This window comes from Streptopelia decaocto (assembly GCF_964273445.1).
Source record: "Streptopelia decaocto genome assembly, chromosome: 23".
NCBI lineage: Eukaryota > Metazoa > Chordata > Aves > Columbiformes > Columbidae > Streptopelia > Streptopelia decaocto.
Genome location: NC_138678.1, coordinates 5,468,208 through 5,529,155, shown reverse-complemented (window position 1 = coordinate 5,529,155; position 60,948 = coordinate 5,468,208). Strand labels below are relative to the sequence as shown.

Sequence of the window (60,948 nt, the reverse complement as noted above, 5' to 3'; positions counted from 1 at the left end):
CGAACGCCGCCAGGAGCCTTTCGAGGCGCATCACGTTCTGCGGAGGAAAACCCCGCCGTGTTATTGTAACAACCCGTGCAATAAATACCAGCGGACGCATCCCGTGCACCCTGCCTGTGCGGATTCCCCACGCCTGAGCTCTGCCGTCCGCCGGCTCTGCCGAGAGCGAGCGGAGAGTCAGCGTTTCCACACACGTCCGACCCCAAAGCAGCGTGTGGGAGAAGGGGGATCCCCTCGTTGCCACAGGTGCTGGTTTATTCTCCCTCGACCAGCACGGGGGCTGAGCTTCCTCAGACGTTCAGCGACGCCAGTTGAAACCAACCGCACTCCTGACATCGGCCCGGTGTCCTGGAGCGGCTCACGGGTCCCGGGGCGCGGGCCGGGCAGACGGCGCTCGCGTGCGCCGGAGCCGCAGCTCTTGTCCTCGCGTGCCCCCAGCCCGGCGCGGGCGCCCCGGCCGCAGCTCTTGTCCTCGCGTGCCCCCAGCCCGGCGCGGGCGCCCCGGCCGCAGCTCTTGTCCTCGCGTGCCCCCAGCCCGGCGCGGGCGCCCCGGCCGCAGCTGCCGGCAGACGGGGCTCCATCTGCGTGATGGTTTCCTATGAAACCGGGCAAGAGCAGCACCAGGTCCCTCAAGGTCCAAAGCTGTTCGGCTTCTGTGATGGGATAACGGAAGGTAAAACTACCATTATTTCCAAAGTATCTCTGCCATAGAGGTCTTGCCCCACGGGATCAAAATAAGACTTTGTTTTCTTTATCCCTTCCAGTAATTTATCAATTTTACTGCTAAACAAAGCCGCCACTTTGAAGGGGAGGTCTCCTATTGTAAATCTTGTTCCCGAGGAAGCTGTAAATGATCCTAACCAGACATGTTTTCTTAAAGGGATGCACTTGCTACTGCTCTGGCTGACTCTGCAAGATCAAAGGCGCCCTGAGAATTCAATTCACTACATCGTATTCCTCTGCAAAGACACCGTCACCCAATTTCCACCACCCAGAAGGACTTAAACACATATTCCCAGCTCTGTGGTAAGGCTGTGATACCCTGATGGTTTGGCTGTTCAGTAAGCACAACACCTGGAACGAGAGCCAAGGTTTGTTCTTCTGCCGTGCCAAGAGTCTCCAGCTGGGCGATATTGGTTTTGGGGGGACATTAGCATATTATACTCCTCTTGGCTATTGCCACAAGCTCTGCAGAAGCTCCAGACCCAAGTTTATAATGTTCCAATGCCCCACAGCCCTTTGGGGGAGCAACTGTTCCTAAATCCAACCTCAACCTCCCCTGGCGCAACTTGAGGCCGTTTCCTCTGCTCCTGGCGCTTGTTCCTGGGGAGCAGAGCCCGACCCCCCTGGCTCCAAGCTCCTTTCAGGCAGTTCGGAGATCAGAAGGTCTCCCCTCAGCTCCTGTTCTCCAGGATGGGGGTAGAGAGCAGGAGAAGCCCGTGGGGTCACCCACGTGTGCAGCGTTCACGGATGAGAAGAGCATTGATTGTGGGACAGTGGCAGGATCAACCGACTGCATGAAGAATTGATTGACGGGGAAGGGGCCGCACGGGGCGGCGGAGCCGAGCAGGCAGGACGGGGAAAAACAACCCAGGGAGGAAAACCGAGCAGGTGCCACTGAGCTCTACAGACTAATCAGGTTCATTGTTTCAGCCCATGGTTCTCTGGTGCAGTGCAAGGAGGAGGAAAAGAATTCATTTCATGGGAAGAAGAAATAAAAGAATTAAAAAAAAAATAAAAAAATTAAAAAATCAATGTTTCAACTGTTTTGTTTGTTCTGAAGACACTTGAAAAGTTCTTCACTGAAACCAAAGAGCGAGACCTTCCCAGCCAGTGACCAGCAGCAGAGATGCGCTCCGGAAAAGGGACATTTATATTCATCCATTCTCTGTCCCTTTTCAATTCCATCCCTAAGAGAGACGAGTTCAAGGTGGTGCAAACACCACCTAGAGACTCGTTGAACAGCTGTGTGGTCCCGCTCTGCAGCGCACAGACATACGGCAGCTTCCCCGCGCCTGCCAGGGGCCGCGAACCCGGTGCGAGCCCTGGCACCAAAGCTTCATCCGCGTTTCAGGACGGAGCACGACGCGGAGGCGTTTTGGCAGCCCTGGTGAAACCACAACCTTGTGTTTGAGGACAAGCCCTGGTGGAAGCACAACAGCCACGTGACCGACGGCGCCGGTACCGCGGGCCAGGGTGGGAGCTGGGGGGGAAGGGGTTTGCGGCGGGGACACCGGACCCCCCACGCCAGCCCCTCGGGGCTGCGGCACCGATACCCTTCCCGTGCATTTCTCAGAGAAACGGCTGGAAACGTTCCAGCAGCAAATGTGTCCGTCTCCAAAAGGGAAAAAAATATCCTGCTTACATTAACAGTGTCTGCATGGTGAATAATGTAGAGGACAAAGCATTGCGGGGCAATTAATAAGCTGAGGCTGGGCTTGGTGGCAAGGATGTAAGGAAATATTAGGGGAAGCGACACGCAAAGACAGTAAATAGCGGAACAAGCGCACTATTTGAGGACAGGACCAGCATGTCTGCAAATACCAGCTCTTAAACTCCAAAAGCAAAGGTCAGCAGCCTCCCCGGCTGTAAAGGCAGAGGATGCTGGTGCGGGGACACCGACACCGCGCGAACCCCGACACCGCTGTCCCGCGCCCCCAGGGACGCCGGGCGCTCCCCGTGCCGCGCGGGGGCTGGTAAGACGCCTTTTCCCCGGTGCCGGCTTTACCCACCAGCCACGTCCGCCCCTTCGGCAAATTTCACAGCAGCGTTAACAGGAGCGAGGGGGATGCTCAAAGCTCTGTGCAAGTGACAAAAATCACACAATCTCCTGTGAGCAAAGCAGGTCACACCTTCCCCGACGGGAAAACGCAGCAGAGAAAGGCAACACGGGAAGCCTTGTGCACGTACCTCGCGGCGCAGCCGGGAACCGCTGTCCCCACAGGGGTGAGGAAGAGGAGGAGGAGGATGATGATGTCTCTTCTGGAGGGGCAGGCTCGGGTCTGCTCACCTGCTCCACTGGAGCACGTGCAATGCAGCCCTTGAGCCACAGCTGCCACCGCTCAGTGTAATTACAGGGGCCTGACGAGCACCTGGGATGGGCAGAGCTTGAAGCGTTTTGCTGGGGTGGCTCAGCTGTGTGAAGGGCTGGAACCAGGGACGTGAGGGGAGAGACCATCCAACTGTAGAACGGTTTGTGCTGAAGGACCTCCCCAGCCCCCCAGTGCCCCCCCCGCCATGATAGGGACATCGTCACCAGCTCAGGGTGCTCAGAGCCCCGTCCAGCCTGGCCTGGGGTGTCTCAGGGATGGTTCATCCACCCCCTCTCTGGGTACCTGGGCCGGGCTCTCACCACCCTCAGGGCAGCAATTCCTTCCCCGTGTCCAGCCTGAATCTCCAAACGACAGTGCAAGAAAGCGATGCAGGTGGCACCTCCCCACCACCATCCTTCATCTTCACCTTAAACCAGAGCCCCTCGGGTGGGTGTGCAGACCCCACCAGGAACTGTGCCAGGGCCTCGGCACGAGCGGAAAACCAGGCCTGAGGAACACAGGACCGACCACAGAACGACCGGAGCATTCAAGCAGGCAAAAAATAAACAACAGCTTTTTCCTGCCCAAGGAGAAATGGGACTTGGGACAAAAAATTCCATGTCTGCCTGAGCAGAATATTCTGCAAATATAATCAGACATGCGGGTGACTAATGCACCCTGTTCTGTTAAGAGCTCTCCATCAAAATCTTGGTTAAAAACAGCCCTTCTGCAGAGCAGTTCAGATCTCACAAGTGCAGCGACACAGGCAGGCGTCCCAGGAAAAGCCAGACTTGATGTTACCGAGCACGCAACAAGCATCCAAGTTAACCCGACCAGGAATCCAATCACGGTAACAAAAGCAAACAAGCCGAGGTTTAAATAGAAGTAAAAAAATCTTGGAAGGGAAAAACCTATGAGAACAAATGTTTACCCTGATGATGGGATAGTTTAGAAACAATGGCTGCGTGCCAGCTCTCCAGTATTTTTAGTTCTGCAGGGTTTGCTGACCTCAGCCACCCTGGTCCCTCCTGCCCTGGGCTTCAGCCTCTGGGTTTGTCAGAAACACCTTTGTGAAAATCAGGACAAAAGCTTCTGCCACCTGGTCCTGGGGAAAACCAGCCGCTGAGTGTTGCAGCGCGGTTTGCAGTTTCTCAGCTGATTACAATTAGAGCAGAAACAAATGCCCAGGTGAGTTAATTAAAGTTGTTACAGCTGACACAGTGAAGAAGCCCAACAGGGCACTGAGGAAGGTAAAACAGACGCAGAGACTCCAAATGCAGAGCTTTAACATAGATTCGTACTGAAAACAAGTCCCTGCTAGTTTTCGTTAAACACTCAGATTTAGGGGGACACCGGAGCCCTGGGATGATCTGCAATAGGAAACGTGCTGGGTTAAAACCCTGGTCAGCAGCAGGAGCGCGGGGAGCGGGGGCTCGGCCGCGGCGGGCGCCGAGAGCGCCGCCGACAACAGAGGAAAGAGATGGAGACGCTGCCCTGTGTCTCCATTGCCAGGCCTGGGGGAGGAAAACAAGGGGACGCAGCCGGGAAGCCCGAGCTCCCCTGCGCGCCGGCCGGGCTCGGGCTCCCGCGCGCAAAGAACGAGTCGGTTCCAACTTATATTAATTTTATTCACATTTCCAGAAGAAAGCGTCGGTGGAGTGCAATGACATGGCTAGTGTCAAAAAGCTCAAGTATTTGGTTTAAAAGAGGCAAACGTTTCAGAGGCTGAACCCAGACAACTCGCTCCCTTCCCCTGCACGCGTTTCCAGTTCAAGTAACAGAATTTCCAAAATAAGCTCGCTCGTCACGTGACGGAGCGGATGTCAAAATCTCTAAAGCTTTCTGTCGTATGAACCCCTGAGCAGCGCATGGAAGCAGCGGGCAGGAAACCTTGTACAGCTGAGCTGGCTTATCCCCGGGCTCAACGTCGGGTTTTTCTTTGGTTGTAGTTTGCTGCCGGTGCTGCCGACGCCTCCCTGTCCCACTTCATGCGACTCGTGCCCAGAGCAGGAGCTGTTGCTGCTGTTTCACAAGGATGATCGCTGGTCATGGCACAGAAAAAACCTAACAGGACTCCCTACCAAGGAGAGGAAAAGAGAAAAATGTGATCATTTTGGATTTCAAAACCAGGGGTATGGGAACAAAACCGTACCCAGAAATAAGATCCATTTTAATTGAGAACTGAGACTTCCCCAGTGCACGGGAGGCTGCCACAGCTCTGGGTTGCTTCCAAGTAATGCATTCATATTTCTACGTGACTTCTGGGCTCAGCTGGACCCACAGCTGGTTTCTGCTGATGCTTCACGGACAACAAAACCTCCTAAGCCAGGTGGCATTAACCAGTTTTCACCACAGAGCTACAACTTCTGGCTTCCTGGTTCAAAGTGCACGTTTCGATCAGACAAGAAGGCACCAGGCAGCCAAAGGCACGTGCAGAGCCCTGGCCCGGCCAGGCCCGGCTCAGCCTGCGAGCAGCCAGAGCCGGGCCTGGCCAGGCGCAGTCTGCCAGCAAACGAGTCACTGAGAAGCAAAACGCATCAGCAACCCGTGGATTCCTAAGGTACGGGGCTACAAAATGAGCTGGTTTAGGTTGTATTTTTGCCTCGTAAGTATTAGGGAATTTTAAACACGTCCAGTGAAGACACTGGAAATCTTTCTGCCCTTGCATTATTGTGAAGCTGCTTGATTTTACTAGGATATAGCTATATTTGGAAAAGGAGTCATAGATGTGTGCACATTCTTGCTTGCTCTGCAAAGACAATTATTGGATTACCAAAAAAAAAAGGCACAAGAAGCACATTCCTCCTGCTTCTATCCCTAAAAGGTTCCTCCTTCCTCCTGCTGAAGTGCTACTCTTGCTGTCATTGAACAAGCTCCAAGTACACATTTTCATCCTTGATCCAGCTGGCTTGGAAGCCTCTAGGATTAAAGATTTCTGTTTGAATAATTTCAGCGACTAGAATCTCATTGCTTGTTTCACTGATTCTCGTCATCCCCTATCTATATATAGTAAAAGAGATGAAATATTACATTTTGTTTTATTGCTGCAGGCAATCCGCTGTCCTCCAGCTCGGCTTCCAGAGGAAGGAGGTAAAACAGAAAACCTGGCAGGACCTGCTCGCTGGAAACCAGAACAGAGCGAAACTGCACTCGCCCCACCTGGCCGGGGTCACGCCGGGGCGAAGGAGGCTCGGGGTCATTTTGGAAGTGGGTGGCGAGCCGGGAACAGCACAGTCCAGCCACGGCTGCTCCGCTCCAGCTGTCAGGGAACCGCTCGCTCTGCCCCGAAGGCGCGTTGCGTCAGAGCCCGGGACGGGCGCACAGTTCGGGTCTCTGCGCTGACGCTGCACGCGCAGAGCGGGATAAGGGAACGTGACTCTTTGGTGAATATCCTGGTTATCATACTAAAAATCTATTTTAATAAATTAAATTCATAACTAGTCCTTAACACTGAATCACATTTCTCTCCTGAAGTTGCCTGGCTGATATGTAATGTTTTGTCTGTTAAATATCCCGCTAGCCCTATGTCTTCTCTGTCGAAGGCTTTAACTCCTTAACACCTTATACAAAAACACAGAGTATGGAGACAAATTGCTCTATATATTAATCCAGGACTGAAAGGCTTCAGAGGTGTGGATTGGGCTCTATTTACAGTTTTCAGGAAGTCAGGACTTTAGGGCAGTCCCACAGACCTTCTCAGCAGCCGGAGGGCTGGACAAGGGACACGGAGTGACTGGGGAAGGAAGACCAAGCGCGTTCCCTCTGTCAGCGCCCACACGTCACGGACGGCGCGTTCCTCCTGTTCCCAACGGCGCTCCACGAGGCTGCGGGGCTGGGACTGCGGCACAACGCTGGTGACAGAGATGCCAGCTACAGGATGGAGGCGGAGGCGCCTACGGATGGATGCAGAGCCCTGAGAGACCCACGCAGAGGCTGAGGGCATGGCTGCCTTCTGCCCTCCGCTCAGAAGGGTCCACACACATAGGATTCAGCCTGGCAGCTCTGAACAAGGGGTAAAAGGCTCTCCTAGCTAAGGTAGGTCTAGCTAAACTCCAGAACAGGCAAATATCTATCAGGGAGAGCAGCCAGAGGAAGAGTGAGGAGCCAGCACGCTGCCGGGCACGGATGGAACACGGAGAGGAGCCCCAGCAGGGCCCAGCGCTTCCTCCAGGGCTTCCACGGGAAGAGAACAGCTCGGGAAGGGCCGGCGCGGAAATCCCCACCCAGGACATCACGGTCCCGTGGGCACATTCATATAATGATGCTCTGAGTTTGAGTGGAGCAAGAAACACTCGTTCCCCGCTCCACCAGGAGAGCACAGACAGAACGCAGCCACAGGCTCGGCTTCCTCCCTGACACAGATCAATTCTCTCTTTTGAGAAGGAATTTTTCCCTCGTTTTGCTGTTTAAACCCCACTTCCCCTCCAAAATTCCCAGTGTGCTCTGCCTGCCTCGTCACTACAGCGGCAGAGGAGCCGCGTCCTGCTGCTCCGGCACACCGACTGCAGAACACACCGGAGTCCATCTGGGGGCTGAAAAGGCTAAAACACTACGTGGTCAGGAGCTTCAATAGCTCAAAAATAAAAGCAAATTGCTTCTAGGAAATCTGTTTGCATCCACACTCACACACTGGCTGCTGCTGGGGTTCCAACTCCTATTCCTGGCATTCACCTGACAGTGGAGGTGACCAAAACAAACCCATCAAATTCCCAGGTGCTCCTGATTGTGCCAATTTGCCATAAGATGTTCCTGGTCCAAACAGCCAACAAGAGAATTACAGCTGAAATACTGATCTTTGTCTCCTGTGGGAGACATTTCTGGAGAGGTCCTTGCCCACCCAAAGCCCACCTACACAGGGCTTGTTTCCTGCTCGCTGGTGACATGAATGAGAACGTTTTACTTGTGACCAGAAACGATGCAAACCGTGGCTGGTGAAAACCCTTTGCCCACAGCACCTTCCAGCTGGGGTGCGAGCAGCCCGGCAGCCAAGGGCATGAGAAGACCCAGGAGACACTGGAATTCAAAAATGAGTCCCAAAAAGGTCAGCTCTGTGGTCTCAGCATCGACGGATACAGGTGAGTTGCTCTGAAGTGCACCCTTTTCCTATTTTCTCAGAGTTTTTATACATACAGACTATTAAACATGCTGGTGATAACACAGTCTGTCTCTCAGGCACTATCACTGGACACAGCAGCCACTTTACTCAGAGCTTTCTTCTCGCTGTTGCAGCTCCACCAGTATTACCCTGGATTCCCCTTATAACCGGAGGTTTCTTCTACATCTCAAAAAGAGATTGATATATCAAAACCAAATGCAATTACAAAATATAATAATATCCTCTTCTTGGAAGTGAAGCTGCCCCGTATTCCAGACTGTGGCAGGATTATTATGTCCTCAAAATATGTTTAAGAAGTTCCACTAAAGTACTTCAGAGCTGCAATCTGCCTGCTGGGCACACTGCAAAGCCGACGCTGGATCCGCTGAAGACCCCGGTGGGCTCTGCCGAAGGGCTTGTCTCAGTTGTCCTCTGCAGACTTGAACATGAGAATGGCGTTGTAGATCTTCAGGGCAGGCCCCAGCTTGATGCTGAGGATTTTAACGATGTCGCTCTGGTTGAGGAGCAGGAAAGCCTCACCATCGATCTGCTGGAGGTTGGAAACACAGAACAAAATAAAGATTAACATCAAGAGATAGGCAGGATTCTCACTTCAAGTGAGAAAGTGAAAAACACTACCTTGTGAAAACACAGGATGCTCTAGTTAGCAGCGAGTGAAATCATAACGTATTAACAAGAGGTTAAAAATTTACTTGGCTTTGCAAGAACATCCACAGAGAAAACACAGATATAATTAATATAAACCCCAAACACTGCAGGGAAGAAGCTGAAGATTAATGGACACAAACAATGCATGTCTCCCTAAGTTATTCCATTAAAGTCCATTTACAGAGACTGACAGCGTCTCCTCCTCTCACTTGATGTTCACCAGTGCAGGCGACACCACCGGACACTCAACTCGTCCAGAATAATAATTCTTCTATTTCTGTAGACTTCACAACTACAGCTTTTTTGGACATCAATGACTGGTGGAAGAGGGTACGCTGAATAAACCTGGACAAACATACAATTAGAGCAAAGAGCTGGGAGCCAGGAGACGCGGTTTCCCGTCTCCAACGGCACAAGAGACCGTTAGCGAGTTCCTTATCGCCCAGCCCGTGCACAGAGGCGGCGGCGCCCCCCGTCCGCACCCCGCGGCCCCGAATTCTACCTGCACGCTGCCCGGAGTCTGCACCACCGCAACAAACGTGCTAAAAACAGCCTGAAACAAATGGACTGCTGCTTAAATTAAATAATAGAGTCAAGAGTAAAGTGCGGGAGAACAGTCCTACACTTCAAAATGCTTTTGAGTCCAATATTATTACTATGCTTCATTTTCACTGCATTGCCTCAGAGCTGCTTATTTTAAACAGATCTTCCCTGAACTGGACCCAGAAACAAGCACAACATCAGTGCCTGTGCCTTATTGTTCATTTCTTTGTTCCATCTCCTTGGGATGTTTTTTAAAATTCTGTGCACAATTTGTTCTCTTCGCTCCCAACGTAACTCACCCCTCTCCCGGCCAAGAAGAGCCTGCAAGGGACTCATTTCTGCTGGAGCAGAGGCCTGATTACGGCCAACGGGCAACGCGGGCGCAGTTCCGCGGCCCTGTCGCTCACACCTGAATTCTGGCCAAAGCCAAACTGCTCAAAGGGTTTTAATTTCAGACTGACAATTTGGTTTGAGCATAAATCTGAAAAGTAGCCCAAGCCCCTCTCATTTGGCAGAGGGAATCGTACTTTGAGGCTGCAGAAGGTATTAAAATAGAACGCGGTTATCTGCTCTCTGAACCAGAAAGCTGTCACCGTGTTCAGGACCTGTTTAAATTATGGCTAGAAGAAATAAAACACATTGTGAAGGGCTGGATTCGTTAGAAGATTTGCTACTTACATTTTACTGACCATCTTCACTAGAAATCAGAACACACCTTTTACTATCAGCTACACTGATTGTTTCATTTGAATAAATGTCATTATTCCCACTATATTAATGAAACAGCAGCCCCCTACACTGTCACACTGATAACAGTGCTTTTTGGGAGCCTCCATTTCTTTTGCTTTTTATTGTGTGTGCATGTTTTTTAAAGTAAGGGAAAATAAAATACAGATACAGAACTCCCACAGAACGCACTACAGCCTGATTCACCTGGAGGCAGCCGGCTCCGGGAGCGTCATGTGCCACAAACCTGCCCTTCGCCGTCACCGCCGCGCGCAGCGCAGGCACGGCCCCGGCCCTCCAGCCGCAGAGTGGGCTGACAGAAGGGGAGGCACGTCTGTGCAGATTCATCAGGGGCTCATACAGCGTCTCCCAGCCACACCTGCGATGCGCCTGGAAGCCAAAGCACCCAACAAAGCCAACGTGCCGATGGTGCGAGAAGCAGCGTGCTAACCCCAGGTTCCCAGCAGCCGTGGCGATGACAGGACACACCGCGCGCAGCAGACACTCCGATTTTCCAACCGCCGCTTGCTGCAGGAACGTTCCCCTCCTGCTCTCACCCTGAGCAGCGGTTCCTGGGAAACCTGCGCCTGCCAGCCTCTCCAAGAGAGGCACGCGCTCGTTAGAGCGAGCAGATGAGATCTCATCGCCCCACGCCATCAGGACATCCTTATAGCGATGCCAAACCCTCTACACAATAGTCCAAGACAGGATGTTAAGCATAAGCTCAGTGATCGGAGCTGCAGGGGAAATTTAAAGCAGCAGAATGTAATTAGCTGTGCTCGATGCTGAAGCTGCCTCCCAAATGTCACTGGCACTTTAATGACAAGCCTGAGCCTGTGTGTGTTCTCTGGAGCTCCAGAGGAACGGGGTCCGAACCCCTCGCCTTACCTCTTCCCTGAAAACAGACGCTTGTTCCTTGCAGCCCGGTAAGCGCTGGATAAAGCTCACCACCTGCAGCCACGTTTGGGACAAGAGAAACACGCACAATTAAAATGGGGTGTCATCGAGCAAAAACGTTGTAGTTCTGTATATGAGTTCTATAAGCAAGAATTTTTAAAACTTCGATACTTAGAGCTCTCTTGTTAATGAAGGGTATATATAAAAAACATTATTGGGCCGTTGCTGCAACCCCTGCAAAGCATATTCTGGCTACCTGTGATACTTTCTGTCTTGCCTTTGGAGCACTTATCTTTCTGTAACAGTCCAGTTCCTCCATTGCTCAAAAGGATCTTTATAAAATATCAACAATATTTTTACAGATTAAAAGCCATATATGGCAATGCTATTTTAAACCCATGCACAACTTCACTTTCTCCACAGTATTTCTGGAAAATAAAATAAGGATTTAGACAGTTTCCCATGATGACATGCCTTCGAGAGACAAGATAAATCAACGGAATGAGCACTGCTGGTTTACCAACGTACAGAAAGCAGGAGAGCCGCGAAGAAAAGGAGTTTTGGGTTTATTTAATCCCTGGTGGGTGGCACAGGATCGATGAAACCAACAGGATTAAAGGAGTAAAAGTTAATTTTACATTTCACATTAGGGAAAACCTTTCTAAGCAGGAAATCTGTTACCATTTAGAATAATCTCCCCAGAGACATGCAAGCAGCCCTTGGGTTACGTTATATAACACGAAGCAGTGCAATGCACGGCCCTGAACGCAGCGCAGGATGACTTAATACTTATTGTCTTCTCCAGCTGCAGCTTCACTGCTTCATAGGAGATTTGTATATCGAGGCATAATCAGATCAAACATCTCACGCTAATTGGATCCTCCCTCGCAGGAACAGCTCTGTTTCACGGGGCATATTCATTTGAGTTATTACAGATGTGACATTTCTCCATGAACACAGACAAACAGTTAGGAGGGGTCACTGTCCAACACGAGCTTCCCTTTAACTCAGGATTGTCAGACTCGCTCCTAACCCTGTCACTGCGTCTCCAGCTGATCCCGCCACTGGGCCGACGTTGGCTCCTCCCGCGGTGCCGGAGCGGCCAGCGCGCGCCCCGGCTGCCTCTGCCCCGGCAGAGGCGATTTGTGGTGAACAGCTCCGACTCCGTTGTTTCTGTTATGCAATCTGAAAGCAGAGCGTGTTTTGCCCTTATCTTCTGCTGGTGGAGACAGCTCCGTTTTAAAGGGAACCCCTAAAATCCATGTCTCCATCAGGCAGTGACTCCAAATTTTCTTCTGTACAAGAGCGAACTCATAAACAAATAACAAAATATTACTTTCCTCTTGAATCCTGTGCCCCCATAATTAGAACACAAAAGCAAATCCTTCTGCAGGGTCTGGTACCTTCCAGAATTTAAGAGACACGTGGAGCCCTGGGGGCAAGCAGATAGGTGCCCTTTAGAGTCTGTGGTGCTGGGGGCGGGTGGAACGATCCGGGCTGCCTGGCTCCTGCGTCCTGCCCTGCGCGACTGCTGCTGGCTATTGTCACCCGCAGCGAGTGACAGGCCTGTGATCTGTCCCAGACCTCGCCTGGAGGACATGGGGAGCACTCTGCACCACAGGAGCGGCCTTTAGAACAAACAGGAGTCCCGGGTTTTCCAGAAATGGAGACAAGAGAGGGAAGAGGAGAAGGCAGGAGAGCGGGGCGCGAGCCCGGCCCTGCGCTTCGCCGCGCGGTGACGGGGCCACGGCAGCCGAGGGGACGGGCCGTGCCGCTGCGCGCCGACAAAGCGCCGCGGCTACAGAAAACCAACGTTCTGCGATTCCATATCCCTCACTAGCTGTGCCCTGAAAACAGGACGGGAAGCTTTTGATAAACAACAAAGCTAAAATAAAGTATTAATAACTACTCTTGTTGACGGCTCAGTGTTAGCAGAGTTTCTTCGCTTGAGGCCCTCTAAATACCACTGCTGCTCCGCCACTTCAGCTCTTCTCAGCCAATGGAGAATTGAAGCAACATTTTTTTTTCCTTAATGTGGGTTTTATAAAATAAAAACAGTTCCTCAGTCTGAAAGCAAAGGAGAATTTTACACCCCGCTGCTCTGTCTCACAGCAGCAGAGTGGCTTCCTTTGTGCAGCAGAGTTCAAAGCACAACCCAAAGGCAAATGTTTGCCCTGTAGGAAGACGTTAGGAGCCCAAATGCCGACAGATCAAATCCACTTTGGACTCACTAAAGCACAGACAGTCCTGCTGCTTTCATCTTCCAGACCTGCGGCTACGTTCACTGCACACGCTGAACCTGCGAGTGCTCAAACGGAGACCAAATTGATTCCTTTGGGAATCTGTGATGAGCATAATTTGCAAAACCAGATCCACTTTACTGAAATTCAAGCCAAAACCCTGTAATGACTTTAGCCAGTGCACTGCGGTGCTGCGACTCGTCCCTTTAATGCACCGCTCACACTGGTGCTGGCACCGGGGCCTCACGGGCTGCCGAGCGCGCTCCGGGCTCCGAGCCGCCCTGCCCGCGTGCCCTGCACCGCGGCCCTGCCCACGCTCAGCCGCTAGCAAACTCATATCCCAGCTAAATTTACCCGGCGGTTGCCTTAAAGGTCAACTGCAAAGGACAAATTTTATTTGGCTTGTATCCCAACTCTCTTCTTCCATGAACCATGTTTTATCCAAAAGAAAGAGATGGTGATTTTTCACGTCAGAGGATTAACTGGTTCTGCCTTAACTGATTTTCTAAGAGACCTTTTGGAAAAATGACTGGAAGCTTTCTCCAGAGGACACTAACAGCAAAGCTTTTAGAGATTTTTTTCCTCCTTGCTATGAATTTAATCCAAACTCATCTTCATCACAAAAAACCCACAAAACCACAACAAAAAAGGACCAAGTTTTAAACCAGCCACACTAATTGCTCTGTCCCTTTCGCAAGTGCTGTGGTTCCCATCTCCTGTGACACTGCAATCCCGCCAGTCTCCGAGCGGCCCGCAGCACCAACAGCAAAAGCAAGACTGGATTTATCTGATGTAAGAGGCGCTTAGGGAAAATGCACTTTCTAAAAGTCTCTGAAGCTCCTCTATAGGCCATGAAGAACAGCACCTTTTTCCTGCCTCCCTGCAAGCACAACATTACAGCACATTTCTCCTGAATTAAATGGCTTGCAATTAAGTGCCAGGATCCAAATCGTCACCGCTTCCCAAGTAGAGATACAAATATTATTTATGCCCAAGGCATCGAGGCAAAAACCAACTACTCAGCACACAAAAGGCAGTGGCTTTTTCACACACCACCTAATTACAGGAGACATTTCCAGAGCTGGGGCTGCAGACGCATCCCCAGCCGCTTCTGTCAGGAACCAGGCCAGGCGGGGCAGCTGTGCTGGGGGAATCGGGGCAGACACGGCAGAGTGAGGGTCTGCACAGCGCGGCTCGAATTGTCTGCAACGTAAACGTGAATCAGCAGCAAGGTCACAGGAGAGGGAGGGAGATGGGAGGAAAATGCAGTCTGCTGGCAGAGTGTTCCAGGCCTGAGGACTAAAAGATCAAGGGCTAAATAAACAAAAGAAGGGAGGGAATCTTGTTCAGGGAAATGAGCCATGGACACCAGAGGGTTAACAGGGATCCTTCCCCTCCCTCACAAAGGGACTTGGGTATAACTTCTAGCTAAGTCAGCTATTGCATGTGCAAAGCAAACGGAAAAGCATTGCCTAGGAAAGGAAAAATATCCTCCAATTAGCACTCCAGAGGAGGAGGGCTCGTCGTTCCCACAGCCCGGGAAAGCGGAGCAGGGAACAGGTAACTCACCTCTTCCACGCTCCATTTGGCCACGTGTTTGGCCGTGAGCCCCGAGACCTCCGGCAGCAGCTTGCAGTGCTGCTCCCAGCAGAGATGGAGCCGGTGGGTCGGGTTAGAGGCCAGGGAAGGCATGAAGATGGACTGGTGGAGGGCCTGCTGCAGATCCAAATCCGCGTCTGGAAACGAAACGAGACAAGTCAGAACCAGGCTTCAAGTGGGAGCAATTGCAGCAAAGCAGGAGGAAGGGTCACACTCTGGAGGGAAATGCAAGGCAGGGCGAGCACGGCTACTGCGTGGCATGCCGAGCGCTCGGGGCGTTCTTCCCACCCTCCTGAGAGGGGGAATAAAAAGATAAGATTGCCAGGCTGGAGGCTTTATCGTTAGCTTCTTCCCTGGAAAATGATGTCATGCTGCTAACAGAGAAGATGTTTGCAGCATTTTATTGACAAGGTGGAGGAGTTCTGGTAACAGCATCTTCGGCTGGGAACTAATGGCAGCGCTCCAGCTCACAGCTGGAGCCAGCCTGCGAAGAGCCGTCCGTGCGCCCCACAGACCCCCGGGCCGGGAGCGCTGCACGTTACCTCCAGACATAACTCCCTCCTCGTGTGCCAAGTGACGGAAGCTTTAGAAATCAAGGCAAAAAAAAGAGGAAGAAATCACCCCTCCCTAATGAGATCACTGGAGTAGTGCAGAGTCATGGTCCTACAGGGACGTGCCTGGTTATACAACAGGAAGCAAAGCAGAGGATGGAAGCAAGATGGGAAACGTTCTCTGGTATACAGCGGGTAACAGGTGCTGTTCCCTCGTCCCTCGCCCTGCCAGGCTGTGCGCAGGGTGCGCAGGCTGCTGGGCACCATCCCCTGACAACCATATTAAAAAACTCCCATTTTGTTCCTGCCTTCCGAAAGGTTCGGCCTGCCCAGCGCCGTACGGCCACTGGGTTTGCCCGGCATCGGCACAAAGGTTGTTAGGATGGTGTGTAAAGATCTGCAGGGTACGCCCGCCACTATGAGTAAAGCTCAAAGGAAAACGGTTTTCTAAAGAAAAGACAAGTTTCCACGGCTTGCCTGCTGCTCACCAGTCCCAGTGAAAGCAGCGCTGGAGGTAACGCCGTATCTAGCCAAGGTCACTCCCCTGTCCCCAGCTGTGACACCTCACCTCAGCTCCAGATGTGGGACGGCATCACATACAGGTCTCTAATTCTGAGACCAAAAGAGGGAGGATTTTAAAAAATAAAGCCTAAGAACTGCTCAGTTTAGGAGCTGATGCTCCTGGTAACACGTCACCTGCCCCTCATCTGCCACCCCCAGCTCTGTCCCAGGAGGTCCCAGGTCTCACACGCTGCCACGTCCCTGCAGCGGGCACCGCGTCTATCACAATCTCTCTCCTATTCTTCATTAAATTCTCAGGGGTAAGCATCCAAACCACAGCCTAAACGAATTACTTTCCCTTTGAGAAGGAAGCAGGGTTCTAATAGTTTAAACAGCGATGGGATGAAAGCGCTGGGTAATTGCGAAATTACAGGCCAGTGGATTATTGTGTAGTTTCTCTGCACCGATTCCACCGTTCCGTGTGAGGTGCACGCGAAGGGAGGGCGGGCAGCCTTCCCGGCCAGCCGCACGGCGCTGGCGGAGCCCCCGCTCCCGCTGCACGAGTCAGCACTGCCTGAAAACGGGTATTAAAAAAGAGCCAGGCACCTGTCCCAGTTTGTGCCTGCTTAGCTATTTTGGATTGGAGACTTATTACTATGTTAAATCCTCCTAAAAGCCTGGTCAGCTCAGTTCTCTGAAATGGCTTTTTATAGTAAATCTGAAAGTTAAGCATATGGTCTGCCAAAGTGATATCAGAAAGCTTCTCTTCAAACTTAACCTGTCATGTACCAGAAAAAACAAAAGGGCATTGCTCTTCCTTTTCATCCTTAGGAGAACCGTATAAAAGTCACCACCCCAAAGTGATTGCGATTATGTTGCTGAAGACTCAGTGGGGTCTGAAGAAAGGAGCTGGTGGAACTCGGACCTTGCGCCATGTTTGGAGCAAGTGTCCCTGGACAGCTCTGCCAGGCTGCCAGCAGAACCGCCACCGGCTGCTCGGGAATGACAATGCCTTGCCCCTTCAGAAGAGTATCCAGCGGTACCAGACATGGCGCAAGCTTGTCTTCTCAGTTCATAAATACAAGGAGCCGCTCTACGAAGTATTAAGCATTTCACTCCTAAGTAATTTCACCCATCTTCCTCATTTTAAAAAAAGAGTGAGTACCATTAACGTCACCTCCAGCACGTGCTTTCTCTTGACTGCGAGTTCAATGACAAGAAGGCTGTGAAGTTTTAAACGTGACTGTGGTATATTGCACATACACGCACACACAGAAAAATAAACAAAATTTAACTAACCTTTCCCATTGCTTTCCTGTTTCACCAGCTGGAACTTTATGTAGGCATGTGAGCAGGCAAGCCTGAAAGCATGAATGGCAAAACATTTCAGAAGATACACAAATTGAGGTAACTTTCCTCTATACAGAGGTTAACAGGACTTGCAGGAACCAAAGAATTTTCCCTGACCTCTCACTCTAAACTAAGGTCTGTGCTATTAAATTCATGGCTAGAACTCAGATTTGAGTTTACTATAGGAAAGAGAGTGCCTAAAATAATGGGAGGAAGGGAGGAGATTCACCATGTCATTCTAAAACCCTATGCTGCAAATCTCTGATCAAACTGGGCTGTTCTATGCTATAATTCACATCTGTATTTCAGATATAGCAGCGGCATCGAGAAACGCAGCTGTTAATGCATGAAAATCCATCACAAAAATCTTATTTACGTTTTGGGTTTGGCTTTGATGTCTGCAGAGGAATCCTCTTCTCCCCAGTCTCTCTCCTGATTGTTTTCCGACTGCTCCGACAGACTGTGAACGCTGCTTGGACACGACTTCTCACTGTCTTGTGAGGATTTTCTGGAAAGACACATAAATGACAGTCGCTAAGCTGACACCCTCTGTGCCCGTCTCCTGCAGGAGAGCAAAGCTCCTTGCAACGGAGAGTAACAACCACCATCTAGTGGCAGCAGCTTTCCTCTCCACCACCGCTGGCACCGTGTAAAGCGCTTTTTCTCTCTTCAGTGCGGATTGAGAGAGATTATGTGAAATAAACTGGCCCCTGTGAACAGAGGCTCTGATCCCACCAGCTACAAGAAGCCCACTGAAGCATGCGTTATGGGGAAATGCAAGATTTCTGAATCTTTGATACATCGGGATAACATTTAAAAGTCTCCATGGCTGAGCTGGATGCATGAACTGAGCTACACAGCTGCCCAAGGGAGGACAAGCAGCCGGCTGTTACCAGACTTGCACACTGAATTCAGACCTCTCGCCATCAGGAAATGAAATACTTAGAAGAACAGAAATATATTATAATTTTAGAGTATTTATTCTCAAGGAACTCCAAAGCTCCTGAGAGAGCTTTATGGTAACAGTGCACTTGAAATGCAATCAGTTCTGGTGCTGAGATAACAAATTGAGACCCCAGCGCAATTCTGGGACGGGACGAGGCAAACTTTGGCCATGGATGCTGGGGAGGGGAGAGAAATATTCCTTTTTGCTGGCCAAATATATCTTGGAAATGTTATAAATCTAAGCAAAACAAATGAACTTTAAAATGTATAAGCCTTCATATACAACACAGACCAAAAGTGTTGCTGGAGCTCATCCTAGTGACACTGGATTTGTACAGACTAGAGGTGACAATAATAAAAGCTGTCATGTCCAGGTCTGTCCCGACACAATTTAACTGCCTCTTGCAGTCCGACAACTAATGCACAAAAGAACAGAAAATACCTGAAGGGCTCAACTTATTGGCCAAGTGATCCACATGGAGCCGTTACACCTGCCAGGGTAGCGCAGCCGACTCCGGGCTGGGCTGCAGCTACAGTTTAATAGTGCAAAATAACCTTGCCTGACAGTTTTAGGACAGGAAACAAAGGAAAATAATATATCTTAAATTGAAACAGCAAGAAAAAAATTTATGAAGACAGAATGCAATTTCCTTTGTTGGACTGTGACCAGAGCGGGAGGATTAAGGAATCAAGAAACCCATTAAGGCACATGAGGGTACAAAAGTGCAGTGCTCTGTGTTAACGGTGTCTGGGGCGCGGGTCAATATTTCAGACAGGTGAACTCAACGCTCTGCTGCTTCTCCGCCAGTTCCTGTGGTTTCCAGCCCTAGAAACGCTGTTTGCTCCCCAAGAACAGGGCTCAGCTCACCCGGACTGGGGAGAGTCCTCCTGGGAAGACGCGCCCGCTCCCGGCAGGAGCGGGGCAGGAGGCTCCGGCCTCCTGGCTCTCTGCAGGCTGCCGGGGGAAGGCCTCTCCCCGCTCAGACGGTCCTGCAGCGAGCTCTCTCTGCTGAGATTCACGTCAGAGTACGGGCAGCCAACTAACCTGGGTCAAAGCAAAACCAAAGAGATGACAATGCACGTTTTTAAGTCATACAGGTGTACCAGCCCCAAGCAGACGTATCCATCAACAAATCCAGAAACAGTGAGGACAAAACCACTCTGGGCGATGCTGTTCCTCAGTTTGAGTTGTGGAAAACCAGGGGACTACCTGGCAGAGTCACCTCAGAGAACAAGCGCTTTTCCTCTGTAACCCGCTTGTCTGAACAATATTTCATGAAATGAGAGTCCTGCAGCTTTCACTCTGAAAAATTCAAAGCTCTTTACCACATTATATGCTACAAGATCTCCAGACCTCCCATCCAAAATGGTTTTCTTGCTCTTTAAAGTAGTTTAATCAAGGAAAACCTTCATTTTCCAAGAGCACATTTCACATCAAAAGGCAGAGCACAAAACATCAGCTAAATCTCCTCACTCTTATACTTTAATAACCTACCCCTGCTCTCTCCCTTTTTAACTGGCTCCCTGAATGCTGCTTGTGTATATTAGTTTACCAAAAAAATATCTTCCATTTAGCTGAAATGTGGAAATTGGAGTGAATTAATCTATGTTGGATTGCTCTGCAGTTGCAATGATTATACTGGTATAAACAGAATTTACGATGAAACAACACATTTAGACACAAGAGGGAGCTGCAATTGCAGTTATAACTATCCAGAATAAACACCCTGAGATCATTTCAGTGCAGGTGCTTGTTGCTGTGTTATTATTACAGACAGCAGTCAGACAGAACCCGTCTAAGATCTCATATACATACGTATAATGTGTTCCGTATCGTGGTCCCCTGACGTGACCGATACCGTGGCAGCCTGGAGTAGGACACGCTTGTCCCACTGTCCCCACTCGATCGACAGCACCTGGCAATAAGGAAATGGAACAGATTCGTCAAATCCCTGCATCTGAAGAGCAGACTGCACTTCAGAAAATTATTCAACGTGACAATATGATGTCAGCTACTTTACCTAGAGGGACTTGCAAAGCGTGTCCAGTTTTTGCACACCAGCCTACTGGATGAACATCGGGGCTGTCTGCATCGACCCAGAAATCGTAATTATGATCCCAACCATCAAAATGAATCTAAAAGAAGCACAGAGTCTGGGTGAGATACAGCTAAGGAGATGACTCAGCTTTTATTTTAACTTCCCCCTTTGTTTCACCTTCTCAGCTTGGGGCTCATTCAGCCAAGCTTTCAGTCAAGCACAATTGTCCTTTGTGCTCAGTGTAACTGTTTGTTTTCCTGACCCCTGTATCTGTTTTACAGAACACCCAGATTCTGGTGACACCGTCAAATCCCAGGGCTGCAAGCAAGCACAGACTAAACCTATGCAAACAGAATTGCTTATTTAATGGTTTTGTTTTCTGAGGATCCCAAAACACCATAAAAGCCAAAGAGTTCCGTAAGTTTTGTACTGAACAAGCTAGAATTTTCTGCTGGATGAAGGAACTAGTAATAGCGCAGATACACATCAGGTTAACAGAGACCAAGGGTCACTGTGGTTTAAAGGGTTATCCATGCAACAAAATTCCCAATGTATGAACTGAGTATCGCACTACGATATATTGGCAGAACTTGACTTTCGCTTGTAATCACAGCGATGAAACCGAGAATCAAACGGCTGATGGAGAGTGAACTCCATTCCTGCCCACACCACCATCCTAGGAAAAAAAACGTTAGGGAGCTTCCAGAACATGAATGCTGCCATCACACAGAAATCACTAAAAGATGGAAAATAACACTGCCAAATGCTATTTCAAAATAGTTACAGTTAAACAGTAACCAGCAATACCAGGCAATTCCATCAGATTTCAACAGGACAAAACAACAGAAATCATTCCAGTCGGGCAGGCCTGCAGGCTAGATCATCTGCAAGGGGCCTGTTCGCTGCTCCTTATACTAAATGGGTATATTTTCTGTACTGCCAATCACTATATTCCTCAGCACAAGGGCCCTGCACTTTGAAGCAAGGTCATACCTTAATGCGATGGTCGTCTTTGTCAACTATTGTTGCCACTCTTATCAAGATGGGATTTCTTCTGTCCACCGCCTCTAACTTCATATTAACTTGGAAGCCGTGGGCAGGACGCTGTAAAAGAGGATTGCGAGCAGAATGCTAAGGAGTCTGGGTGTTCAGAGCCCGGCACCGGCTCGGAATAAAACGCGCTGAAGCTTCCAGCAAGCACTCCAGTGCCTCCGCAGCTCTGGCCCCCGATCCCGCACGGCAGACTGCCTAGGGGGTCGGATCAGACCTTCCTAGAGGATTAAGCCGTCTGTTTGTCCTGGGAGCAGCTCCAGCGGCCGAGTGTCCCACCCGCAGCCTCTAACCTCTCAAACCGCTCTGTAAAACCCCACCATGTTCTTCGGCCTGACGAGGGCTCTTTGCAGCACCCACAGATGTAAACCTCTAAGTAACAGGCGGCGTTTACCAATTTTGCCATTTATCTTTAAATGACTGTCTGCAAATTCCTCCTCTGACCTCCTCAGCTGGGGGTTATGCAGCACTGGATGCTCATTCAGAACACATCCTGCTTCACTTCTGCATGCAAAGGTCAGGATTTTAGCAAGAAATGATAAATTGTGTCTTTGAACAAGATCAGGTTAATGAAAATGTGATTATAATCACTCTTCCCTCACAATCTTCCTCACGCTTCCTCACTGTGGGATGTTATGAGCACAGCTCAGAAAAAGGCCGAGCCTACGCTGGGGAAACAAATGTGTCCTAGTGACCAGTTTCACTCCCTTTCCTGCTCCACTTGTGCTGCAGGATCGAAGACGTTGCCTTCCCAACCCTGGAAAACCTTAATCCAAGGGATGTTTTCGAGTCCAGCTGTGCCGGAGGTAACTGCAGCTGTGGCCTTACGGTTCTCAAAGAGGCAGAACCAGCTGACACTCACCTCGCAACCTGCAGCAACTCAACTGCACACCTGCTGAAATCTAGCAATTATCAAACTGGTCTGGCTGCATTTTTGCCTCCCTGGTTGCTGTTCCTCCCCAGTCCCAGGCAGCTCACCAACAGAACGTGCGGGAGGGCGGCAGGTACCAACCTGCGGCACTAACTTCACCGACAGGAATCAAGACAAGTGTCACAATGGCACAGAAAAGCTTTTAAACATATTGCAACCTTTACAAGGTAAGTCAGCAGTGTGGAAGGAGCTGCTATGAAAAAATCAGCTTTGAAGTAGGAGGGTTTTTTTATGAAGTTATTTTAAAGACTTTTGTTCTGTTTCTGCTCATGGTGAGCTTCCAGATAAACGCACTGAACTCCAATGCAAGAAACAAGAGCGCATGCTCGCAAGCTTGAGAGAACCATCTTGGGATTTAGTCTGCAGGATGATCTTAGTCCAGTCTTGTAGTCTGCTGTGTGTTTTGTTTGAGCAGCAGGGAGAGATGATCTTAAACCAAGGCTCAAAGTAAAAACCCAGTTTCACCCTCTTGGCACAAACGTGGTGAACCACCATCAAATAAAGCACCTAGCAAGAAAGAGCAGATAACAGCAGCTCCCCACCCTCCTGATCAAGGACAATCAAAGAGATTCACCAACCAGTTTGAATGCTCTTGCTGGGGCTGCCTGGGAATTAGTTTCTTCCAAGTATTTCTCCCAAGAGAAGGCTTTGGAATCCTTGTATCCTGAAAAAAACCCAGAGAATTAACACTTAAGTAAGAAAACCCCACACTTATTTTTACAAACAACAGAAAGGCAGCTATGTAATACATCGCTGTTACGCTAATTTAGCGCTGGAAGGTGGTCTGTTTATTCACACCCACCACTGGCAGCACCACAGGTTTCCCTGCCTTCTACCCAGGGCCTCCACCCCGACCTGAAACACCGGAGGGGCTCCCTCCTGTCCAGCTTCACCAATTCTTATTCTCTAGAGAAAGCTGCCAATTAAGAGCTAGTCAGAGTATTCTGTGACATGCGATGGCATCATTAAATTAACTTCCTATTTTATTAACTATTCTGTGTGTGTCTCCGAGACTGCAGAAACTTCTCTTTTCTTGCTACCTACTCACCCATTGCTGAGTAAAACCAGCAAACTGGAGATAAAAGGCTCCAGCGCCGTTACCATCACCTCAGACACCTACATGGGCGCGCTACTCTAACAACAACAGGATGTCTCTGGTAGCTACATTTAAGAAACTCCTCTATTTTTTCCCCTTCCTACTTCAGTATTTTTCGTCCTCAGTACCATTTCCTTCTGGCAGGAGGGTGCAACGACTCACTGCGTAGGACAGTCTGCAAACTGCTGCACGTAAATCTCTCAGCAGAGAAATCGGAACTGAGTGCAGATTCTGCCGGGGGCGCAGGTGAGACGACGCGACCCCCACAGCCTCGGTGCACGTTCCAGGAGCGGGATCAGATGTGGTGGTGATGAAGAATAAGCACTTACAAGCCCTTCTGCATCTGCAGCAAAGGCACAGAGGCCGATTCCTGCGGTGCTGAGGGATCTCGCAGTGCCGCCCACTCTGCTACACCTGCTACGCAGCAGTTACAGAAATTCTTGCTCCCGGGCTGCCAATCTCCAAACAGCAGACATGGTTTTTTAATTGTTGTTACTTTTAAGGTGAATGAGCACTTCCAAGGCCCGAAAACAACACTGATTTTCCTGTAGGCTCTTGTCCCTTTTCATTTGCCAACATTCTCTTCATTTACTGAATTCCAGTGCAGCAGAGATGCGGCTTCAGTTACTCTTTCATTTCCAGAAATTCCATCTTATCTATGAAACTAGGATACTGACTCCTCTTTATTCCAGCTCACCTTAAAGGAAATGTTGCAAATACTTTACAGTTCTTTCCCTTCTGAAATCAAATTCAATTACAAATTACCAAACCCTGCTGCATTTTTTGAAAGAGCCGTGAAACAAAACACAAGAGAGCGGCGCAAAGTATGAACAAGAATAGTTTTCAGTCAGTAAGGAGTATGGAATGGAAACTGTAACTTGCAAATACGTAATTAAGTGGAAGATAAAGCTTGCAGGTTTTTTGACTGAAATAAGTCTCACTTTCAACATACCAGGTGGTGTTGTCAGCGGGGTTCCAGTTTCTTGGCAGTAGCCAACAGGACGAATATACGGGCTGCTCGCTTCACACCTGAATCAAAGAGGGAAAGTTGGCACCAGTGATATTAAAGCAAAAAGAAAAGCAGAATTTCAAATGCTGTCTGATACGCTTTGCTGGGTTAGCAGATGCTTTCAGTGGGTGTGATCATGGTGTAGAAGACAAGCATTACCTCGGTAGAATTTCTCACGCCAAGTTTTCAAGGCATTCAAGCTGCCACAATGATAGGGAAATACAGAGAATAATGTCTGGTGCTTTAAAAAAACCAACAAAAAGCCCCCCCCACGGACCACACCAACCACAGCTCAGCCTGGATCATCCAACCCCAAACGCAAAGGAAGCGAGAAACAAAAACCAAACTGTTGTCCCAAACTAAAATACCATTACGAACGGGAAATTAATTTTAAGGTCTTTGCCAAGAACTGCAGATTATCCACTAATTCTGCTGCAATCTACTGGTAGCTTGTCTGGCTCCCAATGTGATTGCAAGTTTAGCTCTCTGGAGTCCTGAAGGAGGTGGCAGGTCAATGTGAGACAGCCCCTTTTGTCACGTCTGCTCCGAGGAAGGGACCAAAGCAGCCGTTCAGATCTAGGAAAAAACCTGAGTGCTTTCAGCCCAGGTCTACTTTGAAGCTTTGTTTGCTTGCTTTGTGGAATTTCCAAATTCCACACGAAACACGGCATGACAACAAAGGTTCATGGGCTACGATGGTAAAAGAACGAGATCTGAAGTCCTGCAAATGGCGACACCGGTGTTACAAAGCTCTGCATGACGTACTTATGGCAAAGAAAGAAAAGACCCACGTGCCACCAAACAGGTTCCTGTGCTTAAAAAAACAAACAAGAGAAGATGGGGGATAGGACACGGAACACTGATCACATCACTGCCAGTTTGATAAGAACGTGCCTTGTGTTGCTTTCGCAGACAAACTCAAAGAACGCTGCTCCATTTACGTAGGCTGGGTGACACGAACACTCCCTGGCCCGACCCAGGCTGCCTCTCCTCGAACACGTCTCGCCTCGCACGCTTCACGGGGTTCGGGTAACCCCGCGGGGTCCGGCCTGACGAGCACTCACACACAGGGGAAGCTATGGGCAGCTGGCACTTTGTAAAAACCCAAATTAACGATTCAGATCCTTGAAACCTGATTTTAAACCCCAACTTCGGTGACAACATTTGAAATATTAGATAATACCCTTACTGGAAAAGTGAAATAAACCCCAGTCTATTTGCAGATATATATTAGAAATAGAGTCTCTGTACCAGTAGTCGTAACTCTCATCCCAGTTATCGAAATGAATCAGCAGGCGGTTATCCACCATGTCTGTGACGGTTGCAACGCACAACAGCGATGGGTTCTTCTTGTCCACGGCCTCCAGCTTCATTCCCAGGCGAAAACCAGAGGGGGTGACAGGCTGGGGAACAGGACGTCACGAAAGGGAAATCAGCCACGGTCTAGGGCAATTACCCTGCTTCAATTACCCTTATAAACTCATTAAGAAATGGGGCTGTAACCCCAAAACCTACAGCCCAAACCACACTATAGTTAACAGCAAGAGGTCTACAGACGAGATTTCCACAGGTTCTGGCAATGGTTGCTACTATTTCTAAAAAAGAGCCGAAAATTGCAGGTCTGGCCTTAGCGGTGGAAAAGTGAGAGAGCTTTCACGGCACACAGGTGACTCGGCAGCAGAGCTGCACAGCTGGGCCCCGACCCTCCCGAACTCCAGATCTAATCCACCAGAGCATGGCACGAAACGGGAGCGAGTGTTGTACAGGAACTGAGGGTAACAGTCAAAAAACCAACAGTGGGTGCAGGAGAAATGCTCAAGATCCATTGCCTCTAATGAATCCCATGGCGCACATGAGTGTGCTGCTGGAAACCAGAAATTATTTTGGAAATCATTAAATTAGAGGAGAAGTGACACAAATATCTTGACTGGAGGGACACAGCAAAACACTGTTGCAATATATTTAATAAATGGGAGAGTAAATCTTTTCCTCCAGTATTAAGGAGAAAGGGAAATACAAATTATTTCTCTGAAAAGCCGGTGACTGGGAGAAGGAAGAGAAATTGTACTCGTTTCCATCTTAAAAATAAATCACGGCAGGAGTGACTTGCAGGGGATTGTACCACGGCTGCACCTCTGGCACGGGCGTATTAAAAACACGTAAATATTCTGGTCAAAACTCACTTGGCATCAGACCCGTTTCAAACATTCTGTACTCAATATCACCACTTACAGTGCTGAGGGTCTTAAAAAGGCTTTTTGGAGCTGCTTGAGCTTTGCAGTTCTTCAAATAGGAAGTCCAATTAAATTCTCCTTCCTTGAAACCTAGCAAGAGAGATAAAAAGATTGTTCTACACAGCCCCATTACATTCAGATTGGTTTTTCAGAAATGGAAATTACCTGGGAAGAATATGAACTTTGCATGATAACCGCGCTCCTGCAGTCTTCAGGGGTGATACACTTCAGCTAAAACAGCTCTCTTTTTCAGTATAATGTCCAATCATTAATCTCAACCTTGAAATGTTTCCAGGAAATTGAACACAGGCAAGAAGCAAATTCTGAACCCCGGAGAGACTCCTTGCGTTAAATGCTCATCCAATAGAAAGTTTCTAATCTGACTAACAACGTCAATCTTTGGGAATATCAAAAGGAAGCTGTTCTGTCCTTTGGTGATTCGCTGTCTTATTTGCACCGCTTCCCTTGAAGCCTCTCACATAGTTTCACAATGAAATCCAACTAAAAATGAAACATGCAGAGCCAGGACAACTAGTTCTTAGTAGAATTTACAGTTTCTTGTACACCATTCTATTTTTTTCTTGTACCTTTAGGAGGGAGCAGCTTATGCCCTGTTTTTTCACACCAGCCGACAGGATGGATGTCTGAGGAATCAGCGTTAACCCAGAAGTCGTAGCACTCCGGATAACCGTCAAAGTGCAATCGCAGTCTGTACCCTTGGACCTATAACGAGAGGAGCTGTGATTATCATAAAGGGTTATGAAAAAGCTAAAGTAAAACACCAATTCAACACTCCCTCAATATTTAGATCTCTAGACAAAAGTAAATATAAGATCTCATTTATTTCTCAAAATTTTTCCTCATTTGTGTCTCCCGGTTTCCACGCTGCTCCTTCCTCAACAGCTGAAAACAAAACTGGTCAGTGTAACTCCCCTGGCCTCCTATTCCACACTCAGGCACATATTACTGTGTGGCAATATCTGGAGTATGAATGCAGCCCAAGGGCTTTTACGTCTGTACCAGATCAACACAGACTCCACATAACGGAAGCAGTGTCAAAGCACTTTGACTTGCTTGTATTTACTAATTCTTAGGGCCTAATTGCACTGTTTTTTCATATTTGTTCATTGCATGCAATTAATAGGTTGACTATCGTGAGTTACAATTGCATAGAGGCTTAACTATGCAACACTACTCCTTCAGCATCACCCTGAACTCCTCCTAACCATTAATTCATTGAAGTGTTATTATTCTTACGTTTCTACCTTTTACTGAAAAAAATCCTGAATGTACATGGGACTTTTGGAATCGAAAATAAGAAGAGCAACTACCTCAGCCACCGTGAGAACGCAAAACCGAGACGGGTGTTCAGGATCCAGCCCCTCCAATTTCATTCCAACTTTAAATCCATTTCGGCCTTGTGGAAATGATTGATACTGTGAAGGAGGGAAGAAGGAAACATTTGGTTTTAAGTCCTGAAGTCAAATATCTATTGCAGAGCAGTCATCAGATATACTTAAGGCTTCGAGTTTTCAGCTCAGAGAAGAAAATTCTACCACCAAATGATTGTTGCTTGAATGACAGGTAGAGAGATCAATAACGACATGATCACCACATTTCAGATTTACTTCTTATTCTAATTAATCTCTCAAAAACACTGAACCATGAGCCTGTTGCAATTAGCTATGACAGCAGGACAGGGAACTGCTGGAGAGAGTCCAGCGCAGCCACCAAGATGCTGCAGGGAGTGGAGCATCTCCCGGGTGAGGAAAGGCTGAGGGAGCTGGGGCTCTGGAGCTGGACAAGAGGACACTGAGGGGGGACTCATTGCTGGGGATCAATATGGAAAGGGGGAGTGTCAGGAGGATGGAGCCAGGCTCTTCTGGTGACAACCAGTGACAGGACAAGGGGCAATGGGTGCAAACTGGAACACAAGAGGTTCCACTTAGATTTGAGAAGAAACTTGTTGGGGGTGAGGGTGTCAGAGCCTGGCCCAGGCTGCCCAGGGAGGTTGTGGAGTCTCCTTCTGTGCAGACATTCCAACCCGCCTGGACACCTTCCTGTGTAACCTCATCTGGGTGTTCCTGTTCCATGGGGGGATTGCACTGGATGAGCTTTCCAGGGCCCTTCAACCCTGACATTCTGGGATTCTGTGAACACATCTGTGTTCTTCATTTGTTTGCAGCCTTAACCCATATTAAACATTTGGAGTAGAGTTAAAGGCTTAAGAAGAAATGTGAAGCAGAATTGCGAGCGGCTCATTGCACTCACTGCAGCTTCCTGACTCCTCATCGCACTGTGCAAGGTGCCAACAGCCCTTGGCTTGGAGAGCTGAACTTTTCATGTGGGCTGGTGCTCTGGAGCGCAGAAGCAGCTTCACCAAGGCCAAACTCCTCCTTTCCCACCTTCAGACCGTGAGTGAACACAACTTCCACCCTCGCTCCTAACAGCCGCTTCTCACCAAGACAACCCGCAGCATCCAGAGTTAACCGAGCTGCAGTTTTCTCCAAGGGATGGCTGGACAGCGTGTTGTACAACCACAGACAAAGCACAGGACACAGGAAAGACATTATGCTGTCCCTCTCCACCGTTATTTGCAGGTTGCCCCACAGCCCCTTTATCCAGAGCTACCCAAAGCAGTTCGACACAGTCACCGTGAGATGCAACCAGCATTTTTACACCCTGCTCTGGGATGAGACTCACAGGGCAGACGCTTGTTTCCACAGCGCTTCGGGGCGGGAAACAAAACTGCGTGGGTTTTAGTGCCTGTTTGCACTGAAACAGCTCCGAAAACAACCTCTGGCTTGAGGGCAGTCTCCAGTCCTACCTCCGCTGAGTAACTCTGGGATGTTGCCTGAGAAAAACATAGCAAGAGAGCTGAAAAAGCTGCCAACCTCTCTGAACAGTTTGAGGGGAGCAGCTGGCATCCGTTCCTCTTCTAAGTAGGAAGCCCAGTTCCATACCTTCTTCTTTCCAGGAACAACTAAGCAATCAAAAACAGAGAGAAAAATGAATGTTCTCCTCAGCCCCCCCTGCTCTGCCCCCTCCTGCTCCCGCGCACAGCCCAGCGCTGCTCTGCTGCTGCGCCCGGGAGGCAGCGAGAGCCAGCGTGTGAGGAGAGCTACCAGCTCCAGCAGCAGGAAACTGTGCTCATTGCTCATTAAATTATATATATATATATATATATATATCACAGGTCAAATTAATTGTGGCTCCCAGATTGCTGGCAAGCTGCCCATCGAAAGGTGCCACTGTAAATATGGATGAGATATAATGATTTAAAATGGTGGAAAATGGTTCCTTCTCCTGATATTTCACAGAGGAATAAGGGGTTAGATATAAACTAAAAGACAGCAAAAAGAGGCATATAACTTCAGCTGAAATAAACCTAAAATAAAACACATGAAAGACCAAGTGCATTTTTGTTCAGTCACAAGGTTGTTTTTCTATATACATATACACACACATATATTTATAAGCTGCTAATACCACAATGCGTCTACTAGAGAGGCAGCTACCAGCACACAAACAATGGAAACAACAACGTGGGCAGGTGCTTGGATTCATTCTAGTAGGACCATGTTTTAAATGCATATTAAAAATCTGCCCCCAGTTTACATATACTAACTCCTTTAAAGCATATAATAAATTTAACCCATAGGCTATAATCAATCACATGTTGTTTACAACCGATTTTCGATTTAGCATTTGCAGTCTGGGGCTATGAAGCTCTCCAAAGTCAATGGGAAAAAGGTTTTTATTGGCTTCGGTGAGCTCTGGATCAGGCTGCCTCCTCCTAGACCCCCTACGCTGTGCCCGTCACGCAGGCAAGTCGCGTATATTCTTGCTAATGTATTTCATATGACTGACTGTGGTATGAGGGTTATGGACCTACTGAGCTATCTGGAATGTGAAATGAGCTCTACTGTCCTCTCCTCTTCTCTTTACTATCATTCATTTTATAATAGCTAGTAAAAAAAAAATCTATAAACATTAAAGAAAAGAGACTATGAGCTTAGCTCACCTTGTTTTATTGGTTTAGTGTTTCTGCGGCTTTTCATATTATTTGATTTATTCTTCTCCTAGACACAGATATGTTAAAAAAAAGTTTAGCAATATTGGTTTTTTCCTCCCTCTTTGATCATCTCACAATGCAGGTACAATAAGGATGTAACAAGTAACTAACAGGACTATTAGCCAGCATTATTTCCTTGTGAATAACCCTGCAAGAACATTAGTAGGGTATGTTGCATATATATCTTTGATCCTGCAGTATCCCAAAGCACTTTACAAATTATTTAATACACGCTACTAAAGTTCATTTAAATGCGGCTACTGAAGAGCAGCCTGGGCCCAAAATCTCCATGACAATGCACAGGATCTGCCTTCTGCAGCGCAGGATCTCCTGCCCACGTCAGCAACATCGCTGTAATGCTTCCTTTTCCTTTCAGAGGTTCTTATGTCCATCTATGCCAGGGAGTGGATACAGAAAAAAATCAGTTATGAAGGCCCGACAGAAGTTTCAAGTAACTACCATCATAGATGAACAGCCCGGAAAGCGTGGCCTCCCTGTGGGACAGTCCCGGCCAGGGCGCCATTCGCATTTCTTCTGTGTGGATTTCAAACTCATGTTTAATTCACCCAGGGTTGTCATTTCTCACCAAAAAGGGCAAAATCTGAAATGCAAAGCTGCCTGCCAAACACGGCCCAGAAGAGACGGGGGCAGAGGAGGAGAAGTGGGGAGAGACAGAATGCGAGGACTTCGGAAAACTTAGGTACTTTACAACATCTTCTGCACGTCACAGAGAAAAGCTGAGCAACAGATGAGTTAAACTGTTTGTGACATCAAAAGTTTCAGCTTCACTACCAACAACCACCTACCCAGCATCTCTGCACTACAAAAGTGTGTGCAACAGAGCGCAGGTTTGCACAAAGAGAAGTCCCTGACGGGACTTAATGAAAGTTAAGAAAAGATGAGGTCAGGGCTGAGGAACTTGTGTTCATCTGCCATTAACGCAGGTCTCTAGTAGCGCAGAGAGTGTACACGCAAGTACCTATTAATAATAAAAAGCAATCGAACTCCGCGGTTTGACACTAATCTTCAATATCATATAACAGTACTTGACTGTAGTTAGATCAAGTATTTTTGGAGGCGTTTTGATTACTGTGAAGCGCACTTGGTGCGCAGGGCTGTGGCTACAACTGGAGAGCTACAGCCTGAAACGCCGACTTCACACGAGCTGCTCACCCTTCCGACTCCTCAGGCTCCAGAAATGCTCATTACTGATGTAAACCAGGATCAGACCCAGACCATTCTCATGGCTGCGGAACAACCTCCCCCAGCTCCGCTTGCATTGCACAGTGAAATCTGAGACACAGAGCTGTCCCTGCTCTCTAAGGAAAACACAAGCAGCCTCATTTACCTCATCCTCATCTGCGTTTTCCTCATCATCCTCAGACTCCAGCAGCAGTCTTCTCTTCCTTCGGAGACGCTTGACAGGTCTGTCAGCCTCATTCACCTGACAGCCACTGCTGGTATTAAGATTTCTACTATTTCCCCTGTTTCTGCAATCATCTGGAATGTCTCTTGTATCACTAAATATTCAAAATTGAAAACAAAAACAAATTAAAAGTGCGACAATCCTCCTGCAGTGTACCCAGCGTCTCTGCACCTCTTCAGGAGAGTGAGGATGGCTGAGAACCTAAAGAAGCGAATCGAACTGGGCAGACACTTGTCTTTTAAAAGCGCTCCAAAGTACCAGCACAGCTCTCACCAACAAAGCAGCACGGGAGGGGTTTTAATTTTGCCTTTTTACAACAACAGGAAATGAAGACATCAGCCTTATCTGTAGGATGGGGAACTAAGGCATCAAGCACACAACCAGCATTTCTGGGCCGAGCTCTGGAGAGGAGCTTTGCTGGGTGCGGGAGCCTCACGGTACCGGGACGGTCACCGGGATGGTCACCAACAGCTGCGCAGGTAATACGTGCTCCGAGCTCTACTCACAGCAATGCTTCCCTTCAACACAGTGTCCTCTCTAAATGTTTTTAAACACAGACCAGGAAGAACGTGGGGTGCCTTTACCTGTCCCTGTGCTGCTGGGAGCCCGGCTGAGTCCCGAACTTGCCATTCTCAAAGCAATCCATGTGCTCACAGGTTTGGAAATCGGAGCAGGGCACGTTGTCTCTGGGCACTGCAGAAGCAAGGAAAAAGACAGCTCTTAGACTAAGATGCTAAAACTTTGTATTTTTAAACACCTTTCATGCCATCAGTTCTGTCAAAGTCCTTTATAAACTTTCATTAAGTGAATCTCGGTATCCTATGGTGAGAGAAGTAATTATTGTCTGTGCACTGACATGGAGGAAAACCCCTTTTATGTATAATATTTTCATTTCAGAGAAACCCTGCCCTCTGTAGAAGTGATTAAGGGGGATATAATCTCAAGGCTACGATCAGGACACGATGACAAATCTTTTTGTATTTCTTTATTCCTAGTAACCCTCTAACCTGAAAGACAAATGTCGAACAAGTCCATCTTGTTTGGATACTTCTAACAGTTGGTTAAGTTTAAAAAATTCAGCCTTTATATATACTTTGTGCATATGAAAATCCTTCCCAGGCAGCCTCTAAAAATAGTACATTATTGATGGGAGAATAGAAACTATTATTTCTATATCTAGCAAGGGATATATATCAATCTTTCATCTGCATAAAAGCATGAAAATGTAAGGAATAACTACAATATATCATTTATGTTTACTTGCTCCTGTGATGTGAGTTCTTCCTAGTGCAAATTAATTTATGTTCATTATTTTAACAAAACAAAATTGCAGCGGTCCTCATGATCAGGCACCTACACTATCCCGAGGTACAACTGCTCAAGTAACCTCACACGCAGATTGTGCGGGGGGGCTCCTACATACACATCATTCCTATTCCGCATTTAGCGGCACCGTTTGTGTGCGCTCGTTCCATCAACCCATTTCAAATGCCTCATTAAACACTTTAAGAGAAAAAAGAAAACAACCCCACACCACATCACACAATCCAGAACGCTGAGACATGAGTCACTCTCCTCCTTGTTTAAAGCCGTTTTCATAGTCTCCTGAGCAGTACTTGTACTCGCTCTGCTGAGACGACTGACATTTTTCATTTACATTTGGTTGCTCCCTATAGCCCGGCGTGGCTGTGAGACGCTGCTGGCTGCAGAGCACACACACGCCTGCGCCTGCCACGACCTAAACCCTCTCCCCGTGCCATTGGGACCAATGATTCCAGGCACGGAAAAGACAAAACAGAGAAAACTTACAAGAACCGAGAGCGCTGGAAGAGCTCTGCTCAATGATCCCACCGATCTATGGGACGCACTCGGACTAACAGCGTGCGACGAATTTTAGTGCGGACGTGTCCGTGTAAGAGCCGGTTCTTTACCTGATGGATTGAAATCTCCTCAGCTCGTGCAGATGAGGAGAATGACCCAAAATCAGCAGGAGCATAAGCGAATGCCTGTAAGTGTAAGCGAATCCGCACCAGAGAGCTTACAATGAAGTCTGAGATGAGACAAGCGGGCAGGGAAAGCAGGTCCAAGGCATTCCTACCCCAAAACAGAAACAGTTCCATCAAAATCCTGGGAAGCCAACTGGCAGATGCTTGACCAGGCAGGCAACGAGAGATAGTTCTCTTCCCAAAGAAGAAATGCAAGAGCTCAGAGATTAACATACAAAGATTCTGGTTTAAGCAACTGGTTTCTGGATAAACAGAGTAAGAACAGGTCTACAAAGAACCGAGATTTTTTTTGTCCATTACATTGACGTGTGTGTCCAGTAACATGCTTGTATTATCCTGTTAAAACTCAGGTTTTCCCTAATTTTAGGTACGGTAGCCTCGGAAACCTCAAAAGTCTTGTGGCCAACAGTGTGTCTCTTGTGGTGAGCCTGGTCAGAGGAGACTCTCATGGATGTTCCTGCAAACGTAACCAGCACTACTGGGGGTTCATCCTGAGAGCATTCTGGTCTCAAGGCCGCAGAACAGGCAGTTCAGTTTAATACAGACTCAGACTCAATCGCTGTCACGACAAGTACATCACCCATGTTAGGGACAGACATTGGTGTTGTTGCTGGAAAGAAGGGGCTCCAGCTTCCCAGAACCACCACTGAAAGAGATCCCAGGAGTTCAGCCTCAGCGTGAGAGCGATGTTTGACCACGTGGACCAGCCGAGCCCAGACTGTTTACAAAACCACACTCACCTTGCGCCAAGGAGAGCACAATGCGTGCACCACGTACTGTTATGACTAGGCGCTAATTCACTCTAAATACACCTAAAAATATTCCAAATGAGACAGTGACTCACTGCACACGCTGCGTCAGGGAGCACCCCGCTACTGAAATACGCATTTCAGTTAGACCTGCTTCTAGAAGCTTTTGCAGAAAACTCTATGTTCTCTTCCCCAGAAAAGGCTCACCTTCCAAAGCAGCGCTCGAGGCAGCGGAAACGTTGACAGCAGCAGGAGCAAAGCTGGTTGGGCTGGCATTTACTGCTGAGGATGAAAGAGTTTTTATGGCTTCTGCTTCAGTAATGATTTCTAGCAGTCCAAACTCATTTAAACAGAACTGCAGGTAACAGAAGCAGGTCCTCATCCTTTCCCCCTCAGCCCTTAGATATAAAACTCCAGCTACTTACAACCCTGCATAATGGTGAAGAACAGCGGCACCGAGGCCAGCGAGAGCGAGCTGGGGAGGGCGGGAAGGGAGCGAGCGGAGCAGCAGCTGAGCAGCAGTTCAGCCGCCGCCGGTTTTAACCAAAAAGCGGGTGCAGGATCCGCAGCCGGTGTCCGCGGCTACGCGCTCGACCAGACCCGCACCAGCACCAGTGCCGCGGCTGCACCCCTGAATCCAAGCAAAGGAGCGTGTGTAGGGTGCTTTTGCACAACTGCAGCCAAAAGCTGGCCATATATTAACGTTTAATGTAGCCTTGTAAATCTATAAACACTCATTTGTAGCCAACATTTTTATGCCAGTTTCAACAAGGGTTAAACCATCACTTTTTAGATGTTATTCTTTGCATTCACGCTTTAAAAATAGAGAAGCTCAGACACCAAGACTATGCACAGAGCTCCCTCTGGGACGGGGGTTTGGAAGATACTTGGGGAGAAGGAATTAAGTTGTAAAATTTACTTAAACCTGAGGCAGGAAAACTGTCAAAACTCACAATGTAGAAAATAACCTTACACTAGCCAGAGAAGACCTGATGCAATAATGGGCCTTTTTCATCTCCGTATTTTGTAAATCTAGTAAAATCCCTAGAAAAATGTAATAAAGAGACTACTTTCCTTATAATGTTCCCTATCAGTAGAATCTACAATAAAATCAAGATACCCCAATAAAAGGAAGCAATCCATGCAATTAAAAAGACAGCAGAAACTAACTTGAAACACTCCGAAGAGCCGTCACCAGGCACGAACGTTCCCATTTGTCCCTATTTGTGATTGCTTTTCATCTTTAACATCTTAAGACTCAAAAACATGAACGCAAAAGAAGATACAGCAAAACTGAGTCATTCAGTGCCGAGTCGCAGATTCAGATTTATGAAATGATAAATGACTGCCACGCTGGCAGAGATAATGGTTCATAATTAATACGCTACCACCCGGACCTCTGTGCTTTATCTTTTGGTAGGGAATCCACAGGCAGAGGAGGTCAGAAACACTCAGGTTTTGATCCTGTCTCTGTCGCTGAGCCACCGTGCAGCCTCGGGGAGCTGCTTCATCATTAGTGTAAAAAGCCAGCTTTGCTTTTAACATCCATCTTGTCTTAGTTATGAGACAAAGAGGAAAAAGGAAAAAAGGCACAAGTTCATACAAACAAACAGAAGTGTGTAGGTTAAATGGGTGCTCGGGGGTTCACTGTTCTTCTCTAGACACCATCAAACCTAATGGGAAGAGAAACATTTCCACAGAAATTCCATTTCAGATGCTGCCAGGTTGATTTCCAATTACATGAGGATTTCAGTATCTGGATATGAGACTAAAAGTGATAAACACAACAGTGCAATAAACCCAAAGATTGTAAATCATGTAACACCACCCAAATTTGCAGCCCTTCTGGCTAAGCCTCCACATACCAGGAGGCAAAACTCCATTCAAGAAGCAGCTGGCATCAAGAAAACCATCTGACACCGAGCTGCTCTGGGAATAACCGACTCACAAATCACCTTTCTTCCCCGAAACCAAATGGGTAACCTAGCAAAGCCGGTCATTTAACTCAGTGTAATGTATGTGCGTTCAAAGCGAGCTGGCACTCCGAGCTCCACGCGTCCCCGGCCTCTCGTTCGATTTGGCAGCGGTGTCTAACACCCACCGCGTTAGATCTGCCAGTCGCTCTCATGACGTTAGCGGGGAACCGAACTGCAATTTAAACGGAAACAAAAAAATCATGACTTCTCGCAGGGCACAACTAATCTGGTCTCAGGAGCTGCTCTGAACACTTACCAGGTCAGACACAAAAATCATTTGCCTGTCCTTTGCTGTGATGATGACTGATGATACTTTACTCACCCATCAAAAGCGATTACTCACCTAGGGCAAGTAATATTTTGCAAGGCTGAACTAATACCATTACAAAAGAAAACCCAAAACAACCTCACCTCCAGGAACCTCATCAGTCAGGGACTGAAATGAACTTTCAGATCCTGCAATGGAACCGCAGCAGTGCCTCGAGAGAAAGCGTTAGCAGCCACCGGCAAGCGTTCAACAGCAGGAAGAAGAGTTAAGTGCTTCCACTATCTATGTTGGTGAAAGACAGAAAAAAAATACATATATACATATATATATATAAAGTTCAGAACTGAGGAATTCCAGGATCCATCCATTGTACTTCCTATTAATTTTTGCTTCACTCACCCAGGGACTTTTCCTCAGGGCCTGAGACCGTGACTCTACTAATCCCAGTCCCACCAGTATAACACTCACACACAGCAGTGAACGCCACCCAGCGCCACACCATAAAAACCACCAAATTCAGCAGCACCCAAAGCAGCCCCTACCCAGACACTGCAACTTCGGCCGCTTCTCAATCCGATCCGATTTGTACAGCAACAGATGCAAGACATAAATACTTTCCATCACCCGTAATCAGAACTGTTTTCACACAAAACTTAATGACCTGTAAGGAAGCTGTAAGATTTGATATTCGAAATAAAGTCAAAATTGCAGCGCTGGGGGAAAAAAAGCGATTCTGCTAATGGAGAACCAGACGTTCAGTCACACCACGGACGTGTTTAACTAAGACACAAAAAATCAATTCTGCAATAAAACATGCCCTTAAAGTGGAAGTAGTTACTGAAAACACAGATGTGTTCACAGAATCCCAGAGTGTCAGGGTTGAAGGGCCCTGGAAAGCCCATCCAGTGCAATCCCCCATGGAGCAGGAACACCCAGCTGAGGTTCCACAGGAAGGTGTCCAGGGGGTTGGAATGTCTGCACAGAAGGAGACTCCACAACCCCCTGGGCAGCCTGGGCCAGGCTCTGCCACCCTCACCGGGAAGAAGTTTCTTCTCAAATTCTGGGATTCTGTGATTCTGCGAGATGAGCCGCACGACCTGGAGCAGCGGTGACTGTTTCCATGCCTGAGATCATCTCATGTGACAAGGGCACTGTCCTGCTACAGCTACAGCACAAATCAGGCTATCAAAAGAAATCCTGTGTGGTTCATGAATACGTCTTCTACCTCTGCTGAGATCTACCATGCTTCATTTAGCAGGATTCAATCAGAAATTAAAACAAACAAACAAACAAATAAAAAACACAGGACATGAGCCAAACGATGCTAAACCTAATAATAAAACATCCATTCCTGGGAGGTGAAGTATTTTGCCAGTAAGTTGAGCCATCCTCTGGAAAGTAATCTGCCTAACGGCCGATGCTCCTGCCTTACAATTGCAGTAAATACAGAACTGGTGGTAAAAGGTGCAGCCAGCAGGGCTGAGGCAAAGAAAACACGGCCTTGGGCTGCGAGAAGTCAGCGGGTCAGGAACCCCTGCGCAGCACGTTTGTAACCACTCGCCCACTGCAACTCAATTATTATGGCAACAAAAACCACAAAGGCAAGAGAAATTAACTCTGGCCAAGAAAAATGGAACGGGCCCGGCACAGTCTGCCCAGGAGCTGTACCCCGTTGTTATCGGCAGCTCGAATTCAGGCCCCATTTCCACCTCTGTGCTCACAACATAGTACCATTTATTTAACACGCGTTCAGCCTTAATGGGATTATTTGCAACGTAAAGTGCAATCAATTTTAGGCCAAAACTAGAGCACAGAGGCCAAAAATGTCCTCTGTTTTAATTTAATCTGTAATTACTTTATAAGACTACAATCCAGCAAATCACCCTGGGGACTCTTACTAATTAGTATCACATATCTTACACCGCCAAGCAGAAATACTGAGGAAAGGCCTGTCCCCACCCTCCAAAATATATAATCTAGACAGATGGGACAAAGAAGCGGAGGGAAGCAATATACTGATGCTAACGAGACCGTGTCGGGCTGCTGTTAATTGCTGCGTGGTAGGAAATCTGCAGCCTCGACCACCCGTTTTCTCTTCTTTTACTTCTACTTTATTATATAATAACACATGAACCAGAGAGGCCTTACGCAATCGAGCACAAAAGATGAGAGCTCTTTATCCCTTAATCCCAATTACAAACCAATGTGTGTATGTTTTTGTTCCTTTTTTAAACTTATCTGGGCAACACTTGAATACATTAATGTTTTCATATTAAAAACCTAGTGCAATTCCTTCTGGCACCAAGCGTCAATAAAACTGTCCTAATCCCTTCCTGCTGAACACCAAACATCACTAAGATTGACCCATACTGATCTCTACCCTGAGCACTGATCAGTACTTTTAAAGTATTACATTTATCCCTCTATTTATCTGGCACTGTCCTTCTGTTCATAAAATATGGATATTAGTTCCAGTCTTTGAATTTGCTGTCAGAAAGTTTGACGATGTTTTTTTCCCCTCATGTAAAAAACTATTTTCAAACCAGTGTTTCTCTCTTGGGTAAGTCTCAAAAATCTACTTCCAGTGCACTGTATTTGCGTTTTCAGACTCGCGAGGAGTTCACGCCAGAGCGGGACCGGGCTGGGGCACTGCGATCTCCACCGCTACCGCTGCGGACCCGCTGGAAACGGGCCAAGAAAACACCACAGGAACTCTAAACGTTTTGTCATTTTGATCCGTAGCCCGTGAACAACTTAAGCTCATCTTCCGCACACCTCCTCAGCTGAGCTTTACAGCGGACTTTCTCCTTTACAGTGCTTTAAAACGCACTTTCCCCACCCAACCGGGAGCTTTAACCCGAGGGGTTTCCCTCAGCGCCCGGACGGGAGCAGAGGAGACGCCCGAGGGGGCTCGTCCTGGCCGGGGGTCGAGCTGTGACGGGACGCGGGGCTGCCCCTCACCCCAGAGGCGCCATTTCCCCTCAGACCCCGGGGCCCAGACGAGACGGGCCGAGCGGAGCGGAGCGGCCCAGCCCGGCCCGGCCCGTCGCCCCCGCCACAAGATGGCGGCGGCGGCTTCCCGCGCTCCCGCCTTCCCCCCAGCCGCCTCCACTCACCCCGGCCCGGCCGCCCGGTGCCTCTCTCGCCTACCGGGGCTTTTTCTCTTTAACTCCGGCAACAATTCGTGCCCCGGCGGCCCCGCGGGAGGGCGGAGCGCATGCGCGGCGGTGCCGCTCCCGGCCCCGGCTGAGGCGGCGCCGCGGGCAGGGCGGGGAGCTGGAGCGGGGACCGGGACGGACCGGGACGGGACCGGGACGGACCGGGACGGACTGGCACTGGGACGGGGCTGCACTGGGACAGGCTGGCGCTGGGATGGGGATGAACGGGACAGGCTGGCACTAGGACAGGGCCACCAGCTGGACAGGGAGACCCTGGGACCAGCGGGCGCTGGGGTCGGGCTGAGCCGGGGCGGACAGCGGCAGCGCGGGTCCCGGTCACGGCCCCACGCGGGTCCCGGTCACGGCCCCACGCGGGTCCCTCTCCGCTGGGCCGGCCCGCGCGCGCCCGCGCGGGGCTGAGGCGCGTTCCCGGAGATCGGGGAGCGGGGACGAGCCCGCGTCCCGCCGCGCGCCCGCGGGGCCGCTCCATCGCCCGTGGGTGAGGGAGAGCGCTCCCTCTTCCCTGCATTTGTTAAACTTGTTTTTCTTCTCATTATTTCCCTTTGTATTTGAATAATGAAACAATAAAAGAAGCGGCGGTAAGATATTTTAATGATGCTTTGGGTCTGTTGTTTTTGTCTCAGTGGTGAGGAAGGAGAACGAGCAGGCCCCAAGCTGTGACGACTTAAATGTAATGGGATTTCATGGAAATAATAAATGAGATTCGAAATGGCTCATTTGAAACACACATCATAATATAACTCATCCCTCAAGTGAGGCACATAAAATACCCATCTTTAAAATCAGAAAGCAGATGCGTTTCTCACCTGGTCTGGGTGTTTGTGGATGGCGTCCGAGCGCTCGCCGGGTCCAGGTTTACAGGAGCCCAGAGCTGGCAAATCACTGAGCTCTCCATGTTTATTTAGACTTGTATGTTGGTTTTAATTGCAATAACTGAGAGGTACCTACTTCAGGGCTTCTCACACTCTATCCCACACAGATTTCTGCTTCCCTTCCTTAGACTTAGCCTGGACTTTATCATTCGCAGATTTTCTTAAAGGCATTTTTCAGCTAATTATCGCCTATTAGCAAACATCTTGCCTAGCCTGGTTTGGTTCTATACTAAGATTAAGCAGCAAAAGGGATTAGAAATGTTATGTGAGCCTAAGATGTTAAAGCACTAAATATATAGAGCTGCAAAAGGCTTTTCCTTCTACAGGAATTAAAGATCACCTCTGCAGCGCTTTCCCACGGTGCTGCGGCAACGCGACCCCTGGTAGATCTGAGCTGCTCCCCAGCCCCGACCCCTCCGGAACCCCACAGAAAGACCGTGCTGAAAGCAGCTCTATCATCTGCCACCCTTTCATCTTTTCCCTATGGAAGGGCAAGTTTTAAATGATCCAATTAAACAGAATCACTTGCACCTATGAAGTCAACATCCAGCTGCAAGAACCACTGTTGTAAGTATTGTCAGTGTGAAATTTCCTAAAGAAAAGTTGTTGATAAAGCCATAAAACCTTTTTTTGTTCCCCCCCCCCAAATAAAAACCTCACAAAATCTGATTTGCCCTTTATTTTTCAGCCCATAGCTGGCGGGCAGAGCAGGGTGCTGGGACGTCGCTTCTTTATTCAAAGCCACCCGTGCAACAGAAGAGCTTGTGGAAAGATCCCCTGGAGCAATTCGCCAATGGCCCAAATCTGAAATTGGGATATTATTCAGGAATATCTAATCTTTATGACTCAGGAATATCTACAAAATTCCTGCCAGAGCTGCTGCCCCTCCTCCCCCCGCCCCGCTGACGAACCCAGCGACAGCCACAACACACCATGCAACCACCACCAAATGTCGTCAAGCAAAAATAGTCTTTATTCCAATTTCATGGAAACAGGAGTCACTGCACTTTGCAAGACAGGGAAAAATAAAATAAAAAAATCTTAATATAAAACAAGGATATTGTCACAATACCATATATGGAACTATACTTTTCCCTATGGATTACTGAAAGTACCTATTTTTTTTCCTTTAGACTGTACTATTCACAACTTTGTGAGCCCAAAACCAAAAGTAGTATGAACTGAAGACTTAGCACTTCCACTAATGTTGTACATCGAGGGGCAAAGACTGTTGAAGCCATCGTACCTACCCAACTGTCCTCCCATAAACCCACCGAGGTGCAGCGCTCCCTCTCTGCAAGGCTTTTCCTGGCAAACAGGACGATTTTGGTGCTCTAGGAAGAGCAATATTTAAAGAGAACCTTTCTGTCGGACAGCAATGAGCTGAACAGCCTTGCGCCAGCGAGCAGAGCGAGGAGGGAGCAGCGCAGCTCACGGCAGACGTACCGTCAGGGTTGTTCAGAATATACAGCGTCAACGTTTCTACTTCAATCCCTTGCGCTACAACTACTGAACATGTACAAAAGACTTTTCCGACCGTTCCAGCAAGATTAGGATCTGGAGCGAGACCTTGACCGTGATCGGGAGTGTGACCTAGAGGCAGACCTAGATCTAGACTTGGACCGGGATCTGGGCTTTGAAATAGATTTGGACCTGGAACGAGAATCTGATTTGCCACGTGGTTTTGACTTGGAAATGGACCTAGACCTGGAGCGAGACACCCGGCGTGCAGCTCCATCCTCGCCCTCCCCCCTCGCCTCTTTTTTGTCAGAATCTGGTTTTGGACGCTCCTTTTCCTTGGAGGCTGACCTGGACCGCTCGCGGCTGTCCTTCCTTTTCTTCTTGCTGCTCGGTTTGCCGTCTCGCTTGCTGCGCCTCTTGCTTTTCTCGCTCTTGCTGCGGCTCCTGCTTCTACTTCTGCTCTCATCCCTGCTCCTCTTCCTGCCCTTCCTTTGATCCTTGCTGGGGCTCCTGCTCTCGTCCCTGCTCCTGCTCCTCGCCTTGCTCCTGCTCTTCTCCTTGCTCCCGCTCCTCGCGCCCTCCCTCGCCTGCCCCCTGTCCTTACTCCCGCTCCTACTCTTCTCCTTGCTGCGACTCCTGCTCTCTGCTTTCTCATCGCTGTTATGGAGAGCGCCCTCAGATTTGTCTTTACGTTTGTTTCGGGACTTCTCTGCACTCCTGCTGCGGCTCCTACTTTTATCCTCTTTACTTGGAGTCCTGCTTTTCTCTTTTTGGCCTCTGCTACGGCTCTTGCTTCGACTACGGCTCTTGCTTCTGGAACGGGACACAGACCTGAAAGCAAAAAGGCAGGAGACAGCTCCAATTTAATGTGGCTTAAATACTGTGCATAACATGGCAGGGAAAGAACAGTGTTCCTACTGCAAACCTAGGATGCTGCTTCTCATTTAAGTGGGTAGCCCCCATTTCTTCCGCCACAAAGACATACCTGGATCTTGATCTACTCTTGGAGCGACTACTACTGGCACTGCGGCTCCTGCTCTTATGAGAATGTCTGCTGCGCGAGCGAGACCTGGAACAAAAGCAACCGGCGTCACGTTAGCGCGTGCCCACGGGAGCTCGCGACCCGCGTGGGCAAAACCCACAGCACTAAAGCGCCTTGCACGGAGCCGAATGGTGGGAGCGTTACACAGTGGAGTCAGACTCGGAGTGCCCTTCTCCCCACTGCTCAGCCCCTGGGGTCTGGGAGTGAGCAGGCTGCTAATCCGGGAGGAAACACGCACCCTTATTTGAGATAAGGAAGCAAAACCTCTTTCAAGTCAGAGTTTGGATACAGCGAGAGCCTGGGACAGAGCTCTGACTACAGCCTTTGGTTTAATGTTCCACGAACAGCAGGAGTTTGCCTGAGTTTTCTCATGACAAGTTCTACCCCCGAATGGAAAGGAGAAAATAACTCAGTGTGGTGTGCTGAAGCAGCTCTCGATCCTATAATGAAAGCAGCAAATCTCTAAGAAACAGGGAACAGGTGAAGGTTTCCAAGCTGAGAAAGAACTGTTAGTCCTGGTGCTTATATCAGAACACAGTGTTCAGAGCCAAAGCGTTAAAAGCACCTTCTGTTTCATCCCGCAGGCTCAGCCGCACCTGCCGGCGGCCTCATCCTGCGCGAGCTGCGGACCGGCCGCGGGGGGAGCGGCACGGTGCGGGCTCGCCCAGCACCCTCCGAACAGCGGCCTCGGTACTTCTGGCAACTCACAGATCCTCAGAAACTAGATTTATTGAGGACTCGGAACCCCTCCAATATTTATGTAATTGCAGCTAGATTCGGCCGGAGCTGCTTCAGGAAACGTACCTTGAGTGGCTTCGGCTTCTGGAGTAAGAGCGGCGCCGTCTCGACCCAGGTCTGTCTTCCACTAATCTAATCTTTCTGCCATTTACTTCTGTCCCGTCCAGCTTTTCAAGGGCTCTTTTCATGTCAGAATAGGATTTGAACTCAATCACACCTTCATTTTTCCTTCCTTTGTGTGCATCTGCATATGTCACCTCCCCTGCCTGACGCATATAATCCTGGAGGGAGAGGACAGAACAACCATCGCCTCGAATCCAGAGCCGGGCTCCCATTTCTGCAACGACGCTCGCTTAAACCTCCTCTGTTCACACGGATGTCAGCGAGGGTTTAACCAAAGCGCATTTGCCAAATAACACACCAGGACTTCACTGAGTTTGTGCGATTAGAATCAAGGTGGTGTCGATAGTTTGGAACTAAATGATAATTTAAGGTCTCCCATCTCATGTCTAATAGCAAATATGCTCTGGACTAAAAGTTTCAAAGTAAAGAAGCGATTAAAGAAATAAAACGCTTGCTCTCTAAATCTTGTTTTCAAAGGTTCCTTGGGAAAGGTGATAAGCTTAAAGGTCAGATCTGGAGAGGAGAAGCCTACAGGCAAGCGGGCGCCCCCTCACCCTCCACCTCGGCACCAGGTCCCGTCCCGCGGGAGGAAACCCCCTCTCCCCCACAGCTGGACTCGTCCCCGCTCCGGCTCCCCGGCTGCTCCGTTCCAAACCCCGAGCGCCGTGTTTATGGGGGTCGCTCTGCCCTGCCCGGAGCGAACCGGCCGCGTTCAGCAGAAACGGGCGCGGAACTCGGGCTCAGACCCTTTGCAGCCCAGCTACTCCCACCTTCAGGTGACTGCAATGAAAGCTGTTCAAAAGAAAAGCGATGCGTCCAGGAGAGGATTAATCATGCCATGCTCTACTTAAAACTTTTAATACCAGAAGCAGAGAAGCTATTGCCGGTGTGAAGCATTAACAACAAAAGGCATTCGAAGAATCTCGGTACGTACCTGAACTAGTGTTATATATTCAATTACAGACCAGTTTCTACTACGTCAAAGTTTGTTTAGACCAAATTTTATACATCCTTAAAAGAGAACCATAAAAGAAAATGCTCTTGTAACAAGTGTTTTTAACCATTGCTGCTAAGTTTGATAAGGAAACACTATCTTTTGGGAGCTACTATTGAAATTGCGCTCCCTGTCCTGCCCCATCCGTGCTGCTGATATCACGAGCCAGCCCTTCACCTCCAGCGTGCTCGGGGGTGCTGGGGCTGCGCAGTCACCACGGGCTCCGCTGCCCGGAGCCCCCGCTCCCGCGGGCGCTGAGAAGAGGCGCTCTGAGCAGGGCTCTGCGTGACTGCTCACGCTGGACCATCCTTGCCCTGGAAAACTCTCTTTAAAGCAGCTTTACATGATGCAGAAATTCTTACGAGAGGCTGTGCAAGAACAATGCGATCGTTTCCAAATAGCTCTAACGCTTTACAACTTGATAAACAAAATCCAAAATGACAGGGGTGAACTCCTCCATCTCTAGTGAATCCTACCGCTGGCATCATTAAAGTCTGACAGGGCTTACACATAAAACACAACCTGTACGTGATGGTGGTTTGTGTCAAGGCAAAAAGGTTATTCCAGTGCCCAGCGACACCGGGTCTGCACCTGCAGCTCCCAGCGTCACATTAATTACTTGCTATATGCAAACACATTTCCACCGTGACTTAACATGTGTATTACTTCCCAAATAGTACACATACGAGTTCACAGACTTATTAACAAGTTGGAGTCCAGAACACAGGTGGACACCAGTTTTCCTTGTTGAAAAATAAGCTTTTTTACCCTTTGTGCTCTTTAATAGAGAGGGTAAAGAAAGGGGCCTCATACCTTAAGATCTTGCCAACTGCAGCGGCTTGACAAGTTTTCCACAATCAATCTGTATTCTGTACGGGTCGGAGGACCGTACTTATCTCTTCCGCTTCTTCTATAACCATATCCACCTTTAGGAGGTGACAAGCAGACAGCAGCACTTGAACCGGGAACGGAGCGCTCGCTCGACACCCCCCAGCGCCCTGCCCGCGCGACAGGGACACGGCAAAGGAACCCCCCGGCCTGGACCCCAGCCCCTCGTACGGAATAACGGGAGAAGTTACTCAAGCACATCATTAAAACAACATGCACAACTATAATTATATTACAATTAGCATGCAATTAAATTTATCTTTAAAGCGGTTCGAAAGAAGAAATCAAATTAAGCCAGTTTACTAATGTTACTTACATTGCTCAAAGGCTTTCTGAATATCTGACCTGAGCAAAGCTTTTCAGGCACCTATTTCAGATTAATCTCATCTGTCTCTAACCCTTGGGGTCCTCAGCACCCAGGTCTAATGGGAAAAGGCTGCGGTCGTCACATGGCTTCCTGTTATTTTTTGGTCAGCCAAGGGCCACAAAGGTCAAAGAGCCACTCATGGAAAGGTAACCCGGGTCAGCACATGGGACGGGCAGTCATCTTAGCCTCAAAGGACTCTTTCAATTAAAACATTGAGGTCTTTGTTAAGTCTATGTTAAACATCACAGAGCAAATAAACCATTTAAATAGTTAAACAAAATTATAATAGTAAAAAATGGTACAAGAAACCGTGTTTATTAATTTATCAATTAAAATAGTTTAATACAACGAAGTTAAGAAATATTCAGATCAACAGTTACATTTACAGTTACAGAACACTGTTCACAACTTCATAGCATTTTCTTTTAAAGTTACTTTATTTAAAATTACTTTTATTTAAGGTAAGTCGGGACACAAATGCGAGTGCTTACTGCGTCCGGCCCCGTACGCGCTGTCGCGGCGGGGGCCGCGGGCGTGCTCCACGATCACGCGCTCCCCGCACAGGTCCTTCCCGTTCAGCTCGTACACCGCGTCGTCCGCGTCGCGCACGTCGTCGAACTCCACGAAGCCGTACCTGCGGAGGAACGGAGCGCGGCGTGAGCCGCTGACGGGCAGCGCTGGCCTCTCGGTCCGGTTTCAGCTTTCTTGGCTCCAGCTCTGCCCGTAACGGTGCCTGAATTAACAAAATGTTTCACAGCGACTCCAAATGCCGCAAATAAAGTTGCTGTTTCTCACGTGAGTGCTGTTGTTTCAGGGGAGGAACAAGCGTGATTGATTTATAACAACCGAAACAATCATAGTTGTTATAAAACTGTTCAAATTGGAACTTTCTTCCCTTCAATACCAAAAATAGAGCGAGCGCAAACATTTCAACGAGATCTCGCCCTAAAAGCGGTTACTTGCCAGGTGAAGTGCCTGGCACGTGCCAGCCCTTTAAGGACAATAACGCACAGACTTTTGAAGCTAGAAAAATGGAGGAATATCTGAATTCGATGATGTTTATTTTCCCATCTCAGGTAAACATCACTTCAAGCCTTCGAACTGCAAGCTGAAACTACAATTAGCAGCAAACGAGACCCTTCCAGGACTCTGCTGCAGTTCCATCCTCTCGTCCAAGCTCTTCAGCCCAACTGCGTGAACACCAACGGGCCGACCCGCCGGCCGAGCGCCCGGAGCGGCTGCTCAGGAGCCCGCCGCTCAAACACCGGGCGGTAACGCTCAATCGTTTGCTAAGCGCTGCTAAAAACAAACCCTGGAGAAAGTGAATTCACTTCTGAAGTGAAACTAACAATTAGTTCTTCTGGCTAACAATAATAAAATCCATTTTCCACTTGGCCTTTGTAAGGAAGACTTCAGGTTGGGTTTCTTGTAAGAAGTAAAGATGCCAACATGCATGAGGCTTCAAGCGTTGGGGAAAAGACACCACAAGAAAGCAATTTGTTTTCTCTTGGAAAATCCACACTGGATGCGCTGAGCAGGATCCAGACCCCCCAGCTGCGGGAACACGCGGGGCGGGGGGCAGACACCCCCCAGCTGCGGGAACACGCGGGGCGGGGGGCAGACACCCCCCAGCTGCGGGAACACGCGGGGCGGGGGGCAGACACCCCCCAGCTGCGGGAACACGCGGGGCGGGGGGCAGACACCCCCCAGCTGCGGGAACACGCGGGGCGGGGGGCAGACACCCCCCAGCTGCGGGAACACGCGGGGCGGGGGGCAGACACCCCCCAGCTGCCGGAACACGCGTGGGGCGGGGGGCAGACACCCCCCAGCTGCCGGAACACGCGTGGGGCGGGGGGCAGACACCCCCCAGCTGCCGGAACACGCATGGGGCGGGGGGCAGACACCCCCCAGCTGCCGGAACACGCATGGGGCGGGGGGCAGACACCCCCCAGCTGCGGGAACACGCATGGGGCGGGGGGCAGACACCCCTCACTGCCGGCCCTGGGCCCCCGCCCGGGGCTCCGAGGACAGACCCAGAACAGACCCGCTGCTGCCACAGGGCCTGGAAATCGGGGGGTCTGCCCCCCAATCGGGCTTTGGGGGTGTTGCCCTGGCTCACCCTTAGGGGGGCCTGGGGACACAAGGGAACCCCCCAGGGGACACCGGCTCCCCACGGGGGGCACACACCCGGCCACCTGACCGCCCCAGCACCCCCGTAACTGAAGCAGGGACCCCGCCGTTGCCATGGGAACACAGGCGTCCTGCCCCCCCCGGCCACAGCGGCCCAGGCTCCTGCCCCCGTTGCCATGGGAACCCAGGCGTCCTCTGCCCCCCCATCTCCCCACAGCCCCAGGCGCCCCCCCGTCCCCAAAAGCGACTCAGGTGCCGGGGAGGCCCCGCCCGCCCCCGCGGGACGCCCAGCCGGCCCAGCCGCCCTGCCCGCCCCTCCCGCCGCCCCGGGTTCGGGCCGGGCCGCGCTCCTCCGCGGGCGGCAGGAGGGGCCGGGCCGGGCCGCGCTCACCCGTTCTTGAGATCCACCTCCAGGATCTTGCCGTAGCCCTTGAAGAACCGCTCCACGTCCCGCTCCCGCGCCTGGTAGCTGAGGCGGCCGATGTAGACCCGCGGCATCGCGCCCGGCGGGCGGGACGGGGACCCGGGACCGGGACCCGCGCGGGCGGGGCGGGGCCGCGGACACGTGACGGCGCCGCGCGGGGCGGGAGGCAGCGATAAGTGTGGATACGTCACGGAAGGCCACGCCCCCCTCCGGGGACTCGCGGCTCTTAAAGGGGCGGCGGCGCCGTCTGGAAGCGGCGCGGTGACAGCGCGCTGGTGGGCCCCACCGGCCGTGGGGGTCCCCCTCCTCGTATGGAGAGAACGCATCGTCCTCCCTTCCCCATATGCAGGGCACTTGCCCCACATGCCAGGGTATGAGTGGGGTCTGCCTTCCCTATGGATCAGGGAGCTTATGGGGTCCCCTCTCCCCATACAGCAGGTGTTTTGGGGGTCTCCCCCTAGGTTGGAGAGATGGTGGGGATCCCCTTCTCCATGGACACGGTGATGGTGGGGGCTCCCCTACCCATGGGTCAGGGGGCTTGTGGGGTCTCCCCACATGCCAGGTGCTGTGGGGGTCCCCCATGTGCCATGGTACTTACGGGGTCCCCTATATGCAGGGCTTTGTGGGGTGCCCCCCCCATATGCCGATACTGATGGGCTCCTCCTTCCCCAAGTGCAGGCAGGGATGGGGGACCCATCCCCACAGCCCGGGGTGCATGGTGTCCCCATCCCCGGACACCCCCAATCACACCAAACCCCAGCAGAGACCCTCGGGACCTTCCAGCATCAGCAGCCACCCCCACCCCATGACCAAAAGATTGATACGTGCATCACCAGCCGCTGGTTTTCCAACCACGATCTTGCTCATCTGGCAAGGAGAGTTAAATCTAATTATTTATTCCTTCGTGCTCTGGTGTAGGAGTAACGCTTGGGAACATTCTGTGAAAGTAAGAGAGTTCCCTAAAGCGTGCTAGGCTTTATTGCCCAATCAAATAAACAAGGTGGATAAAGCTTTGCTTTAATTTTTTCTGGTTTGTGTCATGCTTAATAGTGCTCTTAACGATCTCAGAGTCATTGTCTTGCTTTTTTCCCCTCGCTTTATTCATCAGGTGGGAAAACTCTGGGACACACAATGCTGCCCTGCCTGCAATGCCACCCTGCCTGCATAATATTGGGGGGTTTCATAGTGGTGGGAGAAGAGATGGGAGATGCTGGCAAGGACTTTATCACGGGTTATATCTAGTGGCTTCTTGGTTGGTTTTTGCCTAAGGGAGGTGTCAGTGCGAGGGGCTACAGGGGATCAAACGGCTTTAATACACCCAAGCAAACTCAGCTGCTGCCACAGGGCTGGGAGGTTTAATTGCAAAGTGGTGTCACCCCCGGGGAGGTCAAGATGAGCTCGCGGCCCTTCCCGGCCGCCAGCAAAAGGCACCCACGCCAGCCTGGGCACTGAAACGTTTATTGGCAGCATCTTAACAAATACATATGTATATTAGACATTGATTTCCAAGAGGTTCTTGTCACAATCAGTGGTGGCAGCAGCAACAGCAGCAAAACTCAAGTCAAGTCCAGGTAATGCAAAAAAACTCCCCTTGTCCGCCCCGCGACCTGCCGTGTCAGTCCTGTCCCACCTGGAATGCCACCACCCCAGCTGTCCCAGGGGCTGACGGTGCTTCCAGCTGTCACTGCTGTGGGGGCACTTGGTGGTTTGGCGTTTCTTTTGTTTTTTGCTATTTGTTTTTGAGATGAGGTGATGCCGAGGGCTGGAAAAGCCTCTGTGCCCTCGTCCCGCCGGCGCCGGTGTCCCTGCCCTCGTCCCGCCGGCGCCGGTGTCCCTGCCCTCATCCCGCCGGCGCCGGTGTCCCTGCCCTCATCCCGCCGGCGCCGGTGTCCCTGCCCCCGTCCCGCCGGCGCCGGTGTCCCTGCCCCCGTCCCGCCGGCGCCGGTGTCCCTGCCCCCGTCCCGCCGGCGCCGGTGTCCCTGCCCCCGTCCCGCCGGCGCCGGTGTCCCTGCCCTCGTCCCGCCGGCGCCGGTGTCCCTGCCCTCGTCCCCCTGGCGCCGGTGTCCCTGCCCTCGTCCCGCCGGCGCCGGTGTCCCTGCCCTCGTCCCGCCGGCACTGTGCGGCTGCCCAGGGAAAAACTAAACAAATGAATTTTAAAGGTTGTTTTTCTCTGCAGTTCAACATGGGGAGCGGCCACTTGGGGGCTGAACTTCGAGGAGGGACATGTAGGTGGCTCAGAAGCTGCAGCAGCGCCGGGGGGAGCGACCAGCCCCGAGCTGCCCAAAGTCACCAAAAATCACCTGGAGGGACAGTGCCAATGGCAGAACAGCCCACAGCTGCTAAGCCAGGCAGACGGCAGCTGCGCAGCCCCGAAAACACGGACGTGAGGGGAGCTGCTGCTCCGCAGCCACCCTGAGCTGCACGAGCTGCCGCCCGGTTCCCTGAGATTTCTCTTGCATCCCAACTCGCCCCAGCTAAAGCCAGCCCCGCTCCAGGTGCCGTTACACACAACGCACCCGTGCAGAGCTGCAGGGCTCTTAAAGCTCCAGGTGGGCACATAGAAGTTAATAATAAAACCAAGAAAGCTCAGTGCACCTGGAGGGTTTTCGCCGGTTTCCCCGCAGCACCTCTGGTCTGCAGACGGAGCAGCCCGGAGCAGCCCCGGAGCGCAGGTCAGAGCAGCAGGATCTGCTTGGAGGACGCGAAGGGCTTCATGGCGTTCTCCAGCGCTGCCCTGTACTCCTGCAGCGGGACCGGGGTGCAGGCCGGCGCGCTGAGCTGGCCCCGGCGGATGAGCTGGAACAGGGCGTCCATCATGCTGCTCACGCTGTCCCGGTCTGCGCGGGAAGGACGGGGCTGTCACCGCGGGCTGGCGGCCCCGGGCAAACATCAACCTCCTCTAAACCCCAGCTCCCTCAGCCGCTCCCATCACACTTGTGCTCCAGCCCCTCACCAGCTCCGTTCCCTTCTCTGAACTCGCTCCAGCACCTCAAGGGTTTCTTGTTTCGTCATGACACAAACAATACCACCGTACCCATGCCATCCCTCCGTGCCCGGGCTCACCCTGAGCATGGTCCTTCCTCCACTGGCTCATCCAGAAGCCGCGGAGCCGCACGTCCTGGAAGATGAACGCTCTCTGCGGAGAGAGGGAACCACGCGCCCCATGGGACCTGCATCCCCGCAGCGCGACAGCAAAGGGAGGCGGCAATGGGGGCCCCTGTGCGTTCGTCAGCGCTCTCGTTAGTGAGCTGGGGCACAGTGGGATGCAGACGCGACTCCGAGCTGTGGACTCGGGACAGGTTTGGGGTTGGTGTCTGTGGGGCCGCTTCCCTGCTGGAACTCACAGCAGCCCAGATCCTCCATAAATACCGTGGAGACACCCGCACTGGGAGGCAAAGCAGTTCATGCCATAATGACCCCATTGGCCAAAGGAAAAAGGCTGGAGGCTCTGAATGTGCAGGCAGGGGAGAGGGAAGCCCCCGCGCAGGAGCCCAGGGACGGGGCATCCGCAGCGGGCACAGGGGACGTGCCCCGAGGGGAGTCGAACACCCCAGAACTCACCACAGGCACCGTCACGGGCTGCTTTGCCATCCCCCCGTAGGTGACCATGGTCCCTTTGGGCCTGAAGAGGAAGCGGGTATTTGGTTATCGGTCCCCAACGTGCAGCTCTGACCTCGCGGCCTTTCCCTGCGCCACATCCAGACCCTCCACCGTGCCGATGGGCTGCTCGCCACCAGAGCCCCCAGGCATCCCTCAGGCTCTGTCTCCACGCATTTCCCTGCTCCAAAATCACAATTATGGCCAACATCAGCCAACAAGACCTCCGGCCACCTCCCGCCCCCGGGAGCTCTGGAGCAGGACACCCCGGACCAGCTGCTGTCCCCGGGCCACCCCAGCCCCGCTTACTGCAGGTGCCGCAGCATCTCCGTGGTGCTTTTGCCTCCAACGCAGTTCAGCGCGAGCCGGGGCTTCGGGGTGTTCTGCAAGAGTTCGTTAAGAAGGTTCCCAAATTTTAGGGCACCTATGAGGATGTGACTGTGGTTCTTGAGCGAACAACTGCCTTAAACCTCAAAACGGGGCAGCTAGGAGTTACATGGCTAAAAACCTATGACCTGGCCCTTGTGGCACCATCAGAAGCCCTCGGGGCGCGGGGCTAACTCCTCATCTGGAGAGAGGTTTGTCCTCCCACCATCCCCGCGCCCTCCCCCGTGCTGAGCCGCAGGGACAGCCCTGGGCGGCCTCTCCGGCGGGATCAGCATTGAGGTACCTTAAATATCTCTTTCATCTCTGGCTTCCTCAGCATCTCCTCTGTGATAACGTGGTCTGCGCCCAGGGCCACCAGCCTCTCCACCAGCTTTGGGAGATCAGCTCTGGGGAAGGGAAATAAAAAAGGACTTCAGAGCCAGAAAGCAGTGTCACCTTTTCTTTTCTGCTCAGACGTATTTGGGGCCAACAGGGCAGAGGCTGGAGGAGGCTCAGAGGAGCAGACGGGGCGCGGGCTGAGCCACGGGGGGAATCCCAGGAGGGAGGGGCAGGACACCCGTCCCCTCCCCGCGACCCACCTGTCCCGCACCACGTTGATGGTCTTGATGCCAGAGGCTTTGGCGATCTGGATCACAGCCTGGCCCACGCCGCTGTTGGCAGCGTTCTGGATGACCGAGTCCCCTGCACGTAAATACATCCAGGTGTTCATTGCAGCAGCAACCAGCAAATCCACTCGTATCTCTTTCACAGAGCGGCTGGGGCTGAAGGCACCTCTGCAGATCATCCAGTCCAGCCCTGCTCACGCCGGGTCACAGAGCAGATTGCACAGAATGCACCTGGGTGGATTTGAATGTCTCAGAGGAGACTCCACACCCGCTCTGGGCAGCCTGGGCCAGGCTCCGGCACCTCCCAGCAAACAAGTTTCTGCTCATGTTCAGATGGAGCCTCCTGTGTTTCAGTCTGTGCCCGTTGCCCCTCACCCTGGCGTTGGGCACCACTGAGCAGAGTCTGGTCCATCCTCTGACACCCACCCTGACATATTGATCCATTGATCACATCCCTCTCAGCTTCTCTGCCCCAGCTCTCAGTGTCTCCCCAAAGATGCTCCAGACCCCTCAGCACCTTCATGCCCCTCCCTGGACTCTCTCCAGTGACTCCTTGTCCCTCTTGAACTGGGGAGCCCAGCACTGGACGCAGACCTGCAGGTGGGGCCCCCCCAGGGCGCAAGGGCACGTTGCTGGCTCATGGTCAACCCCCTGTCCACCAGCACTCCCAGGTCCTTCTCTGCAGAGCTGCTTTCAGGCAAACCAGCCCCAAGCTGTGCTGGTGCCGGGGTTGCTCCCGCAGCTGCAGGACCCCGCACCTGCCCCGGCTGGATCCCATCGGGTCCCCTCTGCCCGCTCCCCGCCCGCCCGGATCTCGCTCAGCGCCGGCACAGCGCCCTGGGCCGCCAGCCGCCCCTCCTGCCAGAGCCGCGGGAGCCGTACCTGGCGCCAGGCGCTCGAAGTCGGCCAGCATGCGGAAGGCCGTGCAGGGGTTGACGCTCAGCGTGGCGGCGCACAGCACCGGGACGTCACCGGGCACCGGCAGCAGCGCCTCCTCAGGGAACACCCCCTGCGTCCGCCACGTCCCTGGTCCCGGCGCCGTCGAACACGGGCAGGGGGAGGAAAAACACATTATGAGACCCCAACTCACGCCGCAGCCTTAAAACCCGTCGCAGCAGCATCGGCAACGTGTGCCCGGGGGAGCGGGCAGAGATACTCCAAAAACCATTAAAAACAAAGAAACGTGGCAGAAAGAACAAAACTTCAACCACGATACAAACAGGTGAGAACTGAAGACGCCTTCGAGCAGCTCCAGCGGTTCCCAATGCTTCTTGTCTGAGACAATCCAACACATTATATTCATGATTAGACTAATAGGGCAAGAAATGGGCTCCAACTGCTGCTTCCCTCGCCTGGAACATTCTCTAACGGAGCTTTTGTTTTCATTTTAAGCCACATCCAATTAGCTGTAATTGCTGTAAGCGTGAGGGGCATGTGGCTGTACCCACATCCAGCAAGGACGGTGCTCTGGACAGGGTCGGTTTTGCTCCGGGACCCCCAAAATCCCTGCACCAGTTCACACAGGGTCACGGCCAAGGGCTGGCCCTTCGTGCAGACCTGGGCAGCTCCAGGCAGCCTCCAGCATCCCCAAAATCTGCTGGGAAGACGCCCTGCAGGGGGCACGCAGGAGAACCGCGCGGGTGGGCAGCGGCTCAGGGACGCGCTCACCGAGGTGGTTAACGGCCAGGATGACCCTGTCCCCGGGTTTCAGAGCCGTCACACGTCGCCCGACCTCCAGCACCTCCCCGACGCCCTCGTTCCCGCCCACGGCCGGCAGCGGGGGCAGCGTGGCGTAGGTCCCTGCGGGGACACAGGTGACATGAGGAACCCACCATAGCCCGGCCCTCCCCACCCACTGCACCCGCACCTCGGATCCTGGGGCAGTTCTGGGCCCCTCACACCAAGAAACCCTTGAGGTGCTGGAGCGAGTGGAGAGAAGGGAGCGGAGCTGGTGAGGGGCTGGAGCACAAGTGTGATGGAGCGGCTGAGGGACCTGGGGGTGCAGCTGGAGAACAGGAGCTGAGGGGAGACCTTCTGATCTCTGAACTGCCTGAAAGGAGCTTGGAGCCAGGGGGGTCGGGCTCTGCTCCCCAGGAACAAGCGCCAGGAGCAGAGGAAATGGCCTCAAGTTGCCCAGGGGAGGTTGAGGTTGGATTTAGGAACAATTTCTTCCCCAAAGGGCTGTGGGGCATTGGAACAGGCTGCCCAGGGCAGTGCTGGAGTCACCATCCTGGAGGGCTGGACAGACGGACATGAAGTTCTCAGGACATGGGGCAGGGACAGGGTGGGTTGTGGTTGGACTCGATCATCTTGAGGGGCTTTTCCGACCAAAATGATTCTGTGATTCTATCTCAGGAGCCGCCTCCAAACCCCCAACACATCCCACCAGGAGCATCTCATAGACAATTAATACACAAAAAAGATGCAGCCGGTGCGTTACCTTGGATGACATTGATGTCGGCGGGATTGATGGGGGATGCCAACATCTTGACATGGACATCAGAGTCCCCCAGCTTGGCCACCTCGAGGTCCTTTAGTCTGAAAAGGGAGACACAAAGGAAAAATGCATTGATACAGGCTTGGCTGGTGCTTCTGCACCTTGGTTTAAGCTGGAAAGAGATGCCCATGTCACATATGCGTGTTAGGCTTAAAATAAACAGCATCGTATTCTCTACCCCATCTATATCGCCATAGCCTGGTCTCCTCCAGCTACGAACCCCAACATCCACCTTAGACAAGCCCATCAAGACAGATTTTTGATGGAGGCCACTAAAAGCCAAAAAACCAAGCAAAGTGACGCTCACTAATATTAACAAATTCAGCAGGTTGCATAAAAAAGCCGCTGTTTCAACTGGCCGGGGATTTTCCAGCGTGTCCCGCCCCACTTTAGTGCGGGTATTTTCAGAAATCTGCAGAAAAGAGAAGTTCTAAAGCGTGAGACCGGCCTTGCACAAGCCATGGGGCGAGGGCGGCAAATCTCAGGAGCCCTCAGGGGTGACAAGAACCATCGTGCATTAAACGGTCAAAAGGAAAAGTGATCATCCATCCCCAAAATCCCCAGGGGTTTGGCGTCCGGATGCACCCGCATCGGCACCTCCCGCACCCCTCGGGGTTCAACAAGCCCTTGAGGTCTCCTCCTTTTTTTTTTTTTAAAAAAAAGGCTTAAAATCTAGATAATTGTGACTTTCTCCTTGCAAAGTTTTTCAGTTTTTTGGTTATTTTAAAGGGAAAATCCTGCACCAGCCGCTGTTTCCCAAACACCGATCAGCATGACACCGGCTTTGTCCCACAGTTGGGAAACCCCATCAATGTGATGCAGTCGAGGACGAATTTGGGGCGCAGCGGTGCCGAGGGCTCAGACCTCCGCATTGTGCCCCTATAGAGCCCTCCCGTACCTGCACCCCCAGCGCCGCCCCCCGACTCCTGCACCCCCCACTGCAATGCGCTCCGGTAGAGCCCCCCCGCCTGCACCCCCTTGTGCTCCCCCTTACTGCACGACCGCCGGGGGGTCCCCGTGCCGCTCGAACAGCAGCCCCCGCGCGGGGGGCCCCGTCCCGGACGAGCGCGCCCGCACCGGGAGGGTCCGCGCCCCGCGCAGCGCCCGCGCTGCCGCCCGCTGCATGCCGCTCCGGCTCCGCTCGGCTCCGCTGGGTTCCGCTCGGTTCCGTTCGGTTCCGCTCGGCACCGCTCGGTTGAGCCCGGCGCAGCCGCCAGTGGCGTCACGAGGGTAGCCCCGCCCCCTCCGGGTCGGCCCCGCCCCCTCGCCCGCCTTAAGGCGGCGCGGCCACAGCAGCGATGAGCCGGCGGGGGCTCTGCGGGTCCTGCTTCGGGGATCCCGGGACATCCTTAACAGTATCAAACGTGCCCGTGTCGGCGCAGCGGGGCAGCAGCAGCGCCCTGTGCGAGCCGCGCCGGCCCCGTGACGGGTGCTGGATCGCGGTGCTCGTGTTGGGGGGAAAAGCCCCTTTTCCCTGGTTTGTTCACCGCTGACTTCCAGGCGCGCCGGCAGGGACGCGTGTGCCGCCGCAGGCAGGGAAAGCTGCGCGGCGAACGTTCAGCGGCTGATGAGTTAAAATACCAGATGCCTGACACGAGTGATGAGAAGAGTCCTTAGCAGTAGTTTACTTCAATGTTTTGTATAATTATCTTGAAGGAAAGGTCTCATTTATTCTTCCAATTAAAACTGATTAGATTGGAGGGAAGAAAGGGAAGCGGCGACGCTGCCTTGCGGATCGACCTGTCGCAGCAGAATAAACACCGGGGTTTAACACAATTCATCGGCTCACGTGGAGCCTGGGCTGCTCTGGCTGGGAGCGGGAGCAGCTCAATGAGTCCCTGTTTTCTTGTCATAGTCCACTTCTACGTGCAATTAGCAGATTCCTTCATTACCACCTGTAAACCCAGCCCCGTTCCCGCCCCATTCCCCTGTCCCACTCTCAGGCACTCAGTATTTTATTCAGATAAAATTGCTTTGCCATCAAACAACCTATCACGGAGTGACAATTAACTCAATATTTATATTTCTAGTGTATTAAATTCAATACGGCACCAAAGAAGAGAGGGGAGATGATCCCATGGATCTCAAACCTCGTTTTCTTGCTCTAACTGGCAGCACCCCCTCTTATTCCCCATAGACCGCGGGGGGGCTGATGTGCTCCCCGCTCTGGCGGCGCCGGTGCCCGGGCCCTGCGGTGGGTTCCAAGGGCTCAGACCATCCTCACCGGGGCGGTGGCGCCGGGAGCCGCTTGTCCCGCCCCGGGCGCACGGTTCCTGCCGGGCGGGCCGTCCTTGGGCGGCCGGCAGCCTCAACGCAGCGTTTCGGTCTAACCCCGGCAATTAAATAATGAGGCTTTAGTAGCCTCGAGGGCGGCAGCTTCGGGAGGCCTTCGCTCGGCGGGGCCGCTCGCGGTGCCTGAGCCTGCGTGCGGGACACACGGGCGCTCAAGCTCCGCACCGCGTGGCGAAGGGTTGATAACTAATTACAGCAGCCAAATGAGACGCCTTTCCATAGCCTCGGAAACGTATGCGCCCGCAAATCAGGGCTGACAGACAATTTATGATTATTTTGTTAATGTTTCTCCCGTAACAAGCACCATTTCCTGGTGATTAATGACTGCTCCAAGTACTGAAATTGCCTTTTTTTCTTTTTCTAGGAGAGATGCATGAGAACTCCCTTTGTAGTTGAGGTTTCAGGAGCGGCTGGGACAGGAGGCAGAGGAGACGGTTCCTCTGGCCGGGGCAAGGAGCGATGCTCCCCGCTCCCCTCTGCCTCGATACCGTGTTACCGTTAATGAGCTACGATTTATCACAGCCACTGATTAATTTGACTAATTCATACTTATTCATGGCTGGAAAGCAAAAGTGCTGCTGATGAGGTGGGTTTATTCTTGCAGACGCGGAGCCTGGGGGGGCGGGGATGGGCAGAACAAGTGCCTGTGAGAGCCGGGTGACAGCAGGGTGACATTCGCTGTCATTTTATCCCTAAAACCTCGACCCTGTTGGGGATGGAGGCTTCATCCCCTGGTTTACAAGGACAAGCTGAGCCCAGCGGGTTCAGCCCAACCCGAGGAGCCTTGTGTGTGCTGCGCTGCCCTTAATCAAGTTAATGTGGAATTATTAATTCACTCCTTACAAGACTGACATACTTTTTAATGAAGGAGAATAATAATCTATTGCCTTTATTAGGTGGAGAATTTGAAGGTGTGTCTGCTTCTCTTGGGAATAATTAAGAGAGCTTTGCCTTAAAGGCAGTTTTCTTTGGGGAGGTAGAATCACAGAATCATTCTGGTTGGAAGAGACCCTCAAGATCATCAAGTCCGACCATAACCTCACTTGGGATGTTGGTGTCACCTCTCAGTGGCTTCCCATGGCAGCCAGATGTGGTCCAAGCCCCCTGGACCTCCCAGGGACCTCGCGGGTGTGTTGGGTGGGGGTGCTGGGCTCCCAGGGCCGGGATGCACCGACACGACAAGGCTTGGAGAACGATCTGCAGAATAACTCCCTTTCTCAGGCAGAGAAATGGATGCTCAGAAACCTCCTGTGGGGTAAGGTGTGGACGGGCTGCACGTCCCGTCAAGCACAGGGGTCCCGTCCATCCTCCCGTGTCCATCTCAGGGTCCTGCGCCTGGACCCGGCCCCACCACCTGGTTTTTATAAAGCTTGGGATCAGCTCAGCTGTTCCTTTCCCATTTCGAGCCCCGTTCACCCCAAACCAGCCGCGCTGCAGAGCTCCATCGCTCTCACGTCCATCACCTTCTTATTAGACATGCCTGAGTCTTCGAATAAAAAATACCTTGTGCTGAGAGACCCACTTTACATAATCCTCCACTTATCCCTGAATCCCTCGTTCAACACCTCTGACCGTGCCGGACAATCCCATAAACTGTTGGATCCTTCACGTAAAGACTTGAGCCCGGTGCACCTGGCTCACAGTAGATGTGACTGGATGCCCAAAGTGGCTTCACGTTTTGAAGGACACAAATGGCTGCTTCTTGCCCTCTGATTTTTTAATCCCTCTTTAAAGTGATTCATTGTCAGATTAAATATATATATACAGAGAGAGAAAAATGCAACATTCCGTGGCTAACAGCTGTCGCTTTCCCCATCACCGCTTTTTCCCGTTCTGCTCGCATTGGGCTGTGGGTTCTCGAACTGGTCCGTCTCTGGGTTCTCGGTGGTGGTCAGTGCAGAAATCGGCCCATGGGGCGCTTTTCGGCCGGGGCGGCGCAGGGCTGGCCTGAGCGGGTCTGGGGTGACGCTGACCCGCGCTGCGCTGCTGCTGGGACCCGTGTCACAACAGCACCCAAAGGCACCGCCCTGGGTCTGCCTGCGGATGGGGACACTGCACGCAGCCGCGGGAGACGCTTCAGAAAGCTCCTTCTGAGAGGAAGAGGAACGTTCCTCCTCGCAGTCGGTGGCGGGGGCGAAAAAATGGCCATTTTCTGGCTGCGTTTGTTCCTCAGACTCAGCCACGCGCTGGGCACCCGCGGGGCCGCGGGAGCAGCGCCCGGGGGAGGCTGCAGCTCGGGGGGTTGGGCACCGAGCTCGTTCTTCCAAACCCCCCACGGAGCACAAACGCAGTGGCAGGTTGGAGGGGTCGGATCTTAAATAAGCCATTTCCATGGCTATTTCCTC

General features: G+C 51.2%; 3 protein-coding genes across 12 annotated transcripts; all 3 read right to left on the bottom strand.

Moving 5' to 3' along the window:
* Nucleotides 1-4,645: 4,645 nt before the first annotated feature.
* Nucleotides 4,646-40,263, bottom strand: LOC309449352 (lethal(3)malignant brain tumor-like protein 3). 9 transcript variants are annotated; one of them, XR_014185937.1, is made up of 21 exons: nucleotides 40,124-40,263; nucleotides 32,593-32,701; nucleotides 31,931-32,102; nucleotides 30,532-30,589; nucleotides 29,402-29,490; nucleotides 27,839-27,943; nucleotides 27,095-27,230; nucleotides 26,506-26,597; nucleotides 25,525-25,676; nucleotides 24,217-24,293; nucleotides 22,747-22,832; nucleotides 21,181-21,291; nucleotides 20,170-20,284; nucleotides 19,965-20,064; nucleotides 19,017-19,193; nucleotides 17,580-17,711; nucleotides 17,153-17,214; nucleotides 14,772-14,938; nucleotides 10,954-11,016; nucleotides 6,725-8,677; nucleotides 4,646-5,109 (listed from the first exon to the last, which is right to left on the bottom strand). XR_014185937.1 is itself a non-coding variant. In XM_082071417.1 (20 exons), the coding sequence occupies exons 2-20, from the start codon at nucleotides 32,652-32,654 to the stop codon at nucleotides 8,549-8,551; spliced, it is 2,085 nt and encodes a 694-aa protein (XP_081927543.1). In that variant the 5' UTR covers nucleotides 32,655-32,701; nucleotides 40,124-40,263; the 3' UTR covers nucleotides 4,646-8,548. The 9 variants fall into 9 exon arrangements, 4 of the variants coding, with proteins under 4 accessions (XP_081927543.1, XP_081927544.1, XP_081927545.1 ...); XR_014185938.1 differs by having other exon boundaries at nucleotides 7,659-8,677; XR_014185939.1 differs by having other exon boundaries at nucleotides 4,646-6,925; nucleotides 7,988-8,677.
* A 1,745-nt stretch (nucleotides 40,264-42,008) lies between these two features.
* Nucleotides 42,009-49,354, bottom strand: SRSF4 (serine and arginine rich splicing factor 4). Its single transcript, XM_082071545.1, has 6 exons — nucleotides 49,193-49,354; nucleotides 47,163-47,305; nucleotides 46,230-46,342; nucleotides 44,366-44,580; nucleotides 43,505-43,588; nucleotides 42,009-43,350 (listed from the first exon to the last, which is right to left on the bottom strand). The coding sequence occupies exons 1-6, from the start codon at nucleotides 49,297-49,299 to the stop codon at nucleotides 42,609-42,611; spliced, it is 1,404 nt and encodes a 467-aa protein (XP_081927671.1). The 5' UTR covers nucleotides 49,300-49,354; the 3' UTR covers nucleotides 42,009-42,608.
* Nucleotides 49,355-51,883: 2,529 nt separating this feature from the next.
* On the bottom strand, nucleotides 51,884-57,527 carry MECR (mitochondrial trans-2-enoyl-CoA reductase). Of its 2 annotated transcripts, XM_082071532.1 has the most exons (10): nucleotides 57,306-57,527; nucleotides 56,255-56,352; nucleotides 55,483-55,614; nucleotides 54,697-54,840; nucleotides 53,788-53,890; nucleotides 53,493-53,595; nucleotides 53,132-53,205; nucleotides 52,787-52,847; nucleotides 52,289-52,361; nucleotides 51,884-52,062 (listed from the first exon to the last, which is right to left on the bottom strand). In XM_082071532.1, exons 1-10 carry the CDS (start codon nucleotides 57,434-57,436, stop codon nucleotides 51,899-51,901), a joined length of 1,083 nt encoding a protein of 360 aa, XP_081927658.1. In that variant the 5' UTR covers nucleotides 57,437-57,527; the 3' UTR covers nucleotides 51,884-51,898. The 2 variants fall into 2 exon arrangements, with proteins under 2 accessions (XP_081927658.1, XP_081927659.1); XM_082071533.1 differs by lacking the exon at nucleotides 54,697-54,840.
* Between the last annotated feature and the right edge of the window lie 3,421 nt (nucleotides 57,528-60,948).

Excerpts from the sequence above, each read along its gene's own strand:
- LOC309449352 (XM_082071417.1), bottom strand. The coding sequence starts at position 32,654 with ATGGATTGCTTTGAGAATGGCAAGTTCGGGACTCAGCCGGGCTCCCAG. Across the intron at positions 30,590-31,930 it reads AAAACGCAGATGAGGATGAG|GAGAAGAATAAATCAAATAA; the intron begins GTAAATGAGGCT and ends ATCTGTGTCTAG. Across the intron at positions 17,712-19,016 it reads GAGGACTCTCCCCAGTCCGG|AAAATCCTCACAAGACAGTG; the intron begins GTGAGCTGAGCC and ends GTGTCTTTCCAG.
- SRSF4 (XM_082071545.1), bottom strand. The coding sequence starts at position 49,299 with ATGCCGCGGGTCTACATCGGCCGCCTCAGCTACCAGGCGCGGGAGCGG. Across the intron at positions 47,306-49,192 it reads GAGGTGGATCTCAAGAACGG|GTACGGCTTCGTGGAGTTCG; the intron begins GTGAGCGCGGCC and ends GTTCCTCCGCAG. Across the intron at positions 43,351-43,504 it reads AAGAGTAGATCAAGATCCAG|GTCTGTGTCCCGTTCCAGAA; the intron begins GTATGTCTTTGT and ends TTTTGCTTTCAG.
- MECR (XM_082071532.1), bottom strand. The coding sequence starts at position 57,436 with ATGCAGCGGGCGGCAGCGCGGGCGCTGCGCGGGGCGCGGACCCTCCCG. Across the intron at positions 54,841-55,482 it reads CCTGGCCGTTAACCACCTCG|GGACGTGGCGGACGCAGGGG; the intron begins GTGAGCGCGTCC and ends CGCCGGGACCAG. Across the intron at positions 52,063-52,288 it reads GAGGAAGGACCATGCTCAGG|ACCGGGACAGCGTGAGCAGC; the intron begins GTGAGCCCGGGC and ends CTTCCCGCGCAG.